The 71756-nt window shown below is 43.9% G+C and overlaps 1 protein-coding gene across 3 annotated transcripts; it reads left to right on the top strand.

Annotated features, from left to right (window-relative positions):
- Window positions 1–22021: 22021 nt before the first annotated feature.
- On the top strand, window positions 22022–53708 carry AKAP12 (A-kinase anchoring protein 12). Of its 3 annotated transcripts, none has more exons than XM_064509156.1 (5): window positions 22022–22476; window positions 31583–31757; window positions 43679–47535; window positions 48314–50335; window positions 50997–53708. In XM_064509156.1, exons 1-5 carry the CDS (start codon window positions 22369–22371, stop codon window positions 51003–51005), a joined length of 6171 nt encoding a protein of 2056 aa, XP_064365226.1. In that variant the 5' UTR covers window positions 22022–22368; the 3' UTR covers window positions 51006–53708. The 3 variants fall into 3 exon arrangements, with proteins under 3 accessions (XP_064365226.1, XP_064365225.1, XP_025977972.2); XM_064509155.1 differs by having other exon boundaries at window positions 31583–31769; XM_026122187.2 differs by lacking the exons at window positions 22022–22476; window positions 31583–31757 and adding an exon at window positions 34790–35075.
- The last annotated feature ends 18048 nt before the right edge of the window (window positions 53709–71756 follow it).

The raw sequence follows: 71756 nt of genomic DNA, 5'->3' as shown, positions 1-71756 counted from the left end.
AAACATTGACAGAGAGGCTGTGGACACAATTCCCCTTTGGCAATAGCTGCATGAAGGAAGAAATCACTGCCTCTCGCCTGCCCCAGTATTTTGATATGATGCCTAACTAGAGCCCTCTGCCAAGGGAATAAAATGCCCTGGGTTAGTTAATCCATTCAGACCATGGATCCACAATCATTAAATCTTTAGCTCCCTGCATTATTGGTCACCTGGATGCCCAAATTTCATTTGGGTCATATTTCTTTCAAAAGGTCTGAGCAGACTGTGTTTATGCTGGCTTTCTGCTGGTTTTTGGCTCTTCATTGGCTTTTGAAGGCAATGCTGATTCAGGCACAAAGCCTGCCAGCCACCCCTTCAAAAAAACTTCTGAAAAAAGCTGCAATGACAGAGCCAATGCACACTACTTCGGTACTTTGCTCCATGCAACTGCGATGTTTTTGGCCCAGCATCAGTCCTAAAACTAGATTCACCCACTTGCAAAGTCCTAACATAGGAGGTCTTTGCTACCCCAGCTCATTTTGTCAGAAACAGCTATCAGGATACTGGGAGGTCGCAAGCCTTAGAGAAGGGGCCAAGCATGGGAGCCACTGCCACCAGCTTGGAGGGAGCCAGGAGAGGACCTGTGGCCATCAGCTCTCTGTGGGACATGAGCTGGCTAAGGTGCAGCTCAGCTAGTTCATCTGCTGAAGAACAAGGCAGCCTGAGACAAGCATCTAGACTCCTACAGTAAGTAGAGAAGTAAAGGTGATTATCCTGCCTGTTTTGACACCAGATGTGGGGTCAGATGAATCACAGATGTCTACTTCTTCACTGACTATAGAGGGAAGCGAAGCCCCTTTAGCTACTGAAATTGCGAGATGAATCCCTGCTGCAGTATGTGCTATAAAACCCACACAGCAGCAAGCCCTTTAAGGGAGGTATGCAGGTTTCCTATTGAACGGACCAAGCTATTGACAAGGAGCCACTGGGGCCCTAAGCAAGGGCCTGCAGAGAGGAGAATTTCCCTGAGAAAAAATCATTATTTTTGAAGAGGTCTATTTTTATTTTGTGACTTCTCCATCCTTTACAAAAGAAAATGAGAGAAATACATTGCTATCAGCTGTTGTTGGGAAAAAAAGACCAGTTCAAGTGAGTGTAACCTTCCCTGTATTCCTGTGAAGTAGAACTCAGGTCTGATTCTGACCCTATATATATTTCTGTATATAGGGAATATAAGCTTTTGAAAATTGCCAGGCTCTCATGGCTTCCCTTTATACAGAGTTTAAAGAAAACCTTTACACAGCATGCTGCATCTGCAGTGGTGGGTGGCTGTCATAAACGATGGGGGAACGAAAGCTGAGGAACACAAGGAAATCCTCTGGTCTCCAGAACAGATGCTGAGGAATGTGTACCATAAACCAAATCCAGATGGCTTGAATGATGAGCAAGCGCTACCTTTAACCTTTTATCTTTTCGGCTTTGTGTTTCATCGTCATGCTTAAGTGCCCCCTATATTTGCACTAGTCTAATGATTATTTTCTCCAAAGGGTTTAGGCATGATTCAGAAACAGAAAAGCTGTGTCTTCACATGAGGTAGAGTTACAAGTCTCTCTCACACACACACACAAACACACACTTTTCAGCTGCGAGTTGCCAAAAAGCTTCCAGTTTGAAAAATATAACTGACACCCAGCCTAGAAAACTCAGTGTGGGCTGTTTGGAAATGCATCAGAGATGCAGCTGTTGGCATTGCCAGAACACATTTACATCCTGGATCTGCCCATTTGTCCTGAGGAGGGTTTTACCCAAGCTCCAACCAGACCCTGAGCCACTCCAGCCACCAAGTCGTTAATATGCAGGTATGTGTCCACTGCCCTCATCGATCAGAGGTCGCCACTAACAACGGTTAGGCAACTGAAATGCTGCTGAAAGATGAGTGACTATGGCTAGAATTTAAATCGTTTTCCTTCAGAACTCTCAGTCTGTGGAATTTTTATATAAAAATATATATACATATAATGCTCTAGAGTGCTATAAAAATGTAAAGTAATGCTTTTGTATACAGTTGTTAAGACACACCTTCATTACACACACATTAAAAAGCAGTATCATGTCAAAGCTGAGTAGATAGGGTGGAGAATTAGTAAATGCCCGCCATTTCATGTACAAGCTGATGGCTTAGTTAAGGGAAAACAATGGAAATGTCAAAAGGAATGGCTGATCTGGGCTGCTGCCACCCCACAGAGCCACATCCACAATCACATGTGGGATCCCACATGAGTGGGAGGGAGGAGAAGAATGTTTATCACTGATGTATTTATACCAATTTATTCTCCACAATGAATGTGAAATCAGAAAAAGCGGAGATAGTTCAATTAGGACATAACCTTGGTGCAGTAGGTAGATAGAAATGTTTCAGAGTATCTAATTGTGGAGCCCTTTTGAAGGAGCAAATGAGATGCTAAATAGGTTTATTAGTGCTGCTCCCTCAGGACATAATAACTTATCCACTTACATGCATTGTTACTCAAGCATGGTATTGTTCAGGTGCTGATCTCTGCCGTGATAGCATTGTCATTCCGCCCCTCTGTCCTGCCCCATTCCGCTTACCAACCAGAGGCATTCATTCCCAGCTGGCTGAGGAGATACTGCTGCCAAAGGACAGGGCTCGCCTCGGAGGAATTATAGCTGAGCCCCAGAAGGGAGCTCCCAAATGGGACATTGGGGGCTTTCAGATTTGCCCTTACAAGTGCCTGAAGTACAAGAGAACCACAAATGTGGCCTGCCTCTCCCATGAATGAGAGAACCTGTCATCCTCTGATCAGCAGTAACGCTGTGACAGCTAAAGGACTAGGCTTCAAGGAGCCGTGACTCTCCCAAAAGCCAGAAATCTGGACCTTGGGGTATAAGGAGGAAGGGGGTGGTCACTGTAGCCTTAACTCTGCTTGCGGATATTTCTCTCTGTGGTGGCACGAGCAGAATACATATGGAGTTAATCATGTTTTAGAGCATCATACTTTCCGGCTACTTAATTTGAAGAAAGTAACATACCTACATACTCTCTCTCACACACACATGCAGCCATGCACATACAAAGGCACAGGCTGGAAAATAGGCCAGGCTACATGAGTAATGAAAATGATGACATTCTCCAGGGTTGTACTCTTACACAGTTGTGATCGTTGTGATACTTTAATAAAGGTATTGCCTTTTGAATTCAGAAACATAGCAACTTTTTTTTTTTTAATGGAACTGAAGATTTATCTTTTCAATCAAATGCTAATGCTATTTTAATTATAAAAAGAGAGTCACGTCATTAGGTTGGACTTTCCTCCCCAAATCAGTACCTGGAATGATCCAAGGATTCTCATGTCCTTAGCTAGAGAGGTAACTGACTCTGCAGCAGTCTCTCCTGTTAGTATCTCCTCTAAAAATCCTGTGAGCCACGAACTTGCTCTGGTGACAAAAGGTCACTGGATGGGCCAAGAGGTGGATGTGTACATGGTTCCTCCTCTGGATGAACAAGACCTTAGGTGAAGAAATGTTTTATAAAGCTTCTCTCTCTTTTTCTTATTTCCAGCGGGGAGTATCTGCTGGCATGGCAGTAGGGGAGCTCTGAAGCCAAGACAGAGAGATCAAAGCCAGCTGTGCCAGGACAGGGGGTAGGCCCCCCCCCGCCGGGAACACGCACATGGGAGAAAAAGGGTCCGCTGCCTGCTGCCTTCTCCTTCCCTTCCTCCCAGGCCACTCCAGGAAATGGACTGTCCTTTCCTGCCATTCGGTAGCAATGAGGAGGGAGGAGGGAAAGGGATGTCATCAGGGAAATTCAAGTTTTGCCTGTTGTAGAAAATTAACCTTCTTGTTTAATTGCTGGACATACAATGATACTTAATTTCTATAATGTAATAGCCAGTTCCTAGGAAAGCAGTTGTGGCTGCTAGGAGGGATGTTCATCCTCTGAGCTCAGCCACCTTTTGTCCTGGGCATTGCTGCAGGGTAATGCTGTGTTTGACTCCAAAAGCAGCATGCAAATAACAGGAGCAGTAATGCATAACAGGCTAACAAATATGAATACCTCTCACATTGGGAATGAAATGCATCCAGCCACGAGAGATCAGACTCCTCCTTGCTAAGGGTTCACATTGCCAATAATGCTTTTAAAAGGGAAGTGATTAGGGGTCATTTGTCTCTGTTGTGAAATAGCTATGAGTGAACTAAAATTGTATATTAACTCAATTTAAATAGACCAGTGCTTACATGCATGAACACCTCCATAGGACTTATCTACATACTGACTTGTTTCCACTAGCAGTATTTTCCCAGCACAAGAATATTTTTATGCTTTGACAGCCAAGGCACTCTGTGCAAATACAACTACACTAGCAAAGTGGTTCTGTTTTTCAAATTTTTTTAATCACAATGTACTCATTGTGAGGTAAAACTACTAGTCTCTCCCCAAGGTGAAGAAACTACCCTAGTAAAGACGCTAATCTGGCACCACGGCCTTGCCTATTTGAGGAGCTTCTGCTGACACAGATATGTTGATATGGGTTCACAGCTCTTCCTACCCCTGCCATAGCCGTTTGCCTACAAATCTGGAGGGCAGATGTAACTTTTGCAGGGCCAGATACATCTGAATGTGAATGGCAGGAATGAGACTACTCCTCTAGCAGTTTATAGGAACACAGCATATGGTGATAGCACCAGGGACCAAGGCAGGGCACTGTATAGCCCACCTCTCCCTTAGCCTTCCCTTCTCCCTTCAGTAAATCCATGTCTGGACATTGTATTGTTATAGTTAGCATAGGTCAATGCATCTGCCGTTGACAATGTCTGCAGGTGCAGAGGAGTGTTTTATTAGTACAGCTATTACCATATGGAATAAGTCATACTTGTTTAGAGCCTCTTTCTACTGGTATGCTTATGTCTGCAAGAAAGATCGTATTAAAATAGGTATTTTACCAAAACCAAAAAATGAAAACCAAGCCTAACTAACCAAAGCATTTAAACTGTTACAAAGCTTATGTGAAAGCTGATTAGAATGACTGATTTTGGTTCAGCTTAAACCGATGCCTACCTGAGTTTGACCAAATCAAATAAACCTGGATTAAATGATTGGTCACATCAATTTTACACTAGCTTCATTAAGTGGTTTCAGATCAGGCTGAGAGTTAAATCAGTGCAAGATCTCATGTAGGCATGAAAATATTATAATCGTATATATATATAAGAAACAGAAGTAAATATTACAGCTAGGCAACAAAAGCTATGTAACAGGCTATATTATGAAGTACAACTATTATTAGGACCTGAAGAGAAACATTTCATTGCTCATGGTATTTTAATTTAAAAATCAGGTAGGCCTGAAGGAGAACTTGCATAACAGAAAACTTGCTTATTTTTTCTTCAGTAACATTGGTTGGTCTAATAAAAATGTACTTTCTCCCTACAAGCCACTGGTTTGCTTATGTTCTGAAGACTATCTTGGCTACAACAATACAGCTACTATACAGGAAACAAGAATATAGTAATATATGTAGTATGATAGTATATGAGTTAATATTTATCTAGACAAGTTAATAAAATTAAACTGACCAATTGACAGCTATTTATGATCTGAAAAAACGAGGCTGAAAGACAGCTATCAAAAAGTTATCATAATTCCCCTTGTGTCTCTCAAAGTGTTGCCTGAGATTAGCTATATAAAGATTCATATTTCCTTTTCCTCCAGCTTCCCCTACGTGGGATGTTTTCTCCCCAGGTTTGTTGCCTGAGGACCTGTACTTTCCTCCCCAGGTTTGTTGCCTGTACTTTCCTCCAAAAACAGGCAAGCTTTTCAAGCAGGCCCCAGCATCCTGAAGAAGGTGGGAAATCCATCAGATCTTCTCACAGGAAAACTTTCTTTAATATGGAGAGGTTACCCTGAACTTCTTGCTTTGAGAAGGTTTTTTAAAAGTGATGAGGTCCCACTATTAAAAAATATTATTAGCTGCTGGTGATCTGAATCCTACATATCTTAATACAGACAAGACGTATTATGTATTCTCTCCGCAAGACCAGATTTCTTTTTCCCTGCCAGATGCAGGCATTCGAAAAGCATCTTTTTCTCCCAGATCTCTGTTACTGTTTCAGGCAAACTCTGCTCACTTCTTCTGATGAGAATACTTTTTTTTTTTTTGAGTGAGCTGCTGTTGATTATATTGAAGTTGTGCACAAGATAACTCTCTCCAATCAAGCTCGTAAAGCCTAATGTTCCCAGCTTCACAAGATGGTCATGCTTTGCTTGGAATGCCAGATTTAAATCAAGTAATTCATATTTCAGATATCTTTAAACATTTCCCCTGGTTTGGTTAAGCTATTGACACATGTAATGTTTTTCTGCATTTCTGGATTGCAGCAGCACACTCTTGAGAAGAGAGATGTCAGGTTAAAAAGTCTGTTTTTAAAAACACTTAATGTTTTTAGATTATTAGAAGTGAGTGAATCCTGACAGTTTAATTACTGTTTTATAATCCTCTATGTTTACTTTTTGTATTTTCCTCTGCTGAGATTATGTAAACAGACATCAGGTTAATTTTCATTTGTAGACAGACTTTTTTTTAGTCATTGTCAATTCTGGCTCCCTTACTAACACAGTATTTCAGTATGAGCATTTGCAAACACAAAAAATGGTTGTTAAAGCCTAAACAAGCAGAACTAAACAAAAGAAAAACAAAACAAAACAAAACAAATATAGCATTTCCACTAATCATGTGCTCATATGGACACTAAATTATCTGTGGACTTCCATATTATGATGTTTGATTATACCAGATAATGAGATTTGTAAGAAAGAAACAAACTTTCACTCAAAAAAAATTATGCAGAACAGTATTTTATTCTGTGCAGAGTTTAATTTTTCACCTTGACTTTTGTAACAATTGGATCAGAGAGTACAAAAGGTTTTTCCTCTGAAAAAACAGGTGTCATTGCAAAATCGTAATTATCGCTAAGCAAAGCCTTATATCGAAGACTAACTACATTTGTAGTACCCCTGCATCATCTCATGTCTGTACAGTCTCCAGAGATCTCATCCCGCACCATCAGAAATACTTGAAAAATAATTTTGATGATGTTTTTTATGACTAGGGAGAATAAATATCAAGAGCATGACAGTTTAAGAGGCTGAAAACTGCATTTGCAGAGATGCAACTGAACAATGCCTTTTACTCATATTACATATTTGTAATAGAGCATTATCATTTGCTGGAATTTTTCTTGGCTGCATATTTTTATCTAATGGAATGCTCCTAAGTATTTCCTCCTTGGATAGATATCATGGGATATTACACAGGGACACTGTAAGTAAGGATGCCCTTTGAAAAACAGGGTATTTATCCATTTAGTCTTTCTCTGTTTTACTTGCATGTTGCATCAGGTTTCAATACCAATAACTAAATTATTCATCTGCTTCATTTTCTCGAGTGAAGAACTGTAGATTCTCATATTGAGTCTAGACATGCTGGAAAACTGGCACAAACTGAGTAAACATTTGCTGAATCCACCCTGCTTTCCATCTCATATAACCAAGTGGCTAAAGAATGAAGAGAGATAAAAATAAACATTTACATTAACTAGCTTCTCTCACCTGGGTAACGTTAACAGCTATACTACTGTTGTTAGTCAAAAGAACAGGGACATATTTAGTAATTAGGTTCTTTGGTATTTTTGCCTTCAACAGCAAGTTTGGAGCATAAAAAAATTTTTTTTCCAAAGCTTTAGTCTTTTGAATAATCTCCTCCTAAGCCTATTCATTCCTGTCTGAGGACAGACGGATGTCTCTGAGATCAACTGCACTGAAAATTGGAAATGAAGACATTGTAGACCAATTTTTGAACCTGGAACACAATGACATTGAAAGTAAAACTGTCAAAAGTGAAAATAATTTTCACTTCACAATTTGACATGACCTTGTGTACTGTGTTAGCAACAAGATGTTCTCTGTGTTTGGATAAGAAAGTTGTGTGTGTTTCACAAACAAGCATTCTGAGCATAGCTGTGCCTGTTAGCTTCTATATTTATGGATCTGTCAACTCTTCCATTATAAACATCAATGCTAAAGATTAGATCTCTGCCATGAAAAGTTGCTTCAGAATGAATAGTCACAAGCAAACATCACAGACAGAGGCTGACACAGTCCTCTTTCCTCTCTTTTCTAAAATGATTTAAGTTGGTTCAGCTTTTTTTAAAGTTATGCCAATACGATAGAAAGGGAAAAAAAATCAAATGCAGAAACTCAAAAAATATCTGAATGCTTTTGAGTTGCTATGAATCAAAGTTAACTTAAAGTAGATTTAAAAGCTATAAATAACAGAGTACTTCATGATATAGATCAGCATCTTTTGTAAAAAGCATCTGAATTGATTTTATTAAAACTTAAAAAAACTTAAAAAAGGCTCCTTATACACGTGCTTGAAAAAGGAGTCAGTGAAATGTAAATGTAAAGTCCTTTTTGGTGGACTGGGATAAAGTATAACAACCTCTGAAGTATTCCGATTAAGACCAGTTGCCATTAGTAAACTGGTGAGAAGCTTGATTTAGGGTCCACTTCCATGACCATTTTCTCTGGCAGCAAATTGCGTTAAACCATCCCCAACCATTCCTTTTCTGGACAATCATTCTTCCTCCTGTGCTTCAGTTCACCACCTTGCAGTACTATTACTGCAACTGGTTGCGGGAACTGTGTATGTTTTCCTAATCCAGAGGGTCTCAGGGGTCCAGTGTACATCCCAGTCCCATCAGCTGAGGGGCAGCAGCAAACCTGTGGTATGGGTTAAGGAGTAATAGGTTTGGGAAGGGGAGAGACTTAATGTTTTAAATTAGCTTTGTGCTGCAGAAAAATGTAGCTTAAAATCACACCCCAAGAAGGACAGAGACACCTCTTCTCCCCTTCACTATCGCTCTTTACTTGGTCCTGTAGTCAAGCCCAAGCGGGCGGCCTCTCATCTCCCCATGGAATTAGACAGGCTCCTGCACAGGCACCAGGCTCCACTATGGGGCTGGAATGGATTATTTTAGGAAGCTGAGATGTTTCCATCCCTGAAGGTCTTTGAGAACAGGGCTGATGAACAGCAGTTAAGAATAGCTCAGTTACACTTGACCCTCCCTTGGGCCAGAGAGATTAAATAGATTATTTTAAATTATTTTTTTCCACTTCTATGATTCCATGGTTTAACCAGAGCCATGGTTCAGCTGCGTCACATCCTCAGTAACTAACACCTCAAGTATAGTTAGCCATCACATGCATCTCCCAGTCAGCGGTTTGCATTTACTTTTTCATGCAGTATTATCCTATATCTACAAAGATTTCACATAACTAGCCTTCTCTCATATCCTAAAAATATCAGTTCTTGTAAAAGCTAGAGGCATTTCTTCTTCCCACCATAAAAACTCCAAAAGCTAAAATACAAGTAAAAAAGGCACAGCTGAGTGCAATGCTGAGGGCAGATGCTCCCAAGCCTCACAAGGACAGTGTGTGAGAAGAAACACTGTTATATGAGAATACTTCATTTGAAGTGCCCCTGATGCTGTATTTGGTTCTGTTTTGGAGAACTGGAGCACAACAGAGCAGGTCTTTGGGAGAGGGAAGCCTTTCCCCAGCATTTTCCTATTTGCAGGGAATATTCTTAGAGCTGATGGATCTTTTTGAGCCTATGGGAAGCCCACAGCAGCAATGTAAAAACGATTAACTCCTGCAGCATCTCTGATCTTCACAAGTGAATAAACCTCTTGCCTGAGCCTTTAGGGGAACCTGCAAAAATATGGCTTGGGGCAGCCTTACGTTTTCTTTTATAGTGACTCATACACTTCTTTACTGGAAGTCCCTATCCAAATGTGGTATCATACCGTATATTTACAGATAATTTTCAGTATAGCCAAGAGGAGAAAGACGCGGATGGTGCTACAGGAGCCTCATTTGTTTAAAAGGATCAGATAATCATGTGAAAGACCATGGCTCATGGGATAGAGGGGAAATCTGAATATCTGCTTGATATTATAATGTGGATGTCTAGACAGGACAAAATTATTAATCAGCTAGCTTCTAGCCATGTCCCAGATTATTACTGGGGTACGCAGGTAGGCACGTTATTGCATGCTTTGGGGTAAATGGTCAATGTACTTGAAATCAATGTAACGTGCAAAGTAGCTTAATCAGATCTAATGCGCACTGAAATAAAGATTAAAATGACATAATCATAACATTAGATAGAGGGTGACTGAAGCCCTAGAAGACATTATCACTTTTTTTCATTGTTAGATTTATTTCCTGACACCACAGAAATATAAGCTGGAATGGTTTCCACATATATTTATTGTTTCTGGAAACTAGATTTAAAATAGTCAGTAAGGAGATAAAAAATAAAAGCAACACTTTATTCCTCAAGAAATATGTCAGCCACTAGATAACAGAGCTTAGAAAAGAACATAACTTATGAACTAGAAAACTATCTCATAAACATCCGTAAGAGGGCTTTTTTACCTTTAATGTTCCGGTATTGAACAGTGTCAGTGTCACAGTACTGAGCTAAAGACTTTAGTCTAATCCAACAGGACAGTGCCTCTGCTCTCATCATCACTGACCTCTGAATCACAAGCTGACAGTGCGGTTATCCATCTTGGTCTTAACCTATAATTTTTTTCACCCAGGTTGATCCCTGTCTATAGCTTGGTGGGCTGCAAACAATTACACAGATACTCACACAAGTCATTTGGATGGTGCATGGCTGTAAGGGTCAGCCCATGCAACCCGCTGCAGGGCCCTAGCTTGTCAGCTTTAAGATATACTAAAAAAAAGACCCTTATCATCTTTGTCTTTCTGGTGTGCCTAGCACTTCAGACTTGAGAAGAGTAACAGGCTTTTTAAAAACCAGCCCATCTCAAAAAATAAATAACTCATTTCAATATAAATTGGGTAACTTCACCACTGTGAAGAGGCTACAAATGAAAAAAGCAGCCACAAAGTCCCTAAGGTGCCGTTCAAGAGACCCGTCAGGTTTGCACTGGCGCACTCGGTGGGGGAGACCTTCCCAGCTCTGCAAGGCCTGAGCTGAGATCAGCCAAGCTCCCCACGCCAAGCAGCGGCACCCACTCTCCCTGCCACAGTTATGGCTCGCGGGAAAGCGTGTGCCTCCGATAGACCTTGATATCACACTTGCACAGTCAGTGCTGAGAAACCCCTGCTAGACACGGAGTATGTCTTTAATACAAGCTGAGCATCCCCTGGGAATGCCCTGGAGGCCATGTCCTACCACCATCGTTTTGGGAGCAGATTTAGGCCAGTGCTGACTACTCTTTGGAATAAACTTTGGTAAAATCCACCTGGGTTTTGCTATCACTTAGTTGCCTTGTTAACTGCCAATATTTTTAATGCAGCTGTTCGCAAATTGCCAGATAAGCTGGCCAAAGCGACTTACCAAGCTTCTGAATTATGTCACTGACATGAAATATCTAATAGTGAGGAGAAGAGATCTGGATAACAGCTGATTTCAAGCTTTGTCAGAGGGTTCCTATCCTGCTGAAGAGATTTTTTTTTTTTTTTTTTTTATGACAGACTCACAGGATGGTTCTCAGATCTGGGCAGACAAACGCAGCAGTGAGTTACCACTCCTAATTCAACAGAAATAAGCTACAGAGTAGCATCCATGCTCTTAAGAAATCCTGCTTCCCTTAGAGGGCTGCTTATATGCCAGGAACATGTAACATTTCTCTGTAGAAAAAGTGTTGCTCTGCTCCAACCCCTGGTCTCCAAATAATGCCACATCTGCAAAATCAGGTGAGGTTTTAAACAAAAGTTACTTAAGCATTACTCCAAAAGATGGCTATGAAGAGTGAAAGGGGCACGAGGTCAGGACAACGGACACTGGTAAGTCAGCTATTTGTGAGCACTGCAACAGACTGCAGGGCCTCTGCTTTGTGCATGCAGGCCGCTGAGCGATCACCGCGCAGCCTGATACTTGCGAGGAGAGCAGTGAGATAGCGCCAAAGTCCCCCACGTTCCCAGCCTGGGCTTCTGCCAACACTCACTTCCCTATCAGGCCAGAGAAACCTGGCCCCTGCTCCTCTCCATGGCCTGCTAGATACATGCATACTTGTGAATCTGAGCCTACATGTTGCAAGAGACCTTGACTGTGTCGAGGATAAACCCTGTATATTCAGATTTGTCATCCTGATCCCTGGAAGGACATCTCAAAATTGTTAATTGTGTTTTATCATCTCTAACAAGATTAGTATCTTCAGCTCATCAGGTCTTGTAGTCAGAGTCAGGCCAGATAAGGAGAGATGAATTTCTGCCAGCATTTATCTCCATTCCCTCCCCACCACAACACATGGACGCGCAGTGAGTGAGGATTCAGCCTCCTGATCTAGCGAAGCGATGTACAGGCGAAGCGACATGGATTTCAGCCCGAAAGTGCTCGCTGATACAACTACAGCCATGCGTCAGAGTGATTAAAGCACTTGTGTTTACTTTGCATTCATCTTTCAGTCCAAACACTGTCTTTTTGAAAAATTCTGTGGAATGGCCTCCTTTCCCTCATTCCTTTAGCCTCATTGCTACCTCTTAGCTCCTACTGATTTTCTCTGCCTCCCTTCCTATCTGCCCTTTGCTGCTTCTTTAGAGTCCTTAACCACCATCCCCACCTCTCTGCTGATTTCTACCATTCCAAATTTCTTTGCCTCTCCTTCTTCCTTGTCTTCTCTTCATCCTCCTCTTTTTCATTTCTCCTTCCTTCTCCATTTGTGAGATGTACAACAGGTGACTTCCAGCTGAGCGAGGCATCTCATGCAGGGAAGGTAAACCAGGGAAACCATTCTTCTGATTTTTTCTGAATAGCTGCTCTTGCTACTGCAGACTCTCATTAAGGCAGAGGAGAGAGGGCTGCAAGCTTGATCTTTGACATGTAAAGTGAATGAGAGATGTACATATGGGAAGTGACCAAATAGAAATCTTTGCTTAGTATTGATCTTTAGTACTCTGCAGCCACCTGTTAACATAATCTTCTTTCTCTTCTGGTACAGGACATCTTTCCCAAACATCTTCCTCACTGAAACCTCTTACTTTGCCAGCCTTCTCTAGGACAAGGATATTTTATAAAATTGTATCCCCTTTGCTTTCACATACTGTTTTCTTAGAACCATGTTATTTAGGTCTGTAAATCTTGAAAAAACTATAGCTGTTCTGCACTGGGGCATCTAGTTACTAATGCTGGCAGAGCTGGACAATTTTGTAAGCATTGCTAGAATAAGGATATTGTGCTTTGTTCCAATGTCTGCAACAGACTTCTGTATGACCTTTGGCATGCCATTCAACCTGTGTGTCTCAGTTTCATCACATCGGCATTTTCAGACTTTCTTTTCTTACTTTTCTTTTGGAGGGAACCAGATCTATAAAAGAGAAGAGGGGAATACAGTATTATTATTTTTATCCTTTGTCTGCCCCTCTGTTTTTCCTGCTGCCTAGCTTCCATGCAGCTGTTGAACATTTAAGAAAAACATGTTTCCTACTGAGCAAGTTCCCTACAAATGTGAATTGAGCTTGAGGCAAGAGGAAATGTGAGTCCTGAGGTCACTCCTGAAATCAAGCACTCGTCTGGCTGCACATAATTCAGTTGTTGTGTTTCAAGGATGATTTAGACAAAAATAATATTAAATATTTCCCACAAACAACATAAAATAAATGAATGCTAGTGATCATGAGAAGATCACATGATCTTTCACATCTTGTTTTATTTTTCTGGTATTTTCAGTTGTGCTTTTAGAGTCTGCTGTTTAGAGCCAAATAGAAAAAGGGAGGAAGTAGGATTATAGAAAGATGATGACCTGCTGGTGCAAATCTGAGTTAATACTGAGATGCCTCAATGTATTCCACATTGCCGGTTTGAGAAGACAGAACTTTTTTTCCACTTAAAGACGTGCAAGATACACCCCCTCTTCACAAGGGAGTAATATTTCTGTCAGATATGAAAGCAGCTTCTAATCTGCTCTGACCTTGGTGAGAAATTCAAGTCCAAATGTAGTAACATAGAAGCTGACAGGTCAGCCAGAAGAATTTGAAGTGGGGGAGGACTGCTCCTTCTTTCTTCCTTTCTCTCTTTCTCTTTCTTTCTTTCACTTGATATCTTATCAAGGATCACTTCAAATGCAGTGGCAGTTTGGCTGGCCATAGAAATAACACCAGCTGTGTCATTGTTCTTGTTGTTACAATGAAGGTGCAGGGAGCATTTATTAGCCTGACTCAGAATGTGCTGTTATTGTTATAAAAGTGTAAAAAGTTTAAAGAAAACTATAAAGAAAAACATTTACCTTTCCATGTGTTAAAAACTGTAAAAGTTGATTTACATTCTACCTCTGTTTATGACACTTTACAGATAGACATGTCTCTACCCCAATGGCTTTATACTTTTTGTTTTCCTAGTTAAAGACTAATACGTGAACCCACAAAAATATAGTAGAGCATTCTCACCATTCTACAAGGTTTTTGCTTATCAGGCATATTAGTGCCCTCTTGTACAATGACTAAGGCAAAATTTGGGCTATAGAAATGACCTACACTTGCTCGACTTCTAGCTTCTTTCCCGCATCAGTAATCTTTCTTACGTGCCTTGGCAACAAAGGGGCTAAAAATGCTTTGAATTAGAGTCCCAGTTCAGGAATTATTTAAAAGTCTGAAATACGATGGTTATCTTTCTGGTTATATTTCTGCTCGTTATTTTTCTGGAAGTAAGCTTATTTTCGATCACTCTGACAGAAGGTTAAAAGCTTCTCATTAAAAGTTTGGGTGCTTCTTTTTACTTTGTACTCAGTCAAGTGACAAGCCTACAATTTCTATTGATTACTCATGACAAAAACTATAAATGATGAGTAGTTAAGCCCTATTTATTTTTTGTATTACTATAGGAATAGGCACACCAAGTCATAGATAGAACCTCATTATATTTGGCATTATATCACACAGAACAAAAATGCATTCCTTGCATCAGAGAATTTACAAGCTCATTACAAAGTAACGGAAACAACAGATCTCTCAGCTTCCCTGAGTTCAGACCATGTGCAGGAGTTCAGGAAAAGGAGGGAGGTGTCACCTGCGCAGGGATCATCTGACGACTGTGCATGCCTATGAAAACGGGTTCAGAAGATGGGCGGGTGGCCAGGGAACCAAGCGGCTGCCCGGGAAATATGCCTCCCAGCAGGACCCCTGCGAGCGCGAAGCAAAGTGCCAGGGCCCCGCATGGCCAGCCTGGAGTGAGGGGAAACCCTGACGCAGCAGCACAAGCACCGGACATCTCACTGCGTGGAGGCAGGAGATTCAGGACCAAGGTGTGACTCTCATGTTCAGAGAAAGAAGTCTGATGAGTCCGCAATAGATATGTACAGACCGATGCAGGAATGCAAGGAAATAATGAAGTGATATTACTGAGTGTGCTGGGCAGTAATCATAGATCAGCCACATAACTACCCAACTGCTGTTCTGTTTTCTGTAGACAGTATGTCAAAAGCATGATTTAATGAAAGATTTGAAGGACATTTCCTCCAAGCATAAGGAGCGGCATAAGACAAAGCACAGGGGGACTTGTGGGAAAAGCTCAAAAGCAAATGAAGAAGGCAGGTAGCCATGACCGTCATCAATACTGAAAGACAGATTATAAATATGGTGGGGTTAGATGCAGGGGGTTCTTGAAGACAAAGACAAATAAATCATGCTTGATGGAGAGCCAGAGGAATGCTGCACAGAAAGGTCAAGGTAACGGGCTAGGAAAATTATCCTTACAGCAGCATTCTGGGTGGATATTAGCAGAGCAGGAGAGCATTTGTTCAGGCCAGAGGAAGAATGTACTAAGACACAATCCTGGTGGTCTGTGTGCTTCCTTATAATTCTTTTTTCTCACTCTGTTTGCCTGTATTGCATTCCAGAAAACATTTTGCTGTTTCCCACCTATAGAAATTTCTGAAAAATTGTTCCACCCTGTTCCAGGAGTGCATCACGGGAGGAAGGATTATGTGGCCTATACAGCATTCACACAGCAAGTGTCGCTGGGCTGAGCCAGGAGCCACAAAATGTTACGAGACATTGCCTGAGGGGCAGGTAATCTTGCCAGGGGCGGGGTGCAGAGCAGGCTTATATCCTGCTCTATGGGACGGGGCTCCTGAGAGAGGACATGGCTGTCCAGGTCACTGGCAGAGCCCAGTGCCTGCCGGGGCAGTGGCAGCAGTGTCCTCTCAGGGTGGCACAGCCTGCTTGGGGGATACACAGGCTTGCTGCAGGGACCGGAGGGCTGCATTGCACAGAGGAAAGGGCATCTCAGGGCTATGCTCATGCTTGCAGAGAATGCGAAATCTCTCAGCAGCACAGGCTCAAAGCTTATAGCTTCTGGCAAGAGAAGGAAGGTGTTTTCTTCACCTACTGATTTGCCCTTACAGTACAGGCCCTGCTAATAGGTGATGAGGAACAACTCACTTGAACAAAGTCCAGAGCAACCTGATCTAAGTTTGAAGTTAGCCCTGTTTTGAGCAAGAGTTTGGACTAGATGAGCTCTGGAGGTCCTGTCCTACCTGCATTATTCTCTCATTCTATACTAAACTCAAATTTGATTTTTAGAGTGAGATTTCAGCGCCTGCTGCCCCTGTGCCATGCCATTCCTCTTGGCTGCCATGATAACATCAGTAGTGTCAAAGCATTTCTAAATGGTCAGTGCTCTCAGTGCCCAATCTGCAGGGATTTCCTCCTGAAGACAAAAGCCGCGTCACTCATCTGCTGCTGAGACAATGGGGTAATGGTATTATGGAGAGCTTGTGCTTCTGTGTCTCTTTATCTCTTTTCCCTGGACATTCCTTCCTTGATGAGGAATTTCCTCAGAGCACTGACTGAAAGGTTTTTTGGGTCAGATGCATTTATCTATGCAGTAGATAAAACACTGCAGTAGAGGACACATTCCTCTGCCTTTATATCTTTGCCACTATCACTAAACTTGCCTGTAAGCTGGTGTCCACACTGGCGCTCTATGGTCCTTGCATCCATGCACTGCATTATTTATTCCCTTACTACACTGCATGACTACCAAACTAATAATATGAATCCAAACTACAAACTAGGACTAGCCTTCCTTTCCTTATCAGGAAACCAGATCATCCAGCATTACAGCGACACTATAAAATGGATTCCTTTGAGCTTTTTTCTTCTCTAAAAAAAGTTATATAGTGCACTTCATTTTTTTCTCTATAAAGACAAAGATTTCTCTTCTATGGAAGAAAAACTTTCCAGCCACTGTCTTTTTTAAGGTTGGCCACTAAAACATTGTCTCCTGGAAACCCCCGTATTTTGATACAGACAGATAAGGATGCTGTCCAGCAATCAGAGCTCTTGTAGGGCTGAAACTGCATCATTTGGGCATTGACCAGTCAATGTTGTGCATCTCTTTGGTCAAACTCCCAATGGGACAGGTGTTTGTGGTCTTTTGCTCTGTCCCACGGCCCCATGAAGAGCTGCCTTCTGGCAAGTGATGGCAGTTACACTATAGGCTTTACATACTTGTCAAACACACTTGTGAAGAGCAGGGTAAGTGAGAAAATGAGGAGAAAAACTAAGCTACATACTGGGTCTACCTTTCCCAGTATGGCTCCCGGTTGTCAAATAACGGTATCTGGGACCTGCCATAAAGTGCAAATAGGCACTGGATGACACATTGTTTATTCAAAAGTAAGGCCTTTACTTAAATAATCTTCAAATTCAAAACTGAAAATCAACGTCTGCTATTAACACTGCTTTTTAAATTGCACAGCTATGTACACGAACCTTTCTTCATTAATAACTCTTTTCTGATACAGATCACATCTATGATGTGAGTGTATTGGATTTAGAGGTTCTGCTCATTTTGTATATCGATGTGATTTTCTGGGGTATGTTAACTTCTAGGAACTAATGAAATGGTTTCCTCTGAGCTTATTTTACAAACTTTATTCCTTTAGCATTGTTTCTTCCGATGGCCTCATCAATGCTGCTTGCAAGCAACCTATTTTTACATGGATATTATCATCATTTTCTTCCATTCACACTTGTCACCAATATTTTCTATTCAGTGGCAGATACATATTGGCTTCTTAGGTATACAAATTTATTTGTAACAGCATCCTGAGATTTCCTATGACAACTGACCAGAAATGGAGGGGGGGGCCACGAAGCTGGCCATAGCTGCTAAACACAGCTGCGTTGCAGCCAGAGCACTGCACTCACTATCCAGATCTAAGGTACGTTCTAGAGAGCTTCCCCTTTCAAGAACACTTATATGATATGTTTCCACTTAGCTTTTATGCCAAAAATATCCCAGCGCAGCTCCACTACTGATAAAAGCAGTAGGAGTGTTAGTGTAAACAGGGCTCCGGGCAGCTGCCAGTACCTCCAGTCGCTATCATCGTGCACAGTCCCATGAACAGATGGTCTGGATGCGACACAGGGAGCCCATGGCATGGAGGCCAGGCTGGGCAGGCAGCGCCATGCCCGCAGCAGGCACACCACTGCAGGCAGCAGTGGCAAAGGGCCCACGCGGGCTTGCCAGCAGCGGCACTCGCACACACCATCGGGGTCTAGGCCATAAGAAGCGGACAGGGTAAAATAGCAAACGACGGTGCAAAATACTTTGGGGAAGAAAAGGTCACCAGCACTGGTTGAGGTGACCTGGTGTGGTTCACATCATCTTTACAAACGCACCAGCATTTGCAAAAATTTTAAAATTTTTAAAATTTTTAAAAAGTGAGTGAATTGAGCCTCATCCACAGACTCTGAGTTTCAAATCTCATCATGGAACTTCTCCAGGTTTCAAAGAAGTTTAAAGTATTTATATGCTAACTAGGAAGCTAAAAGATTTTCCAGCCATTCTGAAGGTCCATGCTTGGACCTGTTAGTAGGAGTTTTCTCAGACACTGTTTTGGAAATAGGTCTACTTAACATGCCAGTAGCACTTTAATTATTATCCCTTTGACTTCCTTGGTTTCTTCCTGAAACTTAAACTTGCATACTTCTGTCAGGAGCTTGAATATTCTTACATCAATGCCAACTTTGATGATTTTAGGAAGCAGACCATTTGAAGTATATGTGATTCCACCTTACTGGAAAAGCTCTCAAGAGAAACAGACTTCGTGCCTGAGAAAAACCCCCACATAGCAAAAGGCAGTTGCACCATTCAGCGCAAGGGTCTGGACAATAACAGCTCTGCCCAGCACATACGCAGAAGCCAGAGAAACACGGGACGACGCATGCCAGGATCAGAGCTGTCATGCATCATGATTCCTTCTATATAGACAGGGTACAAAGCATCGTGAGAGGCTAAAAGAGGCCTGACCAGCCTTTGGGCCAGAGAAAAAAAAACCCACCAGCAACAAAAGCAGAAAAAAAAGGAAAGAACACCAATATACGCAGTGAGACGGGACACAGAGACTGTGCCCATACTAGTGATTAAACACGGCTGGGCCACTGGCCCATGGTTGTGCTGCTTGTTTGCACCTTTGCTTCTTGGAGGGAGAGAGAATTTAGGCTTGTGCATGCAGGCAATGCTGCAGTGCTCAACCTTGAAGCCAAAAAGCAGTCCCCAACACATTTTATTTAGCAATATAGATGTAGCCGGAGAGTTCCAGTGAAAAGGAAGAAATCTGCATTCAAAAAATGATCTGTATGTGGGTTTTAGAGGCATTCAGCTGCAATGTTTGCAACCATGCTATCAGACCACTGGTTCATGTAGCAGAAAGCCCAGCATTAGGCTGTGTAGCGAGCTACAGGGCAGGCCCAGCAGCTCTCCTGCAGTGGGGCATAAGCAAAAGGGTTAAAAAGCAATTTTAGATGGGAGAAAGGAGGCCATGTTCTAGCTGCTTGCAAGGAAAGCATTTTGTGGTCAACGGGCAGTGAAAAGAGCAAAGATATGGCCCAGATTTTGAATTATACTGCATTTCCCTTCTTGAGGCACTTCCTTGCAAAGCCCTGAACTCCTCTCCCCTGCAACGAGTGCCGTTCCTGGCTGCTCCATGTGCTGCTGACTCGCAGGGCTGGCCCTCCCTCAGCAAAACCACGGCTGCTGGAGAGGGCTGCCAGCTCCCTTTTCCATGGGTGCTGGCTGATAAGGGATGCAGGAGGATAGGCTGGTTACGGGGAAGTTCTTCTACAGAGACTGTCAGCACACTACTGAAAGCTTTGACTTCACAGTCTAGGGACTTGTTCCTCTCTTTCCCTGCCAGGCACCTCGTTCTGAGGAAGGCTCGTCTTCGCCCATTAACCTGTCTCTTCGCGGACAATTTACACGCGTACATGGTGGCTGTGAAGCATCGCCAGCCCTGGGCGATGCCACGTACATGCGTGCTGTGCCATCGTAAAGGAGAGACGCTGCGACACAGAACCGGAGAATGAGCTTCAGCTGGCAACAGAGAGAAAGAAAAACGTGCACTGTAAAGCAGTCCTGCTTCACAGAGAAATCCTAGGCATTTTGTCAGTTACTATGGCCTGATTCACCATCACTTACATATAGTTATTAATATTTTACTGCAGAAATGGTCTCATAGGCCCAATCTAAAGCACATCTGTATCTACTGTCTGGACACACTACATTAGCACCAGAAGCAAAGGGAAGGGCTCCTCCGTATGCCCAGCCTCAAAGACTGGGTGGGAGCCAGCACCTTTCCCTGAGTGGCCCTGCACTGAGGGCTCTAGTACCCTGCCCTTCCCAGCGCAGCTCCCGGGCAGCTTCGGCCAGCCCAAGCTTAGGGTTACCTACCATTTTTTTTTTAGTTTTTATTTCCACCTCTGTGAACCAGCTCACCACACGATGGATTTTTATTCCTTTCTTACTGTCCTTCTGTAAAACAAGTGCTCTGATATTCATTTCCCGGGGAAAAAAATAATTAAGAAAACTGTTAGGCAAATTGATGCTTTAGGACAATGTGTTCCTGCCCCATCACACATATATAGGAAATAAAGGTTAATCTGAAAATGAGATACGAGTTGAAAGGGAAAGATGGTGATTCCATGTAAATGATCCACAACAGCAGTTTTGTTCTGCTGAATGTTAAAGACTCTGATAGATTCTCATATGAACGGAAGGGAATTGCTGCAGTGGCTTTTCCAGCTAGTGACTTGGTGTGTCCTGGTTGTTCTGGAGAAAAGACTGACCTATGTGCAGAGATCAGGCTATTTGTAGTATGGATTTTTAAAAGTACTTTTTTCCAAATGAACCAGTGGTTTGATGGGTGAAGATTGTTTTAATTTTTCTAAAGCAAATTGTATATGGTTGTTTGGTACATGATATCTGGTTTGAACTATGAACTCTTTAGATCACACGATTTAAACTATGAGCTCCTTAGAGGATGGATAGCTTTATACATTTAGGGGAAAAAAAATTATACTTACGGTGAAGAAATAAAAAATAACACTGACTGCACCCAGCAGCCCACTTGCCGCATTGTGGTTAGTTTATTTTAACGTGTGGCATTTCCCTGTTGATACTTTTGGAAAGTACTGGCTAAGAGCATGCTCCCCTGTTTTATATGCTGGTCCGGCTCCTGTGACATGGGAAAGGAAGCTGTGTGTGTTCAGGGTCAGGAGAGAAAATGCCATGTTGTTTTGCTTTTACCATTTAATCTGGCATGAATTAATACAAGAGAACCTGTCCTGCTTGACAAAAAGGGGGGGGCGTTATCCTCCCCCCCACGAATTTGCCTGAGACGTAGGACCCTCCTGTTGTGTATCGGCCAAAATTTGGGTTTGCCTCTGCCTTCCCGCGCGCAGGCCCAGCTCTGGCAGCCCCAGCTCTGGCAGCCCCAGCACCCCGAAGCCTCGGGCCCGGGGCTGCGCCCGGGGGCGGCGGCAGCCAGGGGCCGGCGCGGCCGGGCGGGTGCGCAGCCCCCGGCGAGGGGGCCCCGGGGGTGCGGCGAGAGGCAGCCGCCCGGCCCCGGCCGCGGCGAAGGGAAGGGAAGAAACGCTGAGTCAAGGCAACGGCCGTCGGGGGAAGGCCGGGGAGGGCCCGAGGGGCCGGAGGTGGGGCCGCCCTCCCCGCCGAGGGGACCGGCCCGGGCGCGGCGGGGCCGGCGGCGGCGGCAGGGCGCTGCCCCCCTTCGCCGCTCCTTATCAGCCGGGTTTGATGCTGCAAGGCGTGTCTGGGGCTCTGCTCATGTGATGGAGCAAGAGGGAGAGACGGGCGGGGGGACAAGGGGAGGAGATGATTTTCTCCTCTCTCGCGCGCGCTCGCTTTTTTTTTCCCTCCCCTCGCCCTAGAGGAGTTTGCAGAAAGCCGGGCTCCCGCACTCCCGCCTGCGCTCCCGCCGCGGCGCCGCCGCCAGCCCCCGCACGGCCGCTCCGCACGGCCGCGGGGCAGCGCCATGGGCGCCGGCAGCTCCGCCGAGCCGCCTGGCCCCGCCGCCGCCGAGCCCCGCCGCGGCGCCGCCGAGCCGCCGCCGGCACCGGAGCCACCGGCGGAGCCCGCCAAGGTAAGGCAGCGGCGGGCGAGGGGGCGGCGGCGGCGCCCCCCGCACAGGAAACTTTGCTGCCGCGCCGGCGGGCACCTGCCGCCGGCAGCGGCGGGGCGGCGGCCTCCCGGGGGCCGGGACTGCGCCACGGCCGGCGCCGCAGTCATAAAACTCCCGCCGGCGTCGGCGGGGGGCGGCGGGGGCGCCCGGGGGGCGGCGGCGGCGGCGGGACGGGACGGGGTGGGGTGGGGTGGGGTGGGTGCGGGGCGGCGGGGCGGGTCGGGTCGCGACGCGCTGCGCCGCTTTTGTGTGGGGCCATGAGGGGCGGCCCCACCCAGGCAGCGCCGGTGCCAAGAAATCTCCTGACTGCGGTGCTGCGATGGGCTCGCCCTGGTACCCAGGGCGCTGCAGCTGCTGCTCTCCGCAGCCTCCTTTTTTTTTTCCTCTCCCCTTTTTTTCCTTTTTTCTTTCCCCCCTTTTTTCCTCCCCCCTCTCCCGAGGACTCAGGTGGGAGGCGGCCGAGCCAGCCGGTGCGTGGCCTTTGCGGCAGGGAATCCTCCCCTGCGCTGACAAGTTTCCTCAACTCGGCTCCTGCCTCAGTATTCACCCCCCCCCCCAAAAAAAAAAAAAAAAAAAAGGAAAAAGAAAAAGAAAAACCCTCAAATTCACCTGAATTGCAGCATCCGTGGGAGGCACTCCCCTGCCCCTGCCAGGTCCAAACAACAAAAGCAGTGTGAAACAGACAGGGAAGTTGGCAATCATGGTCTTGGCTTATTCTGTAATGATGGTTTTCGTGCTCCTTGATATAATACTGCAGAGGGGGGAAAAAGAAGTAATTAGCCACTCTCTGCCAGTACGGAGCAGAACAGCTTTAGGTATGTGTTATGTTTAATCAATACGTTGAAGAATTGAAAGAAATTCTTTTAAAACATGCCTGCTGTTTAAAAATAGTTTATGAATGAACCCATTTATCCCTCTGGAATAGGCGTGTTTGGGGGATTCTGGGACTGAAAGGGAGGTTATGTGCATCTACGTGTTTACATAGCATTGCTTTGAGTTTAGATGTTAGTTTGCTGGGGAGAAATAATATTACGTTACACCAAGATCCAGCTCTTTAGATTCTTCAGAGCTCGGGTCGTCCAAGTAGGGATATTCAGAAGTTTCTGTAAGCTGATGTGTGGGCGTGTTAAAGCTCGAGAACTGGTTTTGACTTTGTTTCTTTGACCTTGTGGTTCAGATTTAACTTTCAAGTTGAATTTCCCATAGTTCCTGGCTTCTACTAGACCTCCTTGTGCATGTTTTGACAGATTTGAAAACCACATTGAGAATGAACTTTAAATGAGATTTGTTTTACCTCATTTTTAATCAAATAAGCGTTAGGAATCAGTTTTGGATAACAAAGCATTTAGCAATTGTTTAACAATTTTAGATTTCAGATACTGAAATTTGGGCACCAGTGAATTTACGCAGGGCAAGCATTTGACTACCATGATTCTTTGTTTCAAAGTGAAGGTAATGTGAGTTTCAAGAAGGGCCGTAACATTCATATTCATATTTATCCAATTACAGGGACTAAGACAAAAAAAGATAACACCATTGATGCTGTTTTATGCCTTCTACTCCTTAGGAAAAATGGTTTCTATTTAATAGATTTAATCTTGTTATTTAAGTAGGACTGTTTGAAGGTGAGGAAGTTCTTATAGCATTTAACTGCTAAAAGAAGGTGTGGTCTGTTTTTTTTTTCCTCAAACAACTAGTCCTGTCTTATTTTCCTTTTTATGTAGTATAATGTAATTTTTTAATGAAGTTTAGTCAGAGGTTTTTTTTTTCTTCTATCCTACTTATTCTGTTCTTACTACAATAAGGTAGTGCTATGCTGATTCATGGAACAATTTTTCATGGTTATTCCTTTCAGCCCTTTGAATCTAGAAAATGACCAGATCATGCTGTGTCCCCCCACCGCAAGAAAACTATAAAAGAGCTAATTTGTTTGTAGAGGATACAGTGGGTATGTCTTAAAGGATATGAATTTGGTGGTGGTGTTGCTGTGATAGACGAGGCCTGGACTTGGGGGGTGAGGAGCTATTCCTTATCTCATGTGGGTGCCCCAGCTGTGGGAAGTCACCTCTGGAGAGGAGTGCAACGGGAGAGCTGGAAGTGCTAATCCTTTTGCATGTCTGAACTGAATCCATTGTGTGTGTGAACCAACACCCAAAGCCTTGTCGAAATTGTGGCTCCATGGAAGGTTCATCAATCTACTTAATTACTGTTTCAGCATCAATATCTTCCTCCCTTCTTCCTTTCCTCTCCTGTCCCTTTCCCTTTCCTGCCCCCGATGATGCAGTTCTGTCCACCTTCCACAGTATCTGGTGCTCACCTTACCTTTTCATGAGCCAGTTTACTTCACTAACCCTTCAAGAAACAGCAGATTGGGTTTTTTGCTGGCTCAGTTCCCTGATGTTTGAGTGAGTTGAAGTTGCTCATACAAAGCCCTGATGAGACCCAGAGCCAGGGCAAGGCATGCATCTGTAGCATGTGGCCAGATGCACAGGGGAGGAGGGGAAATGAAAAGCCTTTCCTCCTGGTGGCCGTGAGCTACTGAATCACGTCTGCTTGTGAAATCTCCCTGTCAGACTGTCCTGAGCAGCACACAGGACTGACATTTGGCCTGAGAAAGATTTAAGAGATTTCAATAATAATAGTGCTAAAAGTAGGAACAGAATTATTTTAGTCTCAAAGAGGAGAGCAAACAAAAACCTTGGGTGTCCCAAACTAAGAAATGCTTGGAGGTGCCTAACAGTATGGGTCCCGCGCTCCTGAGATGTGCTGCAGCCTGGGCTGTGTGCACCTGTGGCTTCCCCTGTGCTGCTCATGGTATTTGGTAAGCTTAGTCAGTGAGTTAACCCAGTCAAAAGCTCTTCAGCTTCTTTGGCAAGATAGTTTTCTGCCTATTTAGCAAGATGTCTTGGTTTCTGGGGCTTGGACAATAGAAGCAGCAAGTGCAAGGGAGCAGGCGGGACCCTGTGACCGGGGTTAGGCAGGGAACTGCGTGGCAGCAAGCTGTTAGACTGGCTCAGTCCTCTTGTGAGCTTGCCCTCTGCTCATAGCAATGATGTGCCTCCCACCCAACTTTCTCTTCTCATGCCAAGCTGCAAAGAGAAACTGGAAGAAGATGCCGGTTTGCTGCCCCCAGAGGGGTGCCTCTTACAGGGATGGAGAGGAACTACAGGCCTCTCAGGCAGCACAAGGAGAGCTGTGTTGTGCTATCAATCAACGTTTTGGCTAAAACAGTTAGGTTCTTTTGATCAAAACCCACATTTTTATTTTATTTAATAATCCAGGGTACCAGTTTCATTACAAGTTTCTTTTTGCAGCCCTACTGAGAAGGCAGAATGCTGTGTTGCAACAGCTACCTGAAACTGCATAGGGGAACTTTTAAAGATAGAGTCCAGAAAAAACTGGCAGCCAAGTGAGGTATTCTTGCAGCAGAATAGAGATCTGGCAAAGGTAACTTTTTGCTGGGATTGATGGCTTTAAAATTTTGAGCATGGTGAATTCCTGACGTTCTCATATGCAGGGGCCCCTACTCCGAACTAGTGAATCGTTCAAACTGTTTTCTGGATAATTTCCATTTCTGAGTAGTAACTTGATTACACTACCTGTGTTGTAATGAGAGCAAGTGTCTGCTAGACAGTAAATATTTGGAACCATCTCTTCTAAAGAGGTTACCAGCTGAGATGTCAGAATGCCTTACTGTTTGAATGCCTGACAAATAACAGCTGTGACAGACTTACATCTGCTGTTTAAACAACTGTGTTCTGGCGACAGAGCTGAGTCATCCTGAAAATATAAGCATGTCCTACATTAGTGATGGTAAAACTAAGCTTAATCAAGTACTGGAGGAAAGTCCCTAAACTGCATTTCTAAGAGTCCAAGTTAAAAACCACTCAAGTTTGAGGTATTTGGTATGAATGATGCAAGCAGGCTGCAGGAGTACTCCTAGCACAACACTGCTTCTCTTTGAGTACTTCTCCTTAGGCTTTGAAGGGAAGGTAATGACGTGGTTTTGTGGTAATGTTCCTCCCATAGCTGTAGGGTGGCTTGGGAGAAAGCATAACAATGCTTAATTGAAAAAATACCCAGTGGAAATGGGTGCCATGGATCCAGTGAAAGTGTGAAATAACCCCATAATAATGTGTGAAATGTGAGGAAATGTCCAGGAACTTTTGAAAGCACAGGCAATTATCTTATGTTTGATGTGACAGAGAAGCTAAAGTAATGCAGAGAGGAGTGATAAGGTCTTTGAAAGTCTTCTGGTTGGAAGTGCAAGGCATGTTTTTAGTTAGTGAAACAAGAGTAATTTGATTTGTGCTCTGTCCTTCTTTTAAAAGATACATGATCCTTAGGGTCTGGATAAGTGGTACCTAGGCGAATGGTTAGGTAAGGTTGTGCCTTAGAATTGTTACTTGGAAAGGTTTGAAAGATGTAAGACCTAGGAAGGGGCTCAGGTTGGATCAGGCTTAGGGTGTGGACTAGAATGGCATGCTGCAGGGTAACAGTTCCTTCACAGGTTGCAAAAAAAGGTATTAGAGATGATTTGAGAGTAAAGACTGACAGTTTTGTTTCAGCCATGTGGATTTTGAGGTAGTCATCCATATCACTACTAAGTCAGGCTGAGAGTCAGGACAAAAGAATAGTGAGAAGCGAGGAGAAGGCTCTTGAATTTGTCAGCGGGGGACTGCCCAGAAATAAGGTACTGAAATTGAGTATGCACTCATGTGCATTATGGAGTAAGGTCCTTGTTTTATCTCCACCTGGAATTTGTAATGCCCCTGGAACCTGCAGTGCTTTAGCTAATGCAAAACAAGACAAACTGCTGTGAACAAAGAGTAGAAATGATCTAAATTCATTCTTTTCAAAATGTTGGTGTTTGAAGAACTTTTTAATGAAGCAGCGTGTTAGGAACTGACCTCCTGGGCTGACCAACAGTGCTGTAAGCTTTCCTGACATTTCAAAATCAAACCTGAGGAAAAGTATTAGAGACCTTTGTGTTAGTTTGCTCAGTTGTTCAGACAGCTGGATCTGGCTATTTTGGTAATCTAATGTAGAATCAGTGTAGAAGGATTAACAGAATGAGGCAAAATTAACTCTGGTGTGTTTGGGCCTGGTAGGAGGAATCCCTGGAATGATTTGGGTCTGGTACAAGGAATGTTGGGAATGGTGGTGCTGCTAGCCCATCGCGAGTAAGGGATGAAATAGGCTCTAAGTACAATAAGAGAGCAGGGACTTGCTAGCCATTCATATCTGGCATAATTCTTTATATATTAGTTTTCTTTATACATTTGCAATTTTGTATGTATTCAGTGAAGTTTAACAATTGAACTTAATGCTATATATAAAGCAGCTTCTGTTCCATTTGGCTACCGAATGGTTTGTGCAACAACCAGTATGCATTTTAATCTCTCTAGCTGTATATCAGCGCTTTACTTTCACCTTTGTGGTAGGCCTGAGGGAAAATTTTAGAGAATATGAACGTGCTGTGTAACAGTGACATGGCAGAAACAAAAGTGCTGCATCACTGAAAGTCCTTTGGTTTGAGAATGAATAAGCAGAAGGAGGAAGGAACTGGGAAACCAGTTCCCTACATTTTCACCAGCATTTATGAGGCAACACATTCATAAATTATTTCATAATCCAAGGAGAGCCTTGAATATGTGCCTCAGAAACCTGATAAATTTACCAACTGTAATATGTCTCAGTAATGGTAGAGCTGAATAATGAGATTCCTAATATTGTTAATTTTGTCTTTAAGGTTTTCTAAAATCCCTCTAAAGTTTGACTTTATATTTGTCTAAGCTTTATAACTATTCTCAATGGAATTAAGAATGCCGCTTACTAAATTAGACATAATTGATCCAAATTGCAGTTGAGATCCCTTCAGAGAAATGAAGCAGTTAATGTGAGTGAAAATTGAAATTAGTTTTTCTCAAGACCTAATGCAGTGGGACAGACTGCACTGACCCTCATAAAGAGCCTTAGTAACTTAGAACAGAAAACTTCTTTTAAAAACTAATTACGCTGTTGTGTGCCCCTTCATGTTATAGAAACATCTGTAAGATGCATATTTTTGTCTCCTGTGTATTCTTTTTAATTTGTGAATACTCTTGTTTTGTTAGTTTTTATAATCTGTTCCATTATTTAAAATAGACCACTTGATCTGAAAATCTAAATTTGCTCTATGTAGTCAATAATCACGTCAAACTCTTTTAACTGGAGAATGAATGGGGTAAAAAGGTCACTGTTCCTTGGAAGAGGAGGGTTATACTGATGATCTGGTCAACTTTGAAAACACCAAGTTCTTCATATATTTATGTTTCTACTCAGTTGTGAATGATGTGTCCTGCTTTCAGAACTTATTTTATATACAGAGTGAACAGGGATTATAAGAATACCAGCTGATAGTGAAGACTGCTTATAATCTTACACTTAGTAGTGTTCTTCATACTGGAAGATATCTTAACACTTTAGATTTGTAAAATGCTATCGGTTAGATTCAGAGACTTCTGCATTTTGGTCACTTATCTTTGGGATGATATGTAGTCACTATCTACCTGACTGCATCACAACTGTAGAAAATTCAGCACTAGGGGAGGGATTTAGCATAGTTAATATTTTCTCATAACACTGAGGGCTCAATTTAAAAAGGAAACAAGGTGTACTGCATTGAGGTGCCTAATTCCTATGTACCCTGGTTCCTTATGGAGTCCACAGATCCATATTAGGCACTTACACAAATGGTAGCCTTTGAGTGTCTATACATGTAAATCTAGCTTAAAAATGGCATGTCGACTGGGAGAAGTTTGAAAAGAAATGCTAGGAAACTTTTGAATGAGTGCTAAGATATTTTGTGCTAATTCTGAGGGTGTGATCCTGAAATATTCATCCATGAATTCATCTTCAGATAGCTAAGTCCCATTTGAGCCAGCAGGACACGTGTAAACTTAAGGTCGTTCTTGTGTTTGCAGGGCTTAGCAGCCATCTTACAAAGATGAATGAGGAAAATGCATTATTAAAAAAAAAATCTGCCCTTTAATAAATTAGTATCAGAGGATCTCAAAGCACTTTAAAAATTAGGTTGGTATTTTCTGTGTTTGTTTATTGTTAGTCTTTAACCGGTTATCACCATTGAATTGATGCTGTGTCCAAAAGCAGAAGAACTTCTCAGGGTTTATATCCCTTTGTTCAGTAGCGTGGCATTTTTATTTCTTCTGAGTTCCTGTGTTTTAGATTTATGAAAAGGATGATGTGAGAAGCGGGAATGTAATCTGAGTGTTGAGCCATTCTGTATTTCTTCTATTTAATATCTGGTCTCAGCATGTGAAAACTCTAAAGCCAAATTATTCCATCTGTGGTATTGGCAGTAGTGCAGAATGGTGTCCTTTTTCGTGAGGTGGATTATGTGGCTGTGAAAGGCAGCTTTGAGGAATGCAGCAACACCAGGTGGAAACAATTTGGCTTAATTAAGGGCTTCTGAACTGAAAATTGGGAACCCTAATGCACACTTCTTTGCCTAGGGAAGTGGGGGCACAGTGCTTTTCTCAGGTCTGGTCTGACACATGAAAAGGTAGTTGAACAATAGGAGGGAAGCCTTTTGTCCAGCGCTTTGTATGTTGCTTTGAAATTCCGTTGCAGCAGGATAATTGCTAATATAAGTTAATAACAGGTTTCCCCATTCAGAAACTTCTTTTAGTAGTTTTTGGAGGAGAGTCATCAGGAATGTGGCATCTTTCTCATCCCAGTTTGGTGCTTCAAATCTTTGGATGTTACATTACATTGAAAGATGGGACGTATCAGTGGTTTCTACAGTTAATGAACAGATCTTCAATGCCAGTATTTTGGAAGTATGGCTGAGTAATAAGAAAATGATATGTAATTAAGATTTGCTGTTCTGCCAGAGGAACTTTTAAACTTGTAATTCGTGAATGGAGATTGGAGATGTGGTTAATTAGTTGAAATGGCCCTGTTGGAAGGGAATACAATCCATTGGAGAGCTAGTTAGTTAAACAAATAATTAAAGGGTAAAGAAGTATTTTAAATGATGGCAACACATTCTAAACTTTTCAAATAATAAAAATATGCTTCTAAAGTATCTCCCTTGTATGGCAAGACCATAAAAAAATCCTGGAAGTAATTAAAATTGTATCAAATGTGGAAGCTGTGAAAGAGCCCCCCACCTCCTTTGCAGTTCTTCTATTATAGCTGCTCTAGATTTTACTTGTAAAAATACTGGGTAAAAGCAGTTCATATAGGAACATCAGTGTCTTCCCTTGAATTTGATAAGCATAAGCATGTAATTCTTCCAAAAAATAGGTTTTTATATTTATTTTAAAGTTCATATATTGACAAATTTAGAAAAAAATGCAATAGTTTGGGGGTACTCTGTACTATTATATTTAAAACAAAGTTCACTTTTCCCCTATAAGAACAAGCTCTGCCTCATAACTGAGGCCCCCAAATTCTAATTTTAATCCCAGCCTCAACGAATTTCTTCATGGGATTTATATATATGTTCAGCTTTCTCTCCTGGATAGTTCACTTGCTTTTTAACTGTATCGTTTATGACAGTAAGAGAAATAAATACATCAGCAGAGGAGCAACCTCAAAGGCTTTAGTGTGGACAGGATTCATGCACATATGAGAGCAATTGTTTCAGACATTTTGAAGAATGAAAAATGGCTTTTCATCAGCTAGATTCACATCATTCTGAAGTTTTCTTTCATGATTGTAAATGTTAGAAATGTATTTTTACCCAAGTTTATAGGCCATTGCCTGTGAGAGTCGATTCTTCTGTGTTTCATGCAGGAGAACAATAAAATAGCCCCAGATTATAACTATTGTTTTTTCTCACAGAAGCACTTTGACGATTTATTAAAGTTAATAAATTTGAAAAAGGGCAGTACTACACTGAAGCATAGAAGTGTTTATTTCCCCAAATGCCCATATATATGTAAAATGAGTATGAATGGAAAATGCTCTGTGCAGGACAATTGGGCAAATACTGACATTACCTTCTTTCCCCTCTCTTTCTCCTTTCCTTCCATCCTGTATCCAATACTTGACCATGCAGGTTTTAGATGCAAATTTACCAGTATCTGACGTCAGTGAAGACAATTTGGAGCTTGATGTCCCACTGCAGGAACCACATCAGCCAGAAGGTGTTGCAACGCATCAGGAACTGAATGGAGAGCAGCCAGAGGGGGTTTCACCCCTTCAGGAGCCACCCGGACTGCAGGCAGAAGCAGGTATACCAACTGGTAAGTAAAAGCCTGTGTTCAATGGGCACTTTATAGAGGCGAGGGTGCTAAGTGAGAAGTTGAAATAAGAATCAACTAGCCATTTCCTAGTGAGCAGATAGTTTACTCAGCTGATCTCCTTGTTGCTCAGGTTCAGTGCTTCTCAGGTGTTTACTGGGATACATCTTCTTTATAGCACAGTTGAAATAATAAAGCAGTTGCAGGCTGAAACTGTAGATGGTGCAGGGTATTATATTTTCTGCCTCAGGTGTGGTTCTTTTCCTTTAGTGCAAATCTGCAGTGCCTCTGATGGCTTGCTGCCAATCTCTTGACCATTCACCTAAAGGAAAGACTCGATTTCCACTCCTTATATTAGGAGTTTATGCTGCATTGGCTTATCTCATCCTTCATAGGGTAGAAATCCTTTTGTATTCGTTCATTGGTGGTATTAATGTTAAGAAACTATCCTGAGCTCACAGGAAGGGACAGTCTGGTGATCCATTGACTCTATTTTGATTATAGTTCTCTTTCATACAGCTTGTAATCAGACTTGTGTTTTGATCACAAAATCTCTTTCTCCTCGGAGGCACCACAGTCGGTCCTACCCTGAGAACCTCTTTCTTTCCTGGCTGTACAGTAATAATTATGCTGTTCGTTCTGCGCAAAAGGGCAGCCCGCCTTTCCTGCGCTCTTCAGCCTTTGGTTCCTGCCCGCTTCCTTGTGCTGCTGGAGGCAGTTGCGTGGCTGCGCAGTGAGGGAGATCAGCTTCGGTGATCCAGCTGCACACTGATTTGTTGGTGGGAAGGGGATAGTTTTCCGTCAGGGCAGACAACTAATGCTGACATGGGAGAGCAGGGAAGGGGTGGGGGGAAAGATAGGATGGGCCACGCTTTTCAGCTTAAGGCAGTTGTATAGCCCTTATTGTACTTTCGGTTTGGAATTCCAGTAAAGGCAGTTCTTTGCCACCTCTTCAGATTAATTGTCATAATATTATTATCCCAATAGAAGGTTGCCTATATTTTATGCTGGCCCTTTGCATTTTCTTTTTTATCATATTGGTAGACTCTTGGCACTCTGATGCAAACAGGTTTTGTCTTTCACTGATGGTAGACATTGTTCCTCTTAAAATTTTACTTTTTATGGATAGGGATATTCAGAGAGAGGATAATTGATAAACAAAGTCATGAAAGAGAAGAAAATACCTGATGGTTTGAAGTAGAGTCAGAAGATTTCATGTCAGTATTCATCTTTTGGATTCAGTAATATAAGATGGTCTTTAAAAGGGCATGGATTTCGAGTTGATAGCCAAAGTGATTTTGTTGAATTCAATTGGGATTGTGAACAATCCACATAATTGTGGACTGTAGCTTTAGTTATACAGAAATTGTATTCCTAGACTGTATAATGAAGCAGAGTTGGGAAGCTCCCCTAGAATGAAAATAATTGGATGTGACCAAATGCATGATGCTTTTGCTTGATGAACATTAGGAATTCGTACTTAAGTAAATTGCCTGAAAAGTCTTTGGTTTCTTTAATATCATCTCTTCATGTAGTTCTGCGATATTGCTGTTTCAGTCAGGATTTTATTGCTATCAGTGGAACCTAGCCTATATGGCAGCATAATTTCTATGAAAGGGAAAACAATCCTAGAGATTGTCTCTCAAATAAAAGTGGCCTTTATGGAGGCAAGGCAGTGTTTATTTCCTGGTAACAGTAACTGCAAATGACACCATCCGGAGAGGAAAATAGAAACTGTCTAGTCAAGCATTAAAAAGCTAGTTCTTCAGGTAAAAACTACATTCGGATACTCATCATTGTTCATATCTATTCCTCTGGACCTTACAAAGTCTGGTCCATATGTCCTTGGAGAAATGAATAAAGAAGCTAAAGAAGTGAGGAAATGTGCCACACCTCAAGAGAAATAAGTCGTTTTAGCCCAACATTTCTTAATGTTTCCTACTCGTTCTTTATCTCCTTTTGTTTGCAAGGTCTTTAAAATCAGAAATAAAGTGTCATGGCGTAAGCAATGCAGGCGATTATTTACAGTAAAAGAATGTTATATGACTAAGGGTTTTTTTGTTGTTTTGGATTTTTCTTTTCTGTCCTTCTTTGGCTGAGTCATTACTTGACTCTCATATTTGGAAGACTGTTTGAGAGAGATGATCCAGACTCATGAAAGTTGCCACTGTCAGATTAAGTTAACTGAAAACGGCATTGCAGCTGGTGGTGAGAGCCACAGTGCACAGACAAAGGCTCTGGTCGGCTGACCCAAATGTTTGTGTATCATCAGATCTGTATAGATTCCCCCAGCCCCCAGATTATCAGACTTCGGAGATATCCAATGTAATCTATAGTAAACTCATTATCATAATGAAAGATCACATATATCAGATGCTGACACTTTACATTCTGTTTTTTATCATAGTGTGCCTTCTTTCACTAATAGTAAGAGCTGTTGGAGTATTATATTACTATAATACAAGTATCCAGAGTAATACCTGTCTGAACCTCTTGACAGCAGAATTCAAGACAATTTACACAAGTAATTAGGTTGTAGAGATTTCCAGTTAAAAAAAACGATATGGCTGTTAGTAGGCAAAGGAGCAAATGATCCATTATGAGGAAACAAAAGTGTTCAATGTGTTTTTTGTTTATGAGGTTTTACTATAGTAAAAAGTAAACTACCTATGGCTTTTAAATAGCATCTATTGATATATCAATTTGGTCTGATTATTTTGCATCAAACTGCTTAAAAAAGATGTTCCAAAAGCTTGAAACAAAGTGGTCTGTTGTTTAGAAAGTGGTTATACCTTCCTGCAAAGCAGACGTTTCCTCTCTTTTAAGAAAAGACATACTCATAGTAAAAGTTGGAAGGTGAATACTTTCAAGTAGAACTGGTGTAATTTCCAGCAGAGAAATGATGGAAAGAGAATAGTTAAATTGTATTTCTGCCGCCTGCGGACAGTCCCAGTGTCTCGGCAGGAGGTCTGCTAGCCAGCAATTGGTGCTGGCGAGGGGAGGGGAGGGATTCCCTCCTTAAAGAGCATCACGTGCGCCCCGAAGTTGCCTTTTGCTCCCTTAGCGGTGCAGCAAGCAGCTGAGGAGGGACTGGTCCACCCCGAGTGTGAGACGCTGCTGAAGCCCTGCTTGAGCGTGCAGGGACGGGCTGCGCACCCCCGGGGTCGCCGGAGGCTCTGCGGCTCCTGGCTCGCTCTTGTCGCCAAGGCTGCTCGAGACAGGAATAAATATACGGAGCCTCACACTGTGAAAAGGAAGTTTCTTATTATTAGTGTAATTTAAAAATGCTGGGGACCATAACAATCACGGGTAAGGCAGCATTGCATTGCTCAGACATAAGCGCATTCATTTTTGCACTCCGCTGCTTAGCGCCTGCTTTTGTGTGTGTGACATCTGGTGACTTTATGCTGCAGCCGTTGTATTACTTAGCAGGGCGGTGGAAAGGCGAGGGCGTGCCGAGCTGGGCTGTGCATGCTGGAATGCGCCTTTCACTCTCCAAAGTATTGTTTTCCTTATTACAGGTTTCCTACTAGTGTGCTTGGAGTTAAAAGGTCCGTCTCAAATACTTTATCAAAGTCTGAACCGTAGGTTGTTGAGATTTTGAAATTTCTTGCCACTTCTAGTCAGGCATTTGATGTGGTATTTGCGATACAGGGCTTAAAAATTTGAAGAAAATGCTAACTGTAGGGTGTTTTTTGGGTTTTTGGGGTTTTGGGGTTTTGGGGTTTTGGGGTTTTTTTGAAGTATCAGAGTATAGGTTAGTAGCTGAAAAAAAAGCAACAGTAGTGGCCACGTTGGTTATGCTATTGTATGTTAATCAAGAGATAATGCAATACAATATCTTTCAAGCTAAGCTTTAGTGAAATTGAAAGAGAAGTAGAAGCGGGCATCATTTAGAAGTTGTAAGAGTATTTGCATGAGAGAAATGAAGCTGTTACTCTAAAACTGTTTTAATTATAATGAAACAAAACATTCGTGTATGTGTGTGTCTCTGGAGGATTCCTGCCTGTGATATCAAAAACTTGATGCTGTATCCATTGAACTCTCTACGTTTTATTTAAGGAAGTGGAGGATGCGCCATTGAAATATGAGAGCTGGTACCCTAAACTAATTGGGCTTTCTGGAAAGATAATAATATTGAGAGGAGCTGATATTTTAAAAAAAAGTTATCTTGCACTGCTGCTTTTGCACAGAGATGTGCCTTTTTGTGTAAGATAAAGTGGCAATACAAAATTTAAAAATATATGTATATTATATTTCCTAAAGATAATTAATTTTAAGCATGGAATTTCCCTTGAATTGATGTGTGTCTTTAGCAAGCTGCTAAATCTTTTTTATTTCACTATATTGATAATTGTTTATTTGCTCTTTTTTTTAATTTGCTGGAGCTAGTGAATATATTCAACAAATGCAGGGTTTATTCCTGCAAAATACTTTATTGTTACAATACATATCAACAACAAAGCCTGTAGAAGTCCAGCTCTGTTAGGAGCTGACCCTGGGGAAGACTGTACGTGATTTGAATCAGTTAGTAGGGGAGGAGATATCCTACTGCTGTTTACAATAGGGTTTTCATTAAACTCGATGTTTAATGAGCTTATCACATGCTGAGTCTTTTTCCTCAAGGGTTCTCTATTTTTTTATTTCCTTTTATTGTTGGTAATTAAAGGTTAATCTGCTTTTCTGAAGCAATCTTTTTATAGGGTTGCACAGTTTGATACTTTGAGGTTCTTCTTATTTAATAATTCTTCTAGAAACTTAGATTTTCACTGTAGCACAATTGCTTCTATACTACATTTTGCAAGAACTGCGTCTGGCTCATAATACAAGTTATCATTTCTTTGAAGGGACACAGCACATGTCTTGATTGATATGCAGAAGTACATTAAGCTGTCGTTTGTCTAATTAGTGTAGACGCAGCTAAGTCTTCTTTGTAATGAGTCTGTCTGTGATGTTAATATGTTATTCTTCATGCAGATGTTTTGACAAAGAAAAATTTCAATCTGTTGCTCGTTGCGCGTTTTAGTTAATCATTCTCAAAAATGTCCTAACAATTCCTGAGTTATACTGCCATATCTCTTCTGTGTTTCTAGTGGAACAGATATTTTTCCCAAATACCAGAGCACTACTGTTACATCTTTCTTATACTTAGTCAATACGTTTTATTTTAAAAAGCAAAACAATGTCCCTGAACATGAGAGACAGGCAGTATGGAAAACCAAGAAATTTCATAAATATTTGTAGCATACTGGTTTGGTTGACAAGCAGAACAGCTGGGCTGGTTTAAGAACAGTTTATTATTGCGAGTTCATTTAATGAAGAATCTTTAAATACAGTAACTGCATATCCAAGCCATGGTTAATGACCCCTACTTAAAAAAAAAAAAACTGAAGAAACTTGAATACTGTTTTTTGAATTTAAGCGCTGGCTTTGTGAAACACTGAACTGAAAGAAGTAGTATTTCTAAAAACTTCTGTTAATAAAGTATATAACTTCCCATGCTGGCATTTGGTAAGTTGGTGTCTAGGTTGCAGCAGACAAGTACAGCTAAAGCATAAATTTCTAAAAATAAGGTGATTATGAGGGAATGTTAGAGTATGACATCGGAAATGATTGTGCTTTTTTTTTTTTTAAGTTATTTTTGTTTGAGGTTATATACAGTGTCCTCTTGTGGGGACATTGCTTTTGCTTTTTCAAGGAGTTTCAAACACGTGAAAAATTACAGGTATTTTGCTACTTTTTCCTTTTTTCCCTTTTTAAAAACAGACACAGCAGTATGTAAAATTTTAATTCTTACCTGTTCAGTTGCCACCCAAGTACCAGAGAACTAAAGACTGAACGTGCTGATACTTGTTTTTCAAGCTCTGAAAGAGCGTGATTACGAAGGTCATGAATTGCATGTATGCATTGTGAGATTTAGTGTGTAAAATCTCTGTAAATCATCCCTTATTATTTAAGCATTCTTAAAGAACCTGCTTCCCACTACAAGCACAGCAAGTCAGTCCTTAGAAATAATGGAGTGAATAGAATGATGAAGGAAGCAATACATGCTTTCCATGAAAGACCTATTTGTACACTGAGGTGGAAATGTAAATATAATCAGTAATAAAGATGGGAAGCAATAACTGGTGAAATATTGTCAGGAAGCAACAGTGCTGCAGCCTTTAGCATATTCAAGCATTTGACTTAAGAAAAGAAAAAAGTTTGTTAAAAGGGTAACACCTGGATATATTTCTGCTTTATGTTTGTTAATACAAAGTGTATTGTTTGATAGGGTTTTTGTTTGTTTTACTAAAACCAACCTCCTGAAATTTGAAGTGAGAAGGATCAGAATTTGTGATATAATAGCCAATTCTTACACTCTACAATGGAAAGCTAAATGCACAGCTTACATTTTTATTTGCTAAAATATTCAGATTCACTAAATCCCAACTAGCTACTTCATTCTAAATAAATCTGTTTGGGAGAGAGATGTCATAGATGTTGTCATTTAAAATGTGTTTTGTTTTTTAATTACTGCTTCTCCAATTTTATGTGTTTATGGCCCTTCTCTGTCTTTGTATGTTTCCATAATAATTAGAGGAATTGTGCAGTTAAGGAAAATGCATTTAACTAATAAAAACCTGGTATTAAACTGTCACCATCATGGGCACTTAGTTCAAATCCAATTTTAAATTGCATTCTTGTGTTTCACTGTCATGTGAATTTTATAGCAGTAGGTGTTCTTTGCGAGTCATATTTTGGCAAACCTAGCTGCAATAGAGGCAAATGATTCTAAAATACCTTTCAGCTTTATGGCTATTTCCTATTTCACTTGCACTCATGGAAACCTACTGAGAGTATTGTATATGTGACTAAAAGCACGATTTGGCCCTGAATACTTAAACATTGAATAAATGAAAACAAAATAAAAAAAAACCTCTGGAGTCTTTCAGTGGTCAGTAGAGTTTAAAACATGGGGAACAGGGTGTGTATGACATACATCTGATAGATTTAGAATGTAGGGAATTTATGGAAAAAATCCAGCACAGTGCTGCAAATCCTTGGGGGGAAAAGTCAACCAGCTCCAGATGTTGACACGGTTGACTGCAAGCGCATGAAGTGCAGTGGATTTAACTCTTGCAGTCAGAGTTCTTTTTTCCTTTTTGCAACTACCAGAGGAGGAACACATTTTCACTTCTAGAGACGGATGAGTTGGTGGTGGCAGTTAAGTTATGTTGCTGACAGTGTCCATCAGGTTATTAAAAGAGAAGTGTTAATTAGTTTTGTTTTAATGAGATGTGATAGGAATTCAGCCAGTTTGAAAATAGTAATGTTCCAACATCTGATCAGTACTTGCATGCGTCTGATAAAATGGAAATAAATTCTTATTCGTGGACTAAGCTACCTGCAAAACTGTGAAGTCAGGCACTTCTGAATCCTTAAGACCTTCATTACCACATGTTTCTTTCAGAATAAAATGGAATGTTTGCAGTTATTAAAGCACAAACTGCACCTTGATTCAATTAAAATACTTGAAAGTTACTGGCTACATAAACAGTTAAAATCGGATTTCAGCTTTAGTTTTTAGCCACAGTGGATTTAAATAACAAAGTGGATCGATTTTTATGATGTAACCTATGATTTTATCATTGCCTCTGGATATATCTTTATTGTATTTTTTGCCTTGACTAGTCCATAGTGGGTAAAGTGCAGCCTTACTAAGGGCAGACCTAAGAAACTGTATTCCTAACAGTGTTTCACTAAGCAGTTTTCTGAGAGGTATTTTTAAAGGATCTCCTGCGTTTCTTAAAGATGCTTTTAAGTTTTGTAAATTCATTCACAGAGTTGTCTTGCCAAAAGATCTGTGGTGGTGACATGCTACAATACTCTGAACAATACGTTGTGTAAATAACTCTCAAAGCTTTCTAAGTGGAGTTACTCATTGTTTGCTTTGCATTCAAAACAGTCTGCACTAACAATGTTTGGGCACCAAGAATGTCATTAATAAAAATGTCATTTAAGAATCCAACTGCTAAGTATAAAGTTCAGCGTGTACAGTTGACTTCTCAGGTCCTCTGTTTCTTTTGTGCCCACTAAGTATAAAAATGCTATTTGGAGGTATTTCTTGCAAAAGCCTGACTTTGACACATATCGTGTTGCAGGCCTGTCACAAAACAGTGGTAGCCTCTTGCCAGCTGGCAGCATACATGGAAAATTTCCTGAAAGGCATCTCTTTCTTCAAATGCTCTGGAGAAGCATCAGAAACGGATTGGGGTTAAAACACCAAGAGAGTAATTTTAAGTGTGACGGACAGAAAGAAGTAGACAAAGCAGAGGCTGGAAACAACAGTAGCATGTCACTTACCAGCTGACATGTGTTTCCTTGGGCCCAGAACACCTTGTGGCTGGGCACAGAATACCTTGTGGCTGGGTTAATGCTTTTTTTTTTTTTGTGGCACGATAGGGGCAGTGCCTGGACTAAGCCTGTAGAGACTCCCACTGTGTGCTCTGTGAGGGGGTGACGGAGGTGAGAAGTGTGTAGCATAGTTGTAGCTTTCCATCCAAATATCAAATGGTATTAAAATATGTGTTCAGTCAATAAATTTTTTGTTACAGATCTTCCTTTTTGCAATTTTTTTTAATAAGTGTTGCAAGGTAGCACAATTGACTTGGAAGATCTAATTACTGTATTCCTGATTCTGCAGGTTTTGAAAGCTTTCTACTGAGCCTGTAAATTTCTATGTTCCCTTTCTTAATTTTATGATCCCAGTAGTTATCTTAATAAATACCTATACTTGAAGCTTTTGTAATGATACAATTCTTTTTACTTTCAAAGCATTTTACAGATATTGAGTCTGTCTTAGAATGTTATAGAATACATCCATTTATAAATATAATGAGCAGAAATCCTTTGAATGGTTATGACTGTGAAGAGACGCCTTTATAAACTAGTCCTTTGCCTTATCTCTTGCTTTGAAAATGGAAGTACCTTACTAGGTCACATTCTGTTCCAGTCCTCCCTTACAGTAAACGTGTTTACCTGTAAATCCCTGAAACTCCTCTTAAACACTTAGTTTCTGTTCTAGGAATTAAAAAAAAAAAAAAAAAAAAAAAAAAGCAGCCTCAACTGCAACTATAAACTGCCTATATTTTTTGAAGCCTCAGGTTTTCAGAGTGGTAAGTGTGCATTTCTGGGGAGTGTTTGCAAGACCTAAGGGGGACTCTTGGAAGGAGATCTCTGGCTGCTCAGCACGTGCCTGCAATGAGTGATGAATGCCTTCTGCCTCTTCCTCCACTCCTACAGCCTTCCTGCTTCTGCGCTTTCCCACTTACGCTCAGCATTCCCAACTTGCTCTCAGCCCCTTTTTTTCTCTCTAACTGTATCTGAGTCATGTCAGATGGACACAGACAATTCCAAATGACTGAGAATAAGTACGATGGCATTGATGCTGGATTGAGGAAGAACGGAAAGGAGCCTGTATAGACCTTGCTTCCACAAGAAGTGTTAAGAGGCTTGGCTCATGAACAAAGTTGGTATCTAAGACTATATGATCAATGTCTAATTTCATAGCTGGCCCAGGGAAAAAAAAAAAAACTGATGCCATAGACAGAGGAAAGAAAATTCACATTTTCCACCCAGAAAAAAGAGAAGTGTAAATACTTACCACCCAAAAATGGTATACTATATTGAAAACAGCAATACTTACGAGTTTTGTTGCGATAGATACTTCTGTATATACACATAAGTATGGTGAGTATATAGAGTATACTTTTAGATCTAATGTATATGTCACTAAACAATTACAAAATATTTGGTATGTACCTTGGTATGTGAACTTCTAATTTTGTGAAATCCCATTAAGCCACAATAAGCTTTCTGTTAAATTACATAGTTTGATGTAAATGACAGTGAACTTTCTGGGCCTAAGAATAAATGAACACAAGTACAAAAATGGTTCCTTGGCATTATCCTTATATCTTCTCAGCCTACAGCTGCATAGTATTTGATTTATAAGGGTCCAAACAATTTTAATAAAATAAGATAGACCTGTCAGTTTTTGTTTGGTAACCATCTTAAAATGAAAAGTGAGTTCAAATATGTTATTGCTCGTTCTAGCTGCCCTTACAGCCTTATTTCCCCTCCTCAGCCTGCCACTGACTGAAGTATTCTTAAAAGGAGGGTTTTTTTATTTGTGGAGTGTCCTGAAGTTTGCATGAGGTATTGTACCAATGGAGTAATATTCCTGGATTCTTCAGAAAGATTTCTTTTTCTTCTTCTGCTCCCTCACAAATTACTCATTTGAACATCTGTCATTGTTTTAAAATGTTCAGGGAGTTAGGGTGATTGTCAGAGGTTGGACTCTTAAGTGAATTAGGAGTCAAGTAATTTTAGACTATGAGATAAAGAGAAAAATAAAAGGCTTTGCTTATCTTGGTTGAGAAACAACAGTCAGTAGGCTGTTAATTGGGACTATAAGCAGGATTGCCCCTGTACATTGCTATTAGAAGCTAGTGTATTTGTAGATTTAGTTTTGCCTCTTATTGGTGGGCGTTGCAGTCACACGTGGAGTGCACTGTCTGAGCACTGACAAAGACACAGCCCTTCCCAAAGGGGACGTGCGCAGGCAGAACCAGAGCAGCCATGGGCTGACGGGGGACCTCCGGAGGTCAGCTGGGCCTGCCCTGCGCAAAGCAAGGCCAGCTTCAGGCTTAGCTCCAGCTCCAGAGTGGGATCAAATGAAAACTAAAATCTAAATCACTTCTGAAAGCTGTCTCCTGCATGCCCTTGGGCATCAAAGTAGTGCTTGTACAACTTAAAGAAAGGAGCAGTGCTTTCTCCCAAGACATTACTGCTTAACATCGGCCTTTTTCATTTGTGCCTCCCTCATGTTCCAACAAGTCCTGTGAGGCAGAGTCTTTCAGTGTCTCAAATGAACCACAGGTTTAATCTTTATATGCTGTTTTGTTCCTTATCAGATATGTTCATCACACTATTATTATAAGCAACAGGAATTCTGTCTTCTCATCTTTTGCAGGACATCCTTGTTCTTCCCCATCTTTTTGCCTCCAAAGATCCATTTAAAACTGTTGAATGAAAATTTAGGCCTACTGTAACTTTACAGTTTTTTAAATAATACTTACATACTTAATACTTCTACCTGCTTACACATTAACAACCTCATTAATTTTAAGGAATATGGAATTGCTATGGATGAGGTTTCTGTCTGGCTATAATGGTCTTGTAATGTATGGTAGAGATCCAAGATTGCTGATTTTAAAATAAATATGTGGTACTCTAACTGTTCTGGAGTTTGCAAGTTTTCAGAAAAATAGAAAATCTCCCATAAACTTTATCACATCTTATCATTCATTTGGGACAGAAGAGAATAATGAGCTCTGCTTTTCTTGTCATCATTTTAGATCAACACATTTTTAAAATTCTCTTCTTTCCTAAAAGTCTCCCTCTGCATCAAAAGGATATGGAGCATCAGCCCTAGAAATAATTACATGTACTGTTATATGAATTCTTTGATATATGATAGGATAGAAATGAACACTTTTTTTTCTCACACCAAGTTTTAGTACCATCTTGTCTTACAGTCCAAGCCTCCGCCGCCCCCCCCCAAACCCACAACAAAGGAAAAGAAAGAATGAGAGAATACATGCTGTAAGTGTGCATTTGCAAATAAGCTTTGAAAAGATCCATGGACTGAAATGAGAAAGAAAAGGAATTACAGTAAATTAGAGTAAGCTTAGAACTCATCCTTTTAAAAATGGCAATTATAGCACATAGAAGAGGAACACAGGTAGTAGAACTTACATGGCTGGGAAATGTTGGTCAAGAATGAAAATAAATATATGTGTACAGGTAGAAAGTTAACAGATAATTGAGAATGCAAGGAAACTATTTTTTTTTCTTTTTTTTAACAGTTGGACAAACAGAGCAGTCCAGTGCAGCTTTGCAGGAAGAGGCCATAACTATGGAGGCAAGTCCTTCTGACTCAAGCACCAAGGATGGTGTAGATGATGAAAAAGAGGATCCTCATATATCTAAACATTTGCCGTCTTTGGAAGAAGATGCAGAAGACCTTGACCAAGCATCTGAGCCACAGTCTTATGATCTGGGCTTTAAAAAGGTTTTTAAATTTGTTGGATTCAGATTCACAGTTAAGAAGGAAAAGACAGGAAAATCAGAACCAGTTCAACTGCTTACTGTAAAAAAGGAAGTGGAAGGCACTGAGGGAACTGGTGATCAAAGCGAAGTCAGCCCAGAGGAAATACCAGTGCCTGAAGATGCCCTCTCTGCAGAAGACAACACCAAAGACGCAACGAAGAATGAAAATCCAGAAGATGAATCTCCTAAAACACCAGAAGCAAAGGAGCTGTGTTCTCAGTCAGCTGCCTTAGCCACTGATACTGCATCACCATTACGAAAATTTTTTTCTCAGGGATGGACTGGATTCAGGAAGAAGAAGAGTTTTAGGAAGCCTAAAGAAGATGAACTACAGTCTGCTAAGAAAGAAGAGGACCAAGAAGAAGAGGAGGCAGTGTTAACAGCTGAAGCTGCTGAAAAGGAAGAAAAATCTGAGGACAAGAGTGAAGATCAAGAGAAGAATGTGACAGCAGTAACTATTGAAACACATGAGAAGGAACAAACCGAAGATGAAAAGCAGAAACTGAAAAAGACTGTGGCAGCCATAACAGTTGAAGCAAGTAAGAAAGAAGAGCTAACCAAGCATGACAGGCAGGGAGACAATGAGGTTATAGGAGCAGCAGTTGTTAAAGGGAGTGTGAAGGAAGAAAAAGCTGAAGATAAAGAAAGGAAGTTAGTGGAAAGGTCAGAAGATCTTGGTAAAAAGGAAGAAAAAACTGAAGGAGAAAAAGGAAGTGAGGTGACAGAGATAACGTGTACCACTGATCCTATTTTTAGTGGTATCACTGAGAGTGCAAGTGCAGGATTGAAAACATCCCCAGAAGTTTTATCTGTGGAAGAAAAACTGGAATCAACAGAGAAGTGTGAAATAGATGACACAACCAAAATGGCTTCTGGAGAGAAACTTGAAGCAGCATCTGCAGGATTACTGGCACTTGAAAGTACTGGTGAAGAGTTAAAAAAATCTGAAGGAAGAGCAGGGAGTAAACCTGAATCCTTGGCTCCACTGAAGGAAGAAACGTTTGATGAAAAAACACAGAAATCAGAACCAATAATTTCACCTGCAATAGAAGACCTCATTGGAAAGTTAGAGACACCAGGAGAAGCTCATGAGACAACCATGGAAAAGAAAGCAAGCAAAGCACACGAGACAAAACTGACTCTGGGTGCTCCTGGAATTAAGTCCTCCTCCACTTCTGAACATTCATTTGACACAGAGGATGACCAACAGTCAGCCAGACCCACTGATGAAGGTCTACAGGGCCAAACTGGCATAGCTATGACTGATGATATCAAACCAACTGAAATAACCACAGAAATAACTTCTGATGAGGCAGTTGAAAGGAGGCCTCCAGAAGGTATCACAAGTGAAGCTGAACTGCTGTCTTCTCAAGAAAAAACTAAACTACAGGGCAGCCCTTTAAAGAAACTCTTTACAGGTACTGGATTAAAAAAACTGTCTGGAAAGAAGCATAAAGGCAGGAGAGAGGAATCTAAGTTAGGAGAACAGGGAGAACAAATTCAGCACTTATCAGATTCCCCAGACAGCCCAGAAGAACAAAAGGCAGAGAGTTCTGCTTCTTCTCCTGAGGAGTTAAATGAGATTCCTTCTTTGGAAAAATCTGCAGATGGGATGCAGGTCACTGAAAGTGAAGATGCTGCAATTTCAGATGTGGAGAGAAAAAGAGAAAGTGTTACACCCTGGGCATCATTTAAAAAGATGGTGACTCCCAAGAAACGTGTCAGAAGACCTTCTGAAAGTGATAAAGAAGAAGAAATTGATAGGACAAAGAGTGCTGCAGTGTCTACAACTGAAAATGCAGTTGATGAAAATCAGGGAGAATTAAAAGAAAATGGGATGGACCAGAAGCAAGAGAAAGTCACCGAAGAGCCCAAAAGAAAGGTTGACACCTCTGTGTCTTGGGAAGCTTTTATATGTGTAGGTTCTTCGAAGAAAAGAGCCAGGAAATCATCATCATCTGATGAAGAAGCTGAGCATAAGCTTGGTCAAGAAGGCCAAAGAATAGAAGAATCTGGACAGAGCAAAGAAACAGCAACAGATACAGTTCTTACTAGCTCTCAGGAGAGTGATCAAGGACAAGGGAATTCCTCCCCTGAACAAGCTGGAAGCCCATCTGAAGGTGAAGGTATTTCAACGTGGGAATCATTTAAAAGGTTAGTCACTCCAAGAAGGAAATCCAAAACCAGAATGGAAGAGAGAACTGAAGACTCTGTTATGGGATCTAGCCTGGAGCACTCAACATCAGATGGTGAGCCTGGAAAAGATGAATCATGGGTTCCATTTAGAAAACTGATGCCTGGCCGTAGGAAGAAAAAGTCAGATGGGAAACCAGAACCAGCGCTTCTTAAACAAGCAAGAGAAGACATGGCAGAAACAACTGAAGAAGATTCTGATGTTCCAGCTGTTGTTCCTTTATCTGAATATGAAGCAGCAGAGCAAGAGAAAATTGAAGCCCAACAAGCAAAGGATGCTGAAGCCATAAGAGAACAAACCTCAGAGAAAGAAAGAGCAGAAAAACTAGAAGAGGCCTTAAGAACTGAGCAAGCTAGTGACGGACTTGTACATGCAGTTAGTGTTACTGTTGTGGAAGGAGAAAGGGCAGTTACCAGTATTGAAGAAAGATCACCATCTTGGATATCTGCTGCTGTGACAGAGTGCATTGAGCAGTCAAAAGAAGAGGAAGAGAAAGAAACTAAGAAAACGTTTGAATCAGAAGCTGTTGTAGAAGAAGCAGTGGTGTTTGCTAAGACTGTGCCAGAGATGAGAAAGGATAAAAGTGATGACACCACAGCAAGTGAGCAAGAGCTAACCTCAGAAGCAGTGACAGCTCTGGAGGAGACAACAGAAGCTTACTGTGCCGAAGAAACAATGGAAGTATCCTTTGCTGAGGAGACGACTGAGATGGTTTCTGCTGTTTCACGATTGTCAGAAACCCCTGATACTACAGAAGAAGTTACACCTGTACAGGAAGTAGAGGCTACTGAGCAAAACTTGAGAGAATTAGAGAGACAGACACAAGAAGTTCTTCAGGAAGTTGCTGAAAGAGTAAGGTCATCAGATGTAGCACAGCTGGTTAATGAAAGAACCATGACAGCAACTGTAATTGAGACAGTGCAAGAAATTGAGTCAGACATGAAAGACGATGCTACAGATGTGAAAGTGGTAGGCCAGGAAACTCTTTTGCTTGAACAGTCCTTGAAAACAGAAGGACACAAGGAGGATGACATCCAAGCCCTGGGAAGTGCAAGGAGCATTCAGGGAATAAATGGAAGTGAAGGAGGAGTTCTACACGAAGGTTCAGAGAGAAGTGAAATACCTGCTGCAATGAAAGAGAACGCAGGCGGACTTAAAAATGTAGCTATATTGAGAGATGAAGGCCAGTGGCAGAAGCATGAAGAAGCAGTTGTAGAAGACCTGGAGGAAGCTCCTGAATTGCAGAGGACAGCAGAAGAACTTCCATCAAAAGACAAAGACTTTCACTGCAGCAAAATGGTCACTTCCAAGGAAGAGCCCATACTAAAGCAGGAGTCCTCAGACCAAGGCAAACTGCCCTTAACAGAGCTGGCAGAAGACGAGATGAGAGATGAGCATATTCCAGAAGTGGAGACTGCAGTAAGTATTACATATAACACAAAGGTTGATCTGTCTCAGAAAAATTCAGCAGTGTTAGACATCATAGCTAATTCAGAACGAGGCTGTAGCAAAATCATTGTCAAGGACCTTCCTTTTACAGAATGATGGAATTGAAGTTTCTTTCAGTGAGACAGATTCAAAAATGTCCAGAAGCAGCTACCACTGAGGCTTCTATGCAGAGTGAGGTGGATGCAGTTCCTACAGTAAGAGGTGGGAGATGGTGTGCTTGAATCTGAAGGTGCAGAAACAATCACCATTAAGGCTTCTGCACAGAGTAATCTTACTGAAGATATTATAGGAAACAATATAACGCATGTACATGATAACATACATATCAGATGGAATTTTTAGTCTCAGGCAGACATACAGTTGTGGCTGATGTACCTCTGCAAAGGTAAGAAATGGCATCACTACCTACAGCTTTGAAGGTGCAGAAGTGATGGTGGCTGATGTGCTCCTACCCTCTTCCCTGCCTTCTCACTGTAATACTGGCTTAGTCTTTGGTTGTCAGCCACACACAAGTGTTGTTAGCTGTACCTTCTTTTAGGCTGTCCTTCATTTCCTGAGCTGTGTCCTGTGAAACTGCACACCAGTGTGCTGGGATCTTGACGATCTGCTAACCTCAGTGTCATCAACACATGCCGTTCTTATAACCCCTACTTTCTTGGTCATTTCTTCTGGTGCTTTTGCATGCAGAATATTCCCAGTCACTCTCCACTCATACCCTTCTTCACATTTCTGTTCCCGTTCTCCTCAGGTGCAAAACATGGATGAAGGCCAAGCCTCTGCCTTGGGGCCTGCAGGCATTGCAGGCACTGCAACTGAAGTGCCTGTGCAGCTTGAAGGCGAGCGTGACACCACCTCCAAGGGACCAGAGCACACAGAAGCAGTTGTTGTTGCGGACCCTGGCACGCCGGAGGGAGAAGAGGCAACTCCTGCCTTGGGCTCACCAGACCAAGCCTGGGCTAAAGGAGTTGCTGGTGAGGCACCTCCCCAGGGAGAGGAAGGCGAGTCTGGGCTCTCTGCAGTAAAAAACACCCAAGTCCCCACTGCCGAGCTCCCCATGCAGAAGGGGATACGAGTCTCTGCCGTCACTCCAGAAACAACTGGCTCAGAAGCAGCTGCAGCGTCCGGGCAGAGTGTGGGTGAGGAGGCTTGTGTGCAGATCCCTGCAGAAGCCTCTGGGCCCATCTTGGAGCCTAAATGCCTAGAAAGAACCCCAAGAGAAGCGCTCTCCCAGAGTGATGAGACGGAAGGCAGCCAACTACAAGATGCCGTACTCAAAACTGCAGCGCTCTCCCAGAGTGAAAATACTGAGGGTAACAAAATGGAAGAAGCCATCCTCAGCGTGGACTCACCAGGCCCTGTCACTGCAGCCCCCACACAGCTTGAAGGAGAAAACCTGTCTGCCTTAGCATCAACGGGCATAGATACCATGTTCAATGGGAGCAGTGTCCTCCCCGGCAGCAGTCCAAAGAAATGCAAAACCCAAAGCAGTGTAGCTGCAGAAGAGCCAGTGGAAGCAGAACAAGAACTTGTAGAAAACTCAAGCTGTGAGGACGTGCTGAGGGAAGAAACTGAAGGGGAGCGATTGGTGGAAACAGCCCAAGGTGCAGGTGACTCTGGCCCACTGGAAGCTGTTAGCGGTGATGGATGTTCCTCACACGCTGTGCAGGAAGAGGTTTTACGTGTGCCAGAGGAAGGTCCTGGCTCAGCCTTCCCTAGAGCTGAAGGCTCGGAGGCACCAGAAGTGTCCGTGCCAGTGCCAGCTGCTGCACTGGAGGAGCCTGTTGCTGCCGAAACCGTGACACTTGCACACACGGCAGCCAAAACGTTAGAGCCCTTGGGAGCCAGGTGTGGGCAGATGTCTCCAGAAGAAGTCCCAGGTGCTACTGTTGACTATTCAGGCACTGACGCTGCAGAGCCGGACAGTGCAGAAGCACCTCAACCTCAAGCACCTCCTGCTTCTGTTAAGGCAGTACCAGAGAAGAAACAAGAGATGGCTCAGGGATTTGGACACCCTGAACAAAGTGTTGCTCTTTTGAAGAAGAGTCCTTCTCTTGCCCACCCACAGTTGGAGAAGGACACTGTTCAGTCTGTGACTCTGGAGTCCCAGAGTACAAAAATTGTATTGAACGCCATCCTGACGGCTGTTGACAAACTCACAGAGACAGAAGAGGCAGCTGTATCTGAATCAGAGCAGCACACTAAGTCTATAGGAGAAAGCCAACCAGAGAGCAGTATACCTGAATTTCTGGAAACTATGCAAGGGGATCATCACCTTCCTGTCAAAGAGGAAGAAATACCAAGCAGAGAACAAGAGCCCCAACAGTCAGGAACAGGGAAACATGCCACATTAGCAGAGTCTGCAGAAATTCATGCAAGTGTAGAACAAGCAAAAGTCATGGTGTTCATTTCTCATGCACCTAAAGAAGGAAAGAGTGAGAATTCGTTAGAAATTGTGATTAGCCCTCAAGATGTTTCAAGGGAGAGTCCGAGACTTCTGAAGTCAGCAGTAGGAGTGGGTACTTCAGAAGATTCAACCAAAGAACCCCTTGACACACACCCACCAAAGTTAAAGGAAAAAGAGGTGGGGCAGATTCTGGAAATCTCAGACCATAATACAAGTCAGCAAACACAAATGGAAAAGAAGGATGAACAACATCACCTGTCAGTGGAAGATGTGAAAACACAGACACCAGAGGATGTTTGTAGCCACGAAGGTGCGCCTTGTCATCATCCGCAAAGCCTGAACTCCTTGGCTCCTGAGGCCTCGAATGTAAGCAGCATTTTTAGTAAGCAATTTCTCTCCCTTTCCAGAGTAATTTTGAGGTGTCTACAACTCTTGTCTCTCATTTTTAGTTTGAACTAGCCGAAGAGAGATTACAGCCAGCACTGCTCCCTAGTTTAACCAATCGTCCACTTTTTTTTTTTTTTTTTTTAAACTTCTTCTCTTTACTGACTTTCCTGGCCACACAACACCTTGTTTACTTTTCTGTACAATTACCCCTCACTTTAATGGTCTCTCCCTTCAGTCTGACCTCTGGTCTGTAGTTTAAGGATTTTTTTAAGAGGCAAAAAATACAGTTTCCAGTTTTCTTAGCTATACAGAACACATGCCATACAAGTGGATGTGACATTTAATCAGCATACATGCTTCTCCTCTAACACAGCAGACTGGAAATTCAAAAGGGGGTGACTGATGCTTTCCACTGTAAATCAGGAGTGCCTCATTTCCCAAAGCTCTTCAAACTTGAGTGAAATCTGAATCAGAAAAGATAGGGATAGGCTCTCCTTAAGCTATTTATTATTCGTGCTTAATTAAGTTGTGTGACCCTCTTCAACTCCATTTCTGAAAACTGCTTAAGAATGATGATAAGGTATTCTTCAGAGAGGAAATTGTCATTAGTAAAGCTTTGTTACTGTCTTCTTTCTTTCAGATGTGCTAAGCATCCCTGTGGCATTCGGAGAGATGCCAGCCCTAGAGAACAACTGACAATCCTGTGGCAGAGCCAGGAGCTTTATTCACCACCCTTTATTCTTGGATATTAACAGCTTCTCTTTTGAAGACTTCACCTTTTTGTCATTTCTATTAAAAACAATGCCTTTGATGTTGGGTATATTCACATGTGTGTCCCATGTGAAGATCATTTGCCTTTGCCCAAAATATACCATTTAGACTGGAGATGTGTATCTAAGTGAATGGGCAGACCACTAAAAATTGTGCCACAGTTATTGCCATCCCTTCACTTAAAATGTCTCCTGTCTGTCCTGTCTCCTTCAGTCCTTTCATTTATACCTGAATCCCCTACTTTCTCTCTGCAGTCTCCCTTAGCGCACTTATCTTCCATAGCTGCCTTGATTTGATCTACCAAGAGGCCATAAGTGCTGCTTGGCTGAGGGGGACGAAGGGAGAGGAGAGCTGAGTGATGAGAAAACCTGAGACTTCTGGCTAATTAGTACATTTCCTTATCAAACAGCAGAAACTGGAACACGCACAAATTCTCGAGCAAGATGCTCAAGATTGCTGCCTCCCAATCCCATTCAGGTAAAAGAATTGCGCTACAGGCTCTCTCTGTCCTTTGTTTGTATTTGTGCAGGCCTGATTTAGTCAGAAGTGACTTATACAGGGCAGCCTGAGAGGAAATTGAGAATACCCTTTTTCTGTTGTTCCAGACTTCAGGTTTCCAGAGCTGGACTGTAATGTGTTGAATATTTATATGTATGTCTTAAACCCAGTTCTAATTTTAATGTAGAGGTATGATATTTCTGTACCATTTAGACATACCCTTAAAGGAATTTTGTAGTGTAGCCTGGAGACGAAATGGATACCATTGGAGAGGAAACTGATAACATGTACTTTTCTATTTATTGTTCCAGGTTTTCCCCTTGTAAAACCCCTCCAAAACTTGGCTGTCATGCTTTGAATATTTATATGTATATCCTAAACCCAATTCTGATTTTAATGTAGACTGTGATCTGTTGAAAGATAAAAGGAGAGCCCTAACTTGTTGCAGATCCATCAACTACCCATACCAAAGTCATTTCAGCTTGCAGTCTTCCCAGGTTTCTGAGAACCCTCTAGACTCATCATTCCCCCTGCTGTCTTGCTCATTTAGCAGCCCCATCTGTGTCACAGCCCTCAAATCACACCCATCTCATCCAAGAATCAGCTTATTTCTGGTCACTTCCTCATCGAACCCCAAAGCCTTCATCCCACTGACATCCTCTACCAAATTTCCTGCATACAAGCTTCCTCCCTCCCCTGCCCATGCCTGAACCGCATTCCCACCATGGCATTTCCTGAAATCCTCCCTACTCATAGCAATTCCCTGTCTCCTCTGCAGGAGGAGCAGGAAGGAGGGTAAGGGCTTGGTGATGAATTGTGGCTGGGACTTCAAAGGGCGGAAGAGGACTTTGGGGTGCTGAGAACTTAAAACTCTTAACGTGAGGTGGATGCAAGGTGGGTTGGATTGAGAATGGCTGTAGAACAGAATGAGCCAGGGGATTTAAAGGTAGGCAGAAGCCCCAAGACTGACAGTCCTGGGATGGCTGCCCCCAGCAGGAGTCGGTCTTCTCTTTTGTTGTTTACATTAAAATCAGGCAAAGGGGGTACAAGCCACTACTTTCCGCTCTGATTTCTGAAGTGAAGGTTACAGATCGCACTTTGTGAAACTGATGCCCATCAAGTTGAACATAGCTTCACTATCCTACCTGTATAGTAATTTATTTTAAAATCAACTTGTGTACAAATGCTCTTGTTATGGTAGGTGCTTGCCTCTCCTCAAGGCTGCATATACAGCAAGCAATGTGACTGATTGCACTGGTGTGATTGCACCATCTGGTGCTGCCCTGTGTGGAAGCATCAAAAGATTTTTCCTTACCTCAGAGCAAATGATATAAATATTTAAAGCCAAACAATGTGGTTTCAAACAATCCAGTCTATCTTTGTCCATCGTTAGTGGCAGCTTTCCCCCTTAGCTTTGGGCAATTCCAACAACCTCTGTCGGTTTCCACAGGTTAAGTTGGCTTGCAAATTAATCGTGCTCTTAATAACACCTCACAAGTGCGAAATTGGCTGAACTTGTACAAATTGTATTCTTATGTACGTTAAGCCATATTGCAATAACTGCAGCAGGTAAAATGAAATAACAATAGCATGACCTGTGTAATCCCTATTCTTATGTTTGTAGTTCCAAAGCTGTTAATAATATGTAAAGTTAATTCTTGTCTGAACCTCATTTAAATAAATCTAGCTTTATCACAATGTAAATTGTCTGTTGGTAGTAACTGGACAGGCAAGTGCTTAAACTTGCTTGTGATCTCCATTAATCCAGGGCCTAGGTAAGCAATGCAACAAACGTAACTATAAAACAAATATAAATGCTGCTTCTTGTAACTGACAGCTGAAAAAACACTGCACCTGAAATCATGCTAATGGTGCAAGGAGCATGTCTCCTTGTAAAGACACTACTTTGTTCCAGTGTGTTGCTTTGGCCTCTGAGACTCTCATTTGAGACTGTGACTTCTGGCTTGTGCTTAAAAGCTTGAAGCTTTCTCTAATCCAGTGTATTGGGTTACCAAATTTGATTTTGTGTTTTTAAGGTAGATTTTCATTGATTAAATAAAATACAACTACAAGTTTGTTTTAATGTGTGTATGTGCTTTTTTTCTTGTTAGCTTCACCTTGCTTAGTGCAAATTATTTTCTGATGGTTACTTAATCTCCAGACCAGAGAGTTAGATTAGCTCTTGACAAGTCATATGTTGTTGATTGATTGACATTCAGCTTTCAATGTGACATAAAGGAAATAATTACAGAATTAATCTGCAGTTTGGGTGTATGATTCTATAAAATATATACGTACTAGTAAGACACCTTAGTAAATTCTGAAGAAAAAAATTATGATTAAATTTAGGATGGGTAACTATTTGGTGAGCCAGAATGAAAAATCAGTACATCATGTTCCTTGCCAGTGTAACTGAAGCAAAGATATAAAGCACCAACATGAAGTTCCACAGAAAAATTGGTGTCTAAAAGTGGATCAAGGTCCTCAGGCCCCAAACTGAGATCTTCTAGACTTCCACCCCTTCTATTTTAGCTGTGCTTTACCCTTCATGGCACCTGACATAGAGAGGTACTTGTGATTTATGTTCACAAAACTTGGCCTTTAGAGATGACATTTTTCTGGCCATCTGTGTTTATGGCTAAGGGTGTTTAGCAGCATTTGTATCTCAAAAGACTTAAATAGGTTCAGAAGTCATTTTGACTGCAGCTCTCCTATGCCATGGGAGGCTCCTGGGAATGGTCTGGATGTAAAGGACTTGAGCAGCAGCTCGACCCAGTCTGTATGATCTGTGCTATAGATACATCCCTGTCTCTCTTGCAAAACTAGACTAGAAAAGACCAGAAAGGATAATGAGCAAAACACTTTTTCCTCTAAGCAACCAGACAAGAACGCAATTTTAAAATTTTACAAGGAATTTACAAGCCAGTTTCTTCTGAAAGATAGAAATTCCAAGAATCATTCAGGAAGCAGCTGACAGAAATCCCTGCCTCCTTCCAAATGCATCAGTCCCACTGTGGTGTTTTGCAGTCCCTTGGTCTTGTAGTGATACGGTCTGCTCTCCCCTGCTTGCGTTGAGTGTCTTTCCTTGCTTCTGCTGTTTGTTTCTCCAGTTAGTAAAAAGGTTTCTTGTGATTTTTTAAACTTGTTTCTAATAGATTTTCAGCAGATAGATAGTCCTGGGATCGGAGTGATGTAACTGGCATTGCTTGTCCTTTCCCATAGAAACTGCGGTACAAAGCAGAAAGCCTGACATACACCTGTCTGTACTAACACTTCTCCTTTTCACCTTTCCTGTAACCATGAAGTTCACCATCTAAAAGACAGAGAGAGGTGATGCTACTCTGATATTTGAGAGTACCTACTGACCATGTACCCAGGGCTTCAGCGCACCCAGTGCCAAGGCAGTCTGTGCTCCCTGGCTGTCTCCCTCAATATGGTGTCGGGTGCGCATGTGAGCTTTGCACACTTGAGTATTGGGCGCCAGCATCACCTTTCATGTGCGCTGAGATCCTCTGCAGAGCCAAGGGAGAGGAGCAAGCTTGGGAGCAGGCTGACTTCAGGGTTTGGATTTCACTTCGCTTTTGTAGTTGAAGAGTTGATGCAAAAAGTGAAAGTTTTCAGTATTGGCTGACTGAAGCAAAGAGGGTTGGTTAGAGCTCTGAAGACAAGTCTGTGCAAGGGGAGAAAGGGCCAGGAGGAATTTGAGGCAGCCTATTTGAGATACTAATTGGAAAGGCAGCCTTTCTACAGTCCCTGACTGCCATGTGAGTGTATATTGCCCATTTTTTCTCCTCTGTCAGTGACAGAAAAAACTTCACTCAGCCCAGATAAATGCACTTGCTGCTTTTATCTCCCAGGTGGTGTTTTTACTATCATTTCATGAGAAAAATTCAGAACTACAAAGACAGATACAACCTACCCAGTATTCTTGAGCTGCCACAAACTATTCTAAGCTAAAATACTTGCTGAACAATTTCTTTGGTGTAAGTCTCCCTGTTGGGGAAAAGTTTATTAGAATTTTTTTAATTGGTTTTTTGCATAATATGTCTTGATTCTGCAGTTGAATTCAGGCTTGTATATCCTCTCTCCCCCCCCCGCCCCCCCCCCCCCCTCAGTAGAGCCAGTTAATGCCTCACAGACGCAGAGCAGGAACCTGCAACAATCTGAATGTCATGGCGATGGCTGGGAGAATTGCTTACAGTTCTTTGTATGCTAGTGTATTTCAACAAAAAAAAGGAACAAACCCTTTGAGTCAGTATTCATAGTAATTGGTAGAATTAGGCTCATATTGACTATGGCAGCATATTGACTATGTTGAAATTAGTTTTTTGTTTTCTTTCATTCATAACTAGTAGTTGCTCATGCAAAGAACAAATCCAATACTTGTTTTTGTAACTGTTTCTTGTGTGTCTCAATTCCTTTTACTTATCAGTTACTTGTTTTTCCAATAAAGAACAATCATATTTTATTTTAGTTTTCCTATTAAGAGCTTGGGCCACTGAGAAGCATCAGATCTTAAAATCTAAGCGTTACAGATTTTACTTAACACTTCAAAAGCTCCTGTTGTAGCTAATGTTCAAGAGTACAGTGACAACATGCTTCGCCAAACTGTGTTTTACTTCTGTAACATACTGTAGAAATGAGGAACGTTGGCACATCACTAAAAAATAATACAATGCCTCCTGAATTTTGAGCTGTAAACTATGTAAGGCATTAACTGATTGTCCCCATAGAGTGGCAAAGTACAATTCACAGGAAAGTGGTGATGAGATTTAGGCCTACTGACAACATACAGGGAAGCAGAAGAGCGCAGTCGGATACCTGCAGTAGCAGAAACTGACTTGCATCAGAAGTGATGTAAGACTGCTGTAACTGGAAACGAAACTGTTTATGAAAATCTTGGCATTAGAAGACAATCAGAGAAGCCCCCACAATGTTTCACAGAAGTAAAAAAAAGATGGAAACAAGTTGAAGGTGAGTGCTTTTCTGGAGCATTAATCTGTGCCCCATTCGTGGCAGCATAGGAGAGTAAGGCAGCACCTCGAGAGCACCCGGAGGAAGCGGGGAGGGCAGAAAAAGAGCCAGAGCTTCCTGGGGGCTGTTGTTCCTTTGCCCATTCTGCATAGATGAGTGGGAAATGGCGGGGAAAAGGTAGGATCCTGTTTCTTTATTCTCTGCCTTTTGACATGTAGCCAGGAAATACACTGTACTGGCTATGGAGCTCACATTTTATGTACTGCACTTTTCTATTCTCCTTCCTTTCCTTCCTCAAGCCACTGCATTTTAACTCAGTATTCTTTTTCAGATCTCAAGCCTGCCGTGACCATGGGCTGCTCCTCGAGGCAGAAATCTCTGGAGAACATGTGCACGGAAATAAAAACACTGGGGTCTGAGACTGAAACTGCATTTCCAACATGAAGGATTCCTTAGGCCAAATCATATTCTTATTAGAATTAACATGCACCAGTCTTAAGGAAGGTTGCGCAGAAGAAGGAAAGGAGCAAATTTGATTTTAATCTCTCAGGGAGTATGTTGCAGAGTGCCAGTTTTAAAATACAGAGAATGTCACATGTTCTCAGGGTATGGAATGATGTAGCGTCCCTGTAACAAGTACATATACTGATTTTGTTTATTCATGCCAGACTCCAGGGTGAACTTGTTTTTACTGGCCTGACTCTTCTTCACAGTGAAAGAATGAGTCAGTCTGGAAATGCTCAGAACCACTCATTTCCAAAATGTTATGCACATACCCCCATCTTTAAAAAAAACCCTCAGAACTCCATAATATTCTGAAGTGAGTTTCTCTGCTTTTAAAATGGAGATAAAACTGACTTTACAACAAGTAAAGACTTAATTGTAGCAGACAAAAGCTTTATGACCACAGTGACATTTCTGTGATGAAGACCTTTGTTAAAAAAATATGAGCATGTGTACATAGGAACATTTGAAATAACAATAATCTGTTCAAATCTTTAAAATATAGCAATAAATCAAGAATGCTGTGAAGCTAGTCCTTTCTCTGTTTTTTCTAGCAGTTTCTAAATTTACTGGAAACATGAAATATGAATGTACCTGAATGAATTATGATCTCTGAAATGCAAATTTCAGTGTAGCTCAAATTCTGCCCTCATTGCCTATTTTCTTAACTAATAGAAAGGGAGACACCAAAACCATCTAACTGGATTCCTACTCTTGATACAGGACACAGAGCAAAGTTTAGAAGGTTAGATTTGAATTTTAAATGAGTTAGACTGAAATATTAATGATTCTTCATCTCAGAAGAGCTTAAAATAGACTGTCACATGAGCAGCGGTGAGTTTAGCCTATTTTAATGTTCCAGTGAAAAAAAATCTCTGGTTCTGTTTCATTCTGTTATGAGCTCAAAATGTAACTAAATCACCAGAACAGGGTGTCAGTTAGGGAAAAAGATACTCTGTTTTTTAAGCAGAGTAAATTAAATACAGGGAGTATTAGTGATCATGCTTGGAGAATTAAGTTTTTTGATCAGATCCCATGCAAAAAAATAGAAAGTGGAGGACATTATGTGGTACATATACTGAGTGTGTTCAGCATGTATCTCTATTTTCTTCTCCTCCCGCAAGTCTGCTAGCCACTACCTTCCCCTGTGGATTGCCCAAGGGCTGATTTTCTGTGCATCATGAAAGGAGTTTGGAGAGAGGTATCAGCATGATTATAACAGCTGTACATGATGGACCAGCTAGACCATGAACTAAATAAGCTAGGACTCTCTGGTCTGGAAAAGAGAAGCTGAAGAACATATATGACAGAGGTCTGTATAATCATGAGTAGCAAGGCAAGCGTAGCTGGAGATGGCTCACTCTTTCTCACCATGGTGCATCAAATGAAGCTAGTAGGATTGAAGCCCAGAGTGAGCAAAGGGAGAAAGTGCCTCATGTAAAAGGTAACTAACCTGGCAGACTCCTCACGCCTCACCTAAAGATGCTGTAAAGGTTTACACAGATGGAAGGGAATATGGAACAAATTCATGGAAGGGAAAGCCACCAAGGGATTCTAAATGTGCAAAAGCCGCATCTGAGTCAGGATCTCCCAAAAACTGTCCACAAAAATATGAGGGGAAGTTTCACTTATGCTTGTCCCATTCTTATACTCTGCCCCAGCTACCCACTTATAGCCGCTGTTTGAGACTGGATGTCACAGTACAGATATATTATATTATGTAGTATGCTGCTATTCTGTTCCTATGTACTGGAACACTTTGGAATCAACACACTACTGAAGTTAGTGTAAAGGTGGAAGAAAAATGGGTTGTTTATTTGGTCCATTGTTCATACTATTTGTCAGACTGAGGCTGTCTGACACTTCTGCTTTCTCCTTCCATCCTCCCCTCAGGAAATGCTTTATTTCTGCTCTGTTTCTCCAGGATGGCAATGGCTGTTGGTTCTGCCTCTGTCCAGAGACTGTGCCAAGAAATAGCGAGAATTAAGTTCTACTTTGATTTGTGGCCTGTCTCCAAACCTTTCTGTCACTAGGATTTCTGGCAGAAGGTTTCTTTTCTCTCTCTCCAAGATGTTGCTCTAGAGATGTAGTTTTTGTCAGAGCCACATCAATTTACTCTAGGAAGGTGGAGAGGACTTTTCTGTAACAGTGGAAAAATACAGGGAAAAGGAGAAAAAGGGGCTGATCAAGTATAAAGGTGGCTGATCAGCTACTTGTCTGATTGAGCCCTGTGCTTGATCACCACAGTCTGTCCTATATTCTCGTTAAATCTGATTTCTGACTACCTTCTGTGTGGGTGCTATCTCTGCTCCAGGTGTCTATGTGTGACCACTAGCAAGCTTCAAGCCAGACTAGGTGGCAAGAAAAAGGAGAGACCTGCATGCCAGTGACTAGAGTGACATTGCAAATTGCAGGGGTTCGTTGTTCCAGGTGCCAGCAGCTGGAGCAGGGCAGGGGGTCTGCGGGCTGCTCTTGGGCAGCCTGAGGGTCTATGGCCAGCAGCTGGAGGGACCCACATGTTGCATGTACACACTGGGCTAGCAGACCTCAGTGCCGACCAGCAGGAGAGGAAGGACAGAACGGGCCCACATGTGCTGCTCTTGTTCATGCGAGTGTTTTGTGTGTGTAGGTGTGTGCTGGTAAAGGCAGTGCTTTCTCTTCATATCAATCAGTTTGGACACAGTGTCTGTGCGTGTGTGTGTGTGTGTGTGTGTGAGAGAGAGAGAGAGAGTTTTATGCACACGTGTGTGCACACGTACCTGTACACTCCTGTTGGGAGTACATGTTCCACGGCACTGTGCAAATGGGTTGGCTCTCTCGGGCAAGGCTGCTGCTTGGTAGGACAGCTGGAGTCCTTCCCACCAGGTCCTGGTTCCTTCCTGCTCCCTCTTGCAGGCCTGCAGAGCAAGGGCAGGAGACTGGGCAGCAGCTCTGTCTGGGATTAGACCAACCTCGGCTGCCTGCAACCTCCATCCCTCATGGTCTTGGGTTTCAATTGGGTGTAGCAAGCCTGCAGTCAATTATGACTGCAGGCAATACTAATAATAATATGAAAATATGCCATACAGAGCAACATATTCATAAGAAGGATTTGGCCTTAAGTGTCTAATAATTGCATAATAAACAGTACTTGCAGCATTTTGTACCTGACCTTCAGGGCCTAGTGCGCTTAGCTGGTGCGTTCAGTTTTGACTCCTGCTATCAAACTTACGCATTGGAAAGCTGTTACAAAGTTATCCGATTTTGTGACAGCTATACTAGTGGATTTGAGCAGGATTTCAAGCACTAACTTTGCTAACTTAGTTTTGAAGCACTTCCTCGAAGCACACAAATGCTGTTGTGGAAATGCTCTTTAGCATATCAGCTGTGTGCCTCTGCGAAGGGCTGCGGGAGGGTGAGACAAGGAAGCCTGGCTGGTTGTCCTGGTTTCACTGCACCACCTAGTGCTGCCTTCCGCAACCTCACAGCCACGCTTTCAGCCAAAAAGGATGCTCGGCTGGTTTCTCACGAACAGAGCTGGCTTTCCCTGCCAAAGCGCCTAGAGCCACAGCCCAGGCAGCGTTAGTGGAGAACTCTCCCGCTACTCTTGCTAGCAAAGGCATCCAACTAGAGGGGCTGGGGTTTTGCCAGCAGTGCAGAAGAGGGACACAGGCAATAGGGTTGCCAACACTTACAGGGTTGGCAAACGTTGATGAGGAGTGAACATCAATATATGTGTACAGGAAAAAAGTAACAGGTAATTGAGAACACAAGGAAACTCATGCTTTCATTTTTTTTTTGAACACTGGGACAAAGACAGCAGTGGAGTGCAAGCTTGCAGAAAGAGGCCATCACTACAGAGCCAAGTGCCTCTGACTCAAGCACCAAGGACGGTGTAGACGATGAAGAAGAGGCTCTTGTGGTACCCAAGGTGCAGCCGTCTTTGGAAAAAGATATAGTAGACTGACTAGGCATATGAGCCACAGTCTTGGGATGTGGGGTTTAAGAAGGCTTTTCAGAGTGTTGGATTCATCTTTACAGTTAACAAAGGAAAAGACAGGATCATCAGCTCCAGGCACTACTTGGCACAGGGACACTGTTTCACGTGCCTGGGTGCAGCACTATGGGACAGGCGAACTGCTGCGGCAGAAGGGGCAATGCCATCCCTGCTCCCAGCATGCAAGGACGGCCCAGGGCCCTGCACTCCATGGCTCCTCACGCCCATCTTGGGCTCTTTGGCAGGGGAGCCTCCCAGCTCCCGCAGCCGCAGAGCTCCTTCATGTCGAGCAGGAGCCCCCAGCTCCTCCTCAGCAACTGTGTGAAGGTGACGCGGCACCATCAGACGAAGGACAGGCACCTCCTGCTTTTCCCTGACACCATCACTATTGCCAGCTTCAAGTAAGCATAGCAACCACAGCCATCCTTCCTCCTGCCACAGCGTCTGCCAGCAGCCCTGGGACCTGCTCCTCCCCAGAGCTGCTCCCGCCGGAGAGCCCAAAGTCGGGGGCATGCTCAGACCATGCACTGAAAGCTCCTGTCATTGCAAGCTGCCCAAGTGACAGATCTGCCTTATGGGGTGAGCACAGAACTGTCTGTGGAGGCAAGCAACTCTGTAAATATCAAATACCTCACCACTATTGCTGTGTCCTGTACAGGGACCAAAATGTAATAAATAAATAAATAAACAGGAAAGGCAGTATCCTTTCTTCTGACCCTCCCCCCCGCCCCCAGAGGGATGGTCACGGTTTTACAGCTGAGGTAGTTGTTTCCTTAGTAACCCCTTAAGTGTCTCTCAGTCTCCCCCTTGAGAGACAGCTGGAGTCACTGTTTCAACAGACAGCTCTGCTCTTCATTCAGCATCGCCCGGCACTGCACACACACAATAGGCAGCAGAGCTCTCTCCTCCTCCTTTTTTTAACCTGACTTTTGCTTTCACTTTGCTTGCTGCAGCTGGAACTAAGCAAGCAAGGAAGGTGATCTCTTGGCCACTTGCTCTGAGACAAACCTCTGCCACTGGGGACCGCCCAGGGCGGCTGAACACTGGCCTCAAGAGCCCTTTCTTTGGGCAGCCTCTGGCAACCCTTCGTGGCGAAGACAAGAAAGATGACACCCTGCTCCAGCCAGTGCAGGTAAGCCGGCCTGGCCATGCAGCTGTCCTGCTGCCGGCTTCTTGTGTGAGGCAGCATCCCCAGCACGTGGACTGTGGCTCTCAGGAGACAGGGGGTTTTGGTGTTTGCCCTCCACTCTATCTGTGAGCTCACCAGTACAAAAACAGGGTGGGTTGGGGGCAAATCAGATTGCTACCAATGTAATCCACCTGCAGCAAGAACTCGAGACAAACCCAAGTAAAGCAGAAGGCACCTCACAGTCAAAAACTTGCTTCTCTTTCCAAAGAAATGCTCTCCTGCTAAACGACCTTTCTTCACCCACGAAACTCTTCTCCCACACCTGTCTGTTTTTCCCTGCAGGCTCTCCAGGCTATATTGCATAGGGAAGGACCTGCCACTGGAGGGATATTTGGAAAAGCTGCCAATGCAAAAGCACGTACGGAGTTGAAGGAGGACCTAAACAAAAGGAGGAAAGGTTGATTTGGAGAGCAAACCTGTGCACCCCTTGGCAGTGGTCTTGAAGCTGAATTCTTCTGACTTTCAGCCTTGAGAATACCTTGCTAATCTGCATGGACTTACTTTAGTGACTATACTGACTGGGGAGGGGGCTCAAAGCTAAAACCATAGTGAAGCCAAACTAAATGTTTAAGGCTTCAGAAAGTGTGGCATTTGTCTTTTCTATCTGATTTTCAGTTCCCCTTCTTCTGCCACTGATGTCTCACATGGCCACAGGAAACCTGCTTCATCCTGCTCCTCAGCATCCCCCTCAGGGAGCAATAGTGAGATTTCTGGGTGCACAGAAGGCTGACCAGAGCTCAGTCCTGTGTTACACTACTGCAAGCGTATTTGGCATGTACTCCTGCAGCCCACTGCTCTGTCAGTGGTGACAAGCACCTTTGAGAGCAGGTAGCTCAAACCAACCTGCCGCCTAGGAAGCCTGAGTCATGGTGATGCTCCCTCCATGCGCAGGGGTAATGGCCAAAGCCTCATCTAAATACCTTCACCTTGCAACACTTCCCCTGAAATATCCCCTCCAAACCAAAGATTTCAGAATTCAAGGACATAGGTATTTCATATGCTCACTCTCCCAAAAGTCATCAAGACTTTACATCGCTACCGATATAGAGGGAAAAAAAACCCAAATCCAAAAACCAAAATGAGCTAGGACTACATCAGTGCCCCTTAACTGATTTTACATTTCTCCTGGCCTTTCCTAATGAAAACTCTTCATAGCATCCGGAGACACGTTCTCATTCTTTATCATGGCAGGGAGTCCAGTTCACTACACACAGAGTAACAAGGGCCCACTGCACTCTTCTGCCTCCTGTCATATCACGTTTTTATGGTATCTAAACTCCTTGCTTGTATGGGAAGCAAAACCAGGAGTGCACCGCAAGTATTTTACGCTGCCTTTCAGGACATTGGCACGTCAGCCAGCAACACGTTCTCCAGCACATCTGTATGATCCCCCGGCAACACTTTGCAGCCCAAGGATCCCGAAGGGCAGGGCAGGGCAAGAACATCGCGTCAGTTTGGCTGGACCCCTTTTCCGTTCTCCTGAAAAGCTTTTCCTCCAAGAAAGGGAAAGCAGGACAGTGACACCTGGTGGTGACATCGCCTCTTTCCTGCAGCTTGCAGGTCCCGCCGTGGCGGCTAGAAGGCAGCCGCGGGGCAGGTGCTACGCGCCGGCCAGCACGGCGCGTCTGGCCTCAGTGCCGGCAGCCAGCTCTCCGCGGAGCTCCCCCCGAGCTCCAGCCCGGCTGTGGCTTCGGCTTTCCAGCTCAGCCCCGCCGCTGCGACGGACGCAGGTTGTTCGCCACGAGCCGACGCCTCGCGCCAAAACCACTCGAGCAGATTTGGGACAGTGTGACTGTCGCCCGAGGGGCCCGACCAGCCCAGGCGGCGCTGGTCTCGCCTCCCGGCAGTGCTCGGCGAGAGCCCAGACCGGACCCCGGGCCCGTCCGCCCCCGGCCCGCCCGGCGCCCAGGGCCACCAGAGACCTCTGCCCGCCCCGACATCGGCTGACGGGAGAAACCGCCGCGCCGCAGCCCGGCAAGGACCAACGGCCGCTGGCGGAAGCACGGCTGACACCACGGCCCCGCCCGGCCCCGCCCCGGCGACCGTTACAACGGTGCCGGCCCCGCCCGCTCCGTCGCGGCCGCTCGCGCCTCCGCCGGACGCCTCACGGGCGCCGGCGGCAGCCGAGCCTCGCCGCCCGCGCCGCCCCACGGCAGGCGGGCCTCGGGCTGCCCCTGCGCGGGCCCGCAGTGCCCCGCGGCCTCTCGGGGTGCTCTCGCCGGCGGCGCGGTGGTGCTGTGGAGGCGGCAGCGCGGCGCCCGGCAGTGCCGGTTCGGGGCGCCGCGGGCAGCAGCGTGGCGGCTGCGCGCCCCCCCCGCGTGTGACGGGGCGGCGGCAGGTGCGCGGCAGCGTCTTGGGCCCCGCGGGTCGGGGCTGTGGTGCCTCTGCTGTGGGCACGATGCTGCAGCTTCCCCGGCGGGTCAGCCGCAGGGCAGGCAAGCTGTGGCCGATGGGTAGCTTTGAGTATTGGCGCTGCAGTCTGACATGAGATGTCCCACCCAGTGGTCACTGGCTGTTTTGCTTCTCGTCAAGTACCTGCTTCCTCCCCGACCCCATTTCTCTAGTGCCACGATAGGGAGCAGCAGTTACCACTGCCTCACCTGCTACCGCGTTTATTCATAGGTGTCCTCAGGCAGCTAGTGGCTCTTGGGGAGCTCAGTTTCTGGGTAAGCTGGGGCTCGCCCAGCTACAGAAGCAGAGTTGTGCAGGTCGCAGGGCCAGCTGTAGGCAAAAGCTGCTTGTGTGCCAGGATTTTCTCCTGTCCCAGTAGGAAATGTTTTAGTGGTGTCTTCTTTTCCGAGGCTGTTTTGTGACAAATCATTTGATCACCGAAGAACTTCAAACTGTGCTGTATTTTAGAAAGCTCCGTTGTGGAAATGGCCTTGTGGTGGTCTGCAGCTGTTTCCTAGGGGAATCTCACCTTGGTTCTGTTTAAAAAAGATGTTGAGTGATTTTCCTTTCACTCCACAAATACAGTGTGGAATTGGAAAGTCAGTCAGGGTTTGTTTTGCTTCCTTCTTCACCTGCAAGGAAGATCTTGACAAGTCTTCTCCTGATCATATGAGAACTGGGCTTGTGTCCATTGGACCTTCTAAAAGCTTCTCGCAGAAACTCTCAGCTCCTTTCTGAGCAAGAACATGTGCTGTTCCTATCTCCTTTATCTTGCGAAGTCAAGTTCTCTGTGTAATACTCACTTCCAAATAGCAGGGGATTGCTCTTGGTATGGGATGCTGTTATTACTGTGCCTGCAGGCAGGCAGTGTCCCTTATTAATTTCATGACCTACAGCCTTTAAGGTGGCTGACAATTTTGAGTCGGGAACCTGAAAGGCAGATCTGAAATACGAGCTGTGTGGAATGAAAGCCCCCCCACCCCTTCATTTACCTGTGGAGAGAGAAGAGTAGTGTTTCCACATGCCAAGTGTACTGTATTTTTTTTTCCCACCTGCACCCTGCCCAGACCCCCGTGACATGCCACTACAGGGGTGTCCAGGATTCTTTTGTATTCCGGGGTTAGTTGCACTGAACTCGAGAGATCAGCATTTGTCAAGCATGAGAATTTATTAGAGCTAAGCAGTTCTACACATATGATGGACACTGGGCAACACTAAACAATTAACACCAGACAATCTACAAGTATAACAAAGCTCAAAAGGTGAGTAAAGACCTAGAAATAGAACAGAACTAGAAACAGAATACACATATCAGAGCTGTATGGTTAAGCCATGGATGCACGGTACAATGACTGCTCTCGCCCTTTCCTTGTCCTTATGGGCCACCCCTCTGGTAGATTTTTCCCTGGATTATTCTCACTGCGCTCGAGCTGTGCCAAGATGATTCAGGTTCTCCTTGGCAGTTGGCACCAGGGGCGTCCCCACTGATGGGTGGGTTGTCGAGTCCGCAGGCCAGCTGACAGTGAGTCTGAGTCTACCCCAGAGGTATGTGGCTGACTTGCTTTTATCCTTCCTGTGCTTAGTTCATTATCCAATTGATCAGTGCCAGACCAGTTACACAGTAGAACAGATGGGCTCAGTCGATAACAGTATGGATACCAACAGAATGGTCAACAGGATGCTCAACAGGATGGCCAACTGATAACAGTATGCATAGGCAAGAAATTATGGTATGGATGGGCAACAAATAATCGAGTGCAAAATTCCACAGTACAGAAATGCTTACGGTGTGAGTCTGCGATGTCACTTCTCTTTTGCTGACTAGGTTTGCTCAGCGCTCATGATGTTATTGGAGGGCTACAGCAACCCCCACAGTGTGGTGACTCTGGCCGTGGTGCACTGGAGTTCCTAAACTCTTGGGGAGCACCCCAGAGCAAACCCCTCTTCTATGGGCTGCACCATCCTGAGTCCCATGCTTGCCTGTGTGGTGCCTATCACTCCCCAAGCCACTGCTCTTGAGATTCCCAAGCAGAGAGAAGCATGGAGAAGACCTGGCCAGAAAGCAAGCAAAAAAAGCAGCTGGAGCCATGAACAGCTACCTGAGCGCTGGGAAGGCAGACAGCATGCTGACATGCAGACAGGTGGAAGGCTGGAAAGGCTTGAATGTCATCTGGGAGCAGAAACGTGTTTATTCTTATTGAGCTATTAAATTTCAGGTGCAGTTGGTAGCATCCCCTAGAGTTAAGGTCCTCTAATCCTTTCCCTGACAATTTTGTATAGGTTGTTGCATTTAATCTCACTAAGTTTGGCTAGTTCGAGTGACATTTTCCAGAGCTGCTTGTTTCAGTTTGCAGTGTACATTCTTGAACATGAGTCAGGACATCTTCATTTACTCTTTCCTTTACCACACTCTTCAGAGATGTTTGATATAGGCCTCAAGGTTTTTTTGAGGTTAGGTTTTTTGTTTTTTTTTTTTTCATCAGAATGTCATCAGATGTAAGAATAAGACTACTGTTAAACAGTTCTGAGCCAGCCCCCCTGATTTTGCCCTGATGTACTTGTAGAGAAAAGCATGAAATACGGCCACGGGGTAATTGTGAGGTCAGTGTAAGGTTTTGCTGTGCTGCCCTGAAAATCATTTCAAGGTGGACTGCCTTCTAATGTGGGAGAAGAGCTGTGGCACACACTTGTCAGACGTGGTGGTGGGTTTCTGAGCGTTTGCTGTGCTGTGGCCCTGCTGAGCCGCCTGTACCGCTTCCTATGCGCGCAGTGGCTTCTCACCCTGGAAATACCGTTGGGCAAGGAAGGGGGTTCCCTGGTGTGGAAGTTTTGGTCTCTTCCCCTTGCCACTGACTAATGCTGATAAGCTAGTGCCTGCCACAGCCTGGCTTTCGTGCACACGGCCAATTTTCTGCACAGCAGGAGACAAAGAGGTAGAAGAAAAACATGATTTTTCCAACATAGCTCGGTAGTAGACAGACAGTCAGTGTCCCTTGTTTTGCACTTCCTTGTCCAGGTTGACTCTACCAGGAAGTGTTTATTCTGCAAGGTGGCCTGAAATGGTCTTGGCTCGGACTGTGAAACTTGCTGGCTGAAATGCCCTTTGAGGACTCCCTTTCAAAAAGGGCAGCAGACATTACAGAGGACACGGCATCGGAGGGCTTACCCAGAAAGCTGGTGTACATTTTAAGTTGCATTTTGGGGGGTTTGTTTGTTCGTTTGTTTGTTTTTTACCGAGCAGAAGTCATCTTGGTGTACACACTTTGGATAGAATTGCCCCTTCACTTTCATCAGGAATAGTCATGTGTTAAACTAAACAGAATCAAACTGAGAATATTCCTGCTGCTTTCACTTTCCAGAGGTGCATTCGAAAGAGCCAATCGACCATGCAGTAGGGTTGCCTGTGGAGTGTGAGAAGTGCATTTGTGGCTGAACCCTGCTGTGCGCTTGGCACCATAGCGGAAGCAGGAAGAGAGGTGGCCGTGGAAAAGGATGAGGAGAGGTATGAGGCAAAGTCCGGGCCACAAACACCAGTGTCCTGTGGATGCAAACAAGTTCTTCGTGTGTAACTGAGGCAGAAACATTGGGGAACTTCTCCTCACAGGTTGCCCTTTCCGCCCAGAGCCTGTGGCTTGTACCTGCCCAGAGCAGCCCCTCGGCCCGGCCGGTGCATTACAATGTGCCGCAGTGGCACCCACAGTGACCTTGGCCATAGCCACTAGCATCCATCCCCCAGCGCTGCTATGTGCCAGTGCAGGGCAGCATTCAGAGACGCAGGCTCCCAGCGTTGTGGCGCTACCTGGCACAGGGACGCTGTTTCACGTGCCTGGATGCAGCACTATGGGACAGGCGAACTGCTGCGGCAGAAGGGGCAATGCCATCCCTGCTCCCAGCATGCAAGGACGGCCCAGGGCCCTGCACTCCATGGCTCCTCACGCCCATCTTGGGCTCTTTGGCAGGGGAGCCTCCCAGCTCCCGCAGCCGCAGAGCTCCTTCATGTTGAGCAGGAGCCCCCAGCTCCTCCTCAGCAACTGTGTGAAGGTGACGCGGCACCACCAGACGAAGGACAGGCACCTCCTGCTTTTCCCTGACACCATCACTATTGCCAGCTTCAAGTAAGCATAGCAACCACAGCCATCCTTCCTCCTGCCACAGCGTCTGCCAGCAGCCCTGGGACCTGCTCCTCCCCAGAGCTGCTCCCGCTGGAGCAGAAAGGGCCTCCTTGGGGCTGCCTGCATGGCAGCTGGCCCACAGCGGACACGTACGCAGGGCTGCAAAAGTAGAGGGACGTGTGCTTTCTTGTAAACCTGAAGGCCATTGGAGGTGCCCTCAGCTGGGCAGGGGAAGAGATTTTAGCCCAGGTCTTTGCATTTGCCTCTCATGGAACAGCATCCCTCTGCAGCAAACATCAAAAGCGCCAAATACTCATTGTGGGAGGTTCTGGTATCATAAGCCCCCTGGAAGTTGTCCAGAAGGAGGCCTTCCCCCTGTCCTCACTGTGTATCCAACATGTGGGTGCCCTTTGCTCCCAACAAGGACTTGTGCTCCAAATGACCTGCAGTACCCTGCACAGGTGTCCCTAAGGACACAGTTTCCCTGTAATGTGCGGAATGTGTAAGAGGGAAAGGACAGGCTCCTGCTTTTGTCCTCCTGATTGGCAGCCCCTGACAAAGCGTCTGCTGGCATCACTTCCCAGGAGCGACTTTTCGGAAGTGCCCCCTGTGTGCGTGTGCTGGCACTGAGGCTCCTTCATCACCCTCACCCTTGTCTGGCCCACCAACCTGTGTGTAGTCACTTTTGGATGAGTCTTGAGGACACGTCACCAGGCCATGGTGGGTGCCAGGCACTGTGCTCACCTTCAGGCCTCTGTGGGCTTGCTGAGGCTCAGGTTGGGCTGTGGGGAGGTGCAAGTAGAGGCCCCACTTTGGTTTCAGCCCAGGACCCCATGAGTTTTTGGAGGTGAGCATAGCACTGCTGGGTAATGCAAAGCCGTGTACCTTCCCAGGAAGGGAAGCTTGGACAGAGCAGCCATCTCATTTGCAGGAGGGGCAGAGCTCACACAGAGGGGCAGGTTCTTGCCACAAGTCCCAAGCAGGGGAGCTCCTGGGCAGAGTAGTGTGAGCTGCTTAGCCTTCTGGTTGCAAATGAACACCAAGGCCATGGAGCTGTCACCACAGCTCCTTGCTCGCATGGATTAGGACCCCAAGCTGCCACTTTCTGTTTTTTTACTGTATGAAAGAGGCCCAGAGCCAGCAGGACTGGGGGTGTTACACAGCAGTGATGCCAGAGAGCACTGTGGAAGGTCTCCTATGTCAGGGTCGTGTGGACGCGCTGGGCTGGTTGCAGGGGAGAGAGTAGAGGCCTGGTTGTGACAGAGCTCTTCCTTTGTCCCTGCCCTGTGCCCAGGCAAAGCCCAGGAGCCCAGCAGACCCTGGTCACCCGACTGACCTCCCTTCAGCTCCTCATGAAGGTGGTCGGCTTCTACAGTCCTGTAAGTGTCCCAGGGGTTTCTGCTCTGGCCAGAGCACCACCGGGCTTTCAAAAAGAGCCCCTGGCACAAGCTGCTCACCTTGGTTCTTTGTTCTCTTGCCTAGTCGGTGACACTGACGGCCAAGACCATTGAGTCTTTGATTTTGGAGGAAGCAGTGGCTCCCTCCTCTGGGGCCCTTGCTGGGTGTTGGTGGGAGGTATCGTAACACAGTGGTGGGGCAAGTGCCTGGGGGCTGCTCAGGGCCCTGCGGGTGCAATGCAAGGGAGCCAGCTGGCTGACAGCAGGAGAGTGACACAGGGATGCCCGCTGCTTGCCTTTGCCTGGGAGCGGGCAGAGCCCTTCACAGGTGACTGTGGGCAGCCCCATGCAGAAAGGGCTGGGCATGGCTGGGAGCAGCCAGGGTGTCCCCAGGGCTCCCGGGCAGTTTGGGGAAGGAACCTGGCAGGGTCCAAAGGCATCCAGACACCAGCTGCTTCCTCCTGGGGCAGTCTGGGAGGAACTGCCCAGTGGCACAGGAGAGCACGGGAGGGCAGTCTGCCCCCACCCCCCCCCGCAGCCACCTTCCCTAGCATTTCCGTAGCAAGTCGCTTGTGATGTTCTTGTCCTCCCCCCTGCACAGCCTTATTCCCTGGAGATTCAAAGGCAGAGAGAAGCAGTGGGACAACCAGTGGCCAGAGCGCAAGCGCAGAGGCAGATGCAGATGCAGCCATGAATGCCCGAACGTGGAGAAGGCAGACAGCATGCTGAAGAGCAGACAGGTAGAAGGCTGGAGAGGCTTGAATGTCATCCCTAAACCAAACCTCACTCATCCAGAGGCACCTACCCAATGTAGTTCATACTGGGCTTGGCAGCATTCCCTAAGGTTAAGGGTGTCTCAGCCTTTCCCTCATCACCCTCTCTAGTTAGTCACGCTCAACGTTGATAAGCGTGGCTGGTGAAGGTGACATATTTCCAGAGGTTCATGTGTCTGGTTTCAGTGTGCCTTCTGGAACACAGATCAGGATGTGTGCTTTGACTCTTTGCTTTAGCAGTATCATCCAAGCTGTTGGCTTTATCAGGCTACTATGCAGAGAATCTTCTAAAACATCCCCGCTAGTTTGGAATAGGAAACCAGAGATCATGTGGTGGCAGGAAGAGTGTGAAATTGGGCACTGGGGTCCTCATGGGGCCAGCAGAATGTTTTACCCCTGGAAATCATTTCTGGGTGTACTGGCTTACAAACTGGGCAGACACCTGCCGCACAAGCTAGACAGATGTGGTCATGGGTTTCCTGAGCAATGTTGCCTCTGCTGCACCCTGCTGAGCTGCCTGTGCTACTTCCAGCCCACACAGTGGCTTTTCACCATGAAGTCCCATTGGGCAAAGAAGCAGCTTTTGTGATGTGGAAGTTTTGCTCCCTTTCCCTTCCCACTGACTGATGCTGATAACCCAGGGTACACCACAGCCCTGATTTCCTGCACGCTGTCGATTATCTCTACGGTTGGAGAGAGAGAGGTCAACTACCGAGCAAGCACATGTTGATATAACTGTGTGGTTCCCACAAGTCTGGTTCTGGTGGGGTTAGAAATAGAGTGTCATTCTCACATGCCAGCAGCACCAGTGGTCT

This window comes from Dromaius novaehollandiae, chromosome 3, assembly GCF_036370855.1.
Source record: "Dromaius novaehollandiae isolate bDroNov1 chromosome 3, bDroNov1.hap1, whole genome shotgun sequence".
Lineage (NCBI taxonomy): Eukaryota > Metazoa > Chordata > Aves > Casuariiformes > Dromaiidae > Dromaius > Dromaius novaehollandiae.
The sequence above is the reverse complement of the archived record's forward strand: the minus strand, read 5'-3'. Positions and strand labels throughout refer to the sequence as shown.

Bases quoted from the DNA above. Each gene is read 5' to 3' on its own strand.
- AKAP12 (XM_064509155.1), top strand. From the start codon at position 22,369: ATGGGCGCCGGCAGCTCCGCCGAGCCGCCTGGCCCCGCCGCCGCCGAG. The intron at 31,770-43,678 runs GTAAGTAAAAGC...TTTTTTTAACAG, and splicing joins AGAAGCAGGTATACCAACTG to TTGGACAAACAGAGCAGTCC. The intron at 47,536-48,313 runs GTAAGTATTACA...CGTTCTCCTCAG, and splicing joins TTCCAGAAGTGGAGACTGCA to GTGCAAAACATGGATGAAGG.